This window comes from Schistocerca americana, chromosome 3 (genome assembly GCF_021461395.2).
Source record: "Schistocerca americana isolate TAMUIC-IGC-003095 chromosome 3, iqSchAmer2.1, whole genome shotgun sequence".
Taxonomy (NCBI): domain Eukaryota; kingdom Metazoa; phylum Arthropoda; class Insecta; order Orthoptera; family Acrididae; genus Schistocerca; species Schistocerca americana.
Genome location: NC_060121.1, coordinates 303,025,149 through 303,097,237, shown reverse-complemented (window position 1 = coordinate 303,097,237; position 72,089 = coordinate 303,025,149). Strand labels below are relative to the sequence as shown.

Sequence of the window (72,089 nt, the reverse complement as noted above, 5' to 3'; positions counted from 1 at the left end):
ATTAACACTTTTGAAACGCCTGATTTATTGAAAATAGTAAACATTCAAGCACTGCTTAACAGAAGATTCATCATTACAAAATATAAAATGAAATATGAGACTTTATGATATCAACAAGCATGAATCAGTTTGATATTATTCCAAGAACACATGTCTACCAGAGCATGCAGGCCAGTTTGCAGGCAAAGTATATGTACACATGTGAATCCATAAAACATTACATTGTACACAAGAGAAAACCAGCTACTGGTATTTCAGAAACACTGAATATATATCAGTCCAAACATTAAATCAGAATCCCAAAATGCCTTACTTGGTGCACATACATGAGGGGCACTTTGCAACCTAAACAACCTTACCCACATACATGAGGGGCACTTTGCAACCTAAACAACCTTACCAGACTGGTATCTATTGGCAAAAGACTGCGAAAACACTAGTGCATGCTCTCACCTCAGCAAGTCACATGACCAACCACCCTAGTCAAAAAGTCCATCTGTAGCCAACCACATCTGCTTCCAAACAGTCATTTATGTTTAACATTTAAATTATATTCACTGAAAATTATTTACCATAAATTTTAAAATATTCTTCCATTCTTAATTATTATAAAATTCATCCTTTCTCAGGTCATTGAATCACTGGGATCCACACACACTAGTCAGAGTCTTACTATTTTTACACATTCCATTTCCACACTGCATTACTGAAATGTTGTTTTTGTTTTGAGTACCATTTCCAACTTTTCATTCAAAACATATGGTCAAATATTATATGGCTTAATGTAGAACTTAAAGTGTTTCATTGTGGGTGACTTGTATTTTCATTTAGTTTTTTCAAATCACTTTTCTCTCCCATTAAAAAATTTTCAGTGAAATTCACCACAGTACACATGTTCAGCAGGCAACATTGCCATAGCTGTGAAATGTGTTATTATGTGACACTGCTTCCTGTTATCTTCCAAGTAATACTCACCCTAGCTTGCTTATCATATCTATCACAGTCTCTCCCTTATTAAATGATAATATGAAATGAACAGGCCTTCTTTGAACTTTTCTGATATCCTTTGTTAAACCTATCTGATAACAATCCCATACTGTGCAGCAATACTCCAGAAAAGGCTGGACAGATGCGGTGAGGGTAATTTCTTTAATAGAGTTGTTGCCCTTTCTAATTCTTAAGTCAATTAAAACACAATCTTTGGTTCATCTTTCCCATAACATTGGTGTAATGGGTCTAATTTAAGTTGTTTGTAATTCTAATACTTAGGTATTTAGTTAAATCAACAATCTTTAAATTTGTATTGCTTTATTTAGCAGGTTTTAAGAAGAGCTTTTTTTGTAAAGTCATCATTAAAAATCATACTGGGTCATCTTATATTTGCAGATTTAACTATTGCTGCTGAGGACAACATTTCTACTTTGTTTGGCAGAGTATATGGAGATGGTCTTACATTTATAAGGGTCGTTTTGCATTTAGAGATGAAGCTTTGGCTACTGAGGTCATGGGCAGATTTATTTTGAAGAATTGGGAAGCGCAGTGCTTAACAAATGATACTTGCATTCTAACAGGCTGAAGGTTTCTTGATAAGCCAATATATGATTGATACAGTATTGATGTTGCTCGAACAATCACGTGACACTAACACGCGGGCACTAGTGCAAGAGATAGACAAGAAACTATGAACTAGCCGCTACAACATTCTTCTGTTCTGATTAAAGTTTGATAGTTTTATGAAATAAAGGAGAAAATAGGATTAATGCTATCATCTTACAAACTTTTGTTGTATTTGGACAGGTTTTCAATAAAGATTCACATACATTTAAGGATATTAATGCCGCTTTTTAAGTTAAGGGTACACATTCAAGGGTCAAAGCCCCTCTCCTTCTCAGGAATAAGAACTGCCTCGGCTGCCTTTGGGGTTTAAATTTCAATAGGAAGAAGTTTACAGCTGTCTACATCAGTGTCATCACTTTCTCTGCCTGTCTTTGTTGCCAGTCCTTGATACTTGTCATTGCTTTTGGTGCCAGCAATCCCTACCCATCATTACATTCACTGCTAGTCATCATCTTCACATCCAGTTGTTGCCCTCACCACCAGTCATCATCGGCCTGCGTCTTCACCGTCAGTATTCACTTCCATCAGCATCGACACCGTTTCATCACCTGTTTGTCACCACCGCCACCTCCATCTGTTTATTAGCACCTCCACATCATGACTGACTTAGTTTCTTCCATCCCTGTCACATCAGAGGCATTCTCATAATTCACAACTTCACCATAGCTCATCACCACTGTCCCGGCTCTACTTTGACGGCCACTCACTAGAATCGGTGCCTTTAATTACTCTCCACCATCATCGAACATCGTATTACGTCAATTATCTACACACCTCCATCTCTTGCTCCCACTGTCACCACATGGAGCATGTCTTCTAACTCACCTTCCTACATCCATCACCCCTTACCTACAGTATCCTGTCCAACCACAGTAGTTACACCTGCATCTCTCTCCATCCCCAGCTACCCCTACCATTTCTCTTTCAGCTACAACTCACCAACTCCCTGTACTGAACGACACGCACAGAGCCCAGGTAACCATCAACAATGTCATATCCCACCACCCCTCATCCCATAACCATCCTTCCCTCCAACAGCTGTTAACAAACATTTTTTTTTTTTTTTTTTTTTTTTTTTTTTTATGTCTTCTGACTGGTTTCATGCATCCTGCCACGAATTCCTCTCCTATGCTAACTTCTTCATCTCAGAGTAGCACTTGCAACCTACACCCTCAATTATTTGCTGGATGCATTCCAATCTCTGTCTTCCTCTACAGTTTTTGCCCTTTATGCTTCCTCTAGTACCATGGAAGTCTTAAAACAGATGTCCTATCATCCCGTCCCTTCTCCTTATCAATGTTTTTCACGTATTCCCTTTGTCTCTGATTCTGCGTAGAACCTCCACATTCCTTACCCTATCAGTCCACCTAATTTTCAACATTCGTTTGTAGCACAACATCTCAAATGTTTCGATTCTCTTCTGTTCTGGTTTTCCCACAGTCCATGTTTCACTACCGTACAATGCTGTACTCCAGACGTACATTCTCAGAAATTTTTTCCTCAAATTAAGGCTGATATTTGATACTAGTAGAATTCTCTTGGCCAGGAATGCCTTTTTTGCCATAGCTAGCCTGCTTTTTATGTACTCCTTGCTCCATCCATCATTGGTTATTTTATTGCCTAGGTAGCAGTATTCCTTAACTTCATCTACTTCATGACCATTACTTTTAATGTTAAGTTTCTTGCTGTTCTCATTTCTACTACTTTTCATTACCTCCATCTTTTTTCTATTTACTCTCAGTCCGTACTGTGTATTCATTAGACTGTTCATTCCATTCAGCAGATCGTGGAATTTGTCTTCACTTTCACTCAAGATAGCAATGTCATCAGCAAATTGTATCATTGATATCCTTTCACCTTGAATTTTAATTCCACCCCTGAACCTTTCTTTTATTTCCATCATTGCTTCCTCAATGTACAGATTGAACAGTGGGGGCGAAAGGCTACATCCTCGTGTTACACCCTTTTTAATACGAGCACTTCATTCTTGGTCGTCCACTCTTATTATTCCCTCTTGACTGTTGGACATATTGTATATGACCCATCTCTCCCATAGCTTACCCCCAATTTTTCAGAATTTTGAACATCTTGCACCATTTTACATTGTCAAATGCTTTTTCCAGGTCAACAAATCCTATGAACGTGTCTTGATTTTTCTTTAGTCTTGCTCCATTACTAGCTGCAATGTCAGAATTGCCTCTCTTGTGCCTTTACTTTTCCTAAAGCCAAACTGATCGTCATCTACCACATCTTCAATTTTCTTTTCCATTCTTCTGTATATTTTTGTTGTAAGCAACTTGGATGCATGAGCTGTTAAGCTGATTGTGCAATAATTCTCCCACTTTTCAGCTCTTGCCATCTTTGGAATTGTGTGGATGATGCTGTTATGAAAGTCAGATGCTATGTTGCCAGACTCATACATTCTACACACCAATGTGTATAGTTGTTTTGTTACCATTTCTCCCAATGATTTCAGAAATTCTGATGGAATGTTGTCTATCCCTTCTGCCTTGTTTGACCTTAAGTCCTCCAAAGTTCTTTTAAATTCTGATTCTAATACTGGATCCCCTATCTCTTCTAAATTGACTCCTGTTCCTTCTTCTATCACATCAGACAAATCTTCCCCCTTATAGAGGCTTTCAGTGTATTCTTTCAACCTATTCACTCTCTCCTCTGCATTTAACAGTCGAATTCCCACTGCACACTTAATGTTAGCACCAGTGCTTTTAATGTCATTAAAGGTTTTGACTTTCCTGTATGCTGAGTCTGTCCTTCCGACAATAATTTCTTTTTCAATGCCTTCACATTTTTCCTGCAGCCATTTCGTCTTAGATTCCCTGCACTTCCTGTTTATTTCATTCCTCAGTAACTTGTATTTCTGTATTTCTGAGTTTCCTGGAACATTTTTGTACTTCCTCCTTTCATCAATTAACTGATGTATTTCTTCTGTTACCCATGGTTTCTTCACAGTTACCTTCTTTGTACCTATGTTTTCCTTCCCAACTTCTGTGATGGCCCTTTTTTAGAGATGTCCATTCCTCTTCAACTGTACTGTCTACTGAGCTATTCCTTATTTCTGTATTTATAGCCTTAGAGAACTTCAAGCATATCTCATCATTTCTTAGTACTTCTGTATCCCACTTCTTTGCATATTGATTCTTCCTTGTTGGGGCTATGTGAGCAAACATTTTTCAGTGTGCACAAGATATGATGTTCAGAGTGCATTAGACTCTGGGGAATATACATGTTCCGTGTTTGTTGATGGGGCAACGAAATATATTTTTGGTAATCAAATGTATTAATATGTGTTGTGTGAATAAAGCATAAGTTTATTTTGTGCCTTAAATAGTTGTTACCTGTCATTTAGCTGTGTTAATCTGCATAAACTACAACATTCCTGACTAATGTCTTAAATTTCAGCCTGCTCTTCATCACTACTATATTGTGATCTGAGTCTATATATGCTCCTGCGTACACCTTACAATCCAGTATCTGATTTCAGAATCTCTGTCTGACCATGATGTAATCTAACTGAAATTTTCCTGTATCACCCTGACTTTTCAAATTTACCTCCTCCTTTTGTGATTCTTGAACATGGTATTCATTATTATCAGCTGAAACTTGTAACAGAATTGAATTAGTATTTCTCCTCTCTCGTTCCTTGTCCCAAGCCCATATTCACCTGTAATCTTTTCGTCTACTCCTTCCTCTACAACTGCATTCCAGTCCCCCATGACTATTAGATTTTCATTCCCCTTTACATACTGTATTATCATTTCAATATCCTTACACACTTTCTCTATCTCTTCATTGTCAGCTTGCGACATTGGCATGTATACCTGGACTATCGTTGTTGGTGTTTGTTTGCTGTTGATTCTGATAAGAACGACCCTGTCACTGAACTGTTCACAGAAATACACTCTCTGCTCTGCCTTCCTATTCATAACAAATTCTACTCCTGTTGATATTGTTCTATACTCATCTGACCAGAAATCCTTGCCTTTTTTCCACTTAACTTCACTGACCCCTACTATATCTAGATTGAGTGTTTGGATTTTCCTCTTCAGATTTTCTAGTTTCACTACCACATTCAATCTTCTGACATTCCACACCCCAGCTCATAGAACATTATCCTTCCATTGATTATTCAGTCTTTTTCTCATGGTAACCTCCCCCTTGGCAGTCCCCTCCCACAGATCCGATTGGGGGGCTATTCCGGAATCTTTTGCCAATGGAGAGATCATCATGACACTTCTTCAATTACAGGCCACATGTCCTGTGGATACACATTACATGTCTTTAATGCAGTGGTTTCCACTCCCTTCTGAATCCTTATGCTGTTGATCATTGCTGATTCTTCCACTTTCAGGGGCAGTTTCCCACCCCTAGGTCAAGAGAGTGCCCTGAACCTCTGTCCGCTACTCTGCCCTCTTTGACAAGGCCGTTGGCAGAATGAGGGTGACTTCTTATACCGGAAATCTTTGGCTGCCAGTGCTGATTATTAATCAAAATTTAAGCAGCGGTTGGACTCATACCCAGGACCCAAGATGTTTTGATTATGAATCAAAGACACTACCCCTAGACCACACATACAAAACATCAAAACATTGATATCTCTCCCATTCCCACACCTAAAAAACCGCCAACTGAACATGATGAGACTCTGCATATGGTACAATTCCTCCTCCAACTTCTTCCTCTATCATCCCTATTTTCATCCTCTCCAACCCAGACCCAAAGTTCCTTAAACCCAAAGCCCTCACCCCCAAAATCCAAAAATAACCACCAGGCGTCCACACCCAAGAAATCATCCCAAGAAAATATTCTGGCTTACTAAAGACCCTGAACCCCAACTTCCATGCTGCCCTCCTCTCCAAGATTCCTCACATTACCTTTGGTCCCAAAGCCTCTCCCATTGAACACCTTATGCTTACCATCTTTTTCCACAGCCAACCATTACCTGTGCAATGATTTAGATCTGTCCTAATCACCCTACTTGCTCACCGACATAGATCATACCTTTTCCACCTATATTATTGCCACTGACCTCAACATCCATAGTAGATCTGCCGCAGAACTCTAGTGGTTATCAGTTTACCAGTACCCTGCAAGGTGACATTGTTCCCATCCCACACCATACCCATCCTGAAAATGACACATCTGATGTTGTCCTAGCATCTCCCAAACTTCTTGGATGTATCACTGCAGAGATCCTCTATCTGACAGGAAGTAAATACATACCTTCACTCCTCACTCTCTCCAAATATAACCTCATCTCCATGCACCCCACCCCAATCTTCATGCAAGAGTTATTGAAGACTTCTTCTGCACCAATTTGAATGTCTACTGGGAACCCACAGAAACCTAGACTGGAAGTGACCGCCTATGCTTCCAGCAACCTGGCGATATCCCTCATGCCACATACTTCCTACAGCAGACTCTGCCAGACTCTATGTTCACCCACATTCCTACCAAGACCATATATCCTCTCCTCACAAGCCCTGCTATTCCTCCATGAATCCTGTTGCATGTACCGCTCCTTCTTGCAGGCTCATGACCGGAATACACTCACATGCCACTGGCAGATACAAATACATAGTAGAGATTTGTTAAAAAGAAAAAAAAAAGTATTGGAAAGCATTCCATGAACTCACTGTCAGTAGCCCCATACTTCACTATCCGTTTCTTCATGACAACCATCCCTTATGTGATAACCTGAGCAAAGTTAACCATTTTGCATCCTATCTGTCTAACATCTTCTCCATTGTTGATGACCCACATTTTGATTGCACACTTTTCTCTACCATCCACGAACATATAAATTCCACTCCCCCCCCCCCCCCCCCCCCATGGCTCCCAGCTTCCAATACTTTGAAAACATACCATAAACAGAATTAAACACACCAATTACAGCACATAATATAAAACAAGTAGTCCAAAAGAAAATGCAAAACTTCCTCTGGACACAACTGCATTACTCATCTACAACTCAAAGAATGCACCCTCTCCTTTACCATCACCCTTGCCACCCCTTAAAAACTATCCTCTCCCCAGGTAACTATCTTCATCTTTGGTAATAATCAGAAATCCTACATTTCCTCAAACCACACAAACATCCTACTGTTACCTCCTCCTACTGCACCATCTGCCTCACCTCATTGTTTAGCATGGTCTTTGAACCCATCCTCTCCCAACACATTCATCAATACTTGAACCAACACCACCATTTTCCCATTAACCAGTGTGGCTTCTGATCCAATTTGTCTTCTGATGACCAGCTCCTGCACCTCACGCATCTCCTACCCCACCAACTCAACTTCCATAAATCTGTTTTTTTGCCTCCCTTGACCTAGAAAAAGCCTACAATTGTGTATGGCTTTTTGGTCTCCTTTTCAAAATGCACACGTATGAACTTCCAATTAACTATGTCCACCTTGTTGCATCCTTCCTATCTAATCACTCATCCTTTGTCATTATTAACAGTACCAATTCCTATACCTTCACTGCAGGAGTGCCCCAAAGTTCTGTCCTCTTCCCTTTTTTATCTCCTCTACACTGTGGATATGCCCGAAGCACTCCCACCAGTCCAACTCCTTCAATATGCTGATGACACCGCTTTCCTTGCCCTCTATCGTACTCTCCAGAAATCCCAATGATCCCTCCAAATCTACTTCAATCAGTTTATCTCCCATTGTCATCAATAGCTCCTGAAGATCTGCCCCTCCAAAACCCAGGCAATAGTTATAGGATGAACCATCCACACATTTTGCCCCCATGACCTCTAACTTACTATTTACAACTGTCCAATCCAGTTCATTAACACACTAAAGTATCTTGGAGTAACCCTTGAGTGGCAACTAATGTGGAAACCTTGCCTGCTGAGCATCCAACAGAAAGTACACAATAGACTAAAATTACCACCAGGCCGAACTTTGGGATTACACCCGTCCATTATTCTCTACACCTACAAAAACCCAGATCCAGGTCATCCTCTGCTAAGCAAATGTTGCATGGATCTCCTCCTCACCAAGATTCTATAAGTCCCTCCATATACTCAAATGCCATGTCTCACTTCTCACATCTATTTACCTTTCTCCACATAGACCCTCTATCATCTCATCAAATTACCACTCCTCCTCGTCCACATCGAAAACTCCACATCTTCTATACTATCCACAGACTAGATTCAAATAATGCTGTTGTCTCATCTCTGATCACCAATCCTGGTATGTTGCTGTGCCTTCACAAACACATCCCTCCTTCCCTACTCCTACACACTCTCCATATCATATCCCAACACAACTGCAACCAACTCCCTCACTCAGACAATGAGATCCACCTTGACATTTATCCCTCCTACCAACCTTAGCCCTTCACCCACCATCCCATTCCACTTTATGACTCTTCTCTTTCTTTCATTTTTTATTAGCTTGTAATGATTTACAAAGTGGATTGCAAATGAAAAATTCAGTCACTGTTCATGTATTAGAATACTGGGTAAAAACATACCAGCTTTTGATCAGCTTTAGAACATGATGGTTACATTCAGTTGAAACAAGAAGGAAAATTAATCCAGAGTGAAATGTCTAAAGGAAATATTTCACAATAAACAGACTGTAATTGTTAATGCAAGAATAAATTACAGTGGCAAGACTCATCATGGAGATAGTACCAAAAGATGTCACTAGATCATGGGATGACAGAAAGTTAGATAATGGGACTGAATCATAATTGCGATCTTTTATTTATGTTGGTGTTGTTACATATGACTTGCACACTATTGCAGTTGTGCAAGTTCAGCACTATTGAAGGGTTGTAAGGGGAACAATGATACCAGCTTGGCTGATAGCTAGGGTGATTGTGGGGAGGAGAGCAGTGAGCAAGCAGCAAATTTTGTCATGTTGCCAACCACAGGAATTCTTAACATGTACTTTGGTTTTTTGTGAATATCTATCATGTTTAAACTGCACTCTAACTGTCTGACTTTAAAATTGGACTGATACGCAATACTAGTACTCATTTCTTCAGGAGGCAGTAAAAGTCTAGATAGAGGCCAGTGATGTACGTATGTATTTCTTGCTACAATGTTGTTGACACTCACTGTGACACATAATGGGGATAAAAGGGCATGTGTCAGCTGGTTCTACACAACCAATGAGAGAGCAATGGGCAGGTGATATATTTAGAAGCAAAACTATAAAAGTGAAATGTGGTATGTATTTAGAAGAAAACAGATGTGTTCTCAGATCCCACCATAATGACAACCTCAGAAATAGGAACATGTTCAGAAGAAACAGCCAAATACTTGTGACAATGAAGATATTCATTTTGTAACTATGCTATTAGAATAATAATGATGATGATTAAAAATAGTGATACCACGGACAACAAGGTTAGTAAGCAAAAAAGGTAAAAGAAGAAAATGGTCCAAAAGTTAGTGCAAACCATTTCTTTTTGTTTGTTTTATTTCTCCTAGTATTATCAGTATGTATACAATCAACTAACGGCGTAAGTTTAGAATAGGTATAATGTTAACTTTTTTGCAGATACTTTGTGTCAATAAAACAGTTTGTAATTTTGATTAGTCAGACTATCATTTATTATCATCCTTTGCATCATTTGCATGATATAGGAATTGTCATAATACTGTCCAGAGTATGCACAGCAGAATATTACAAATTTCTATCAAACACATAAAATTAACATTATATAATATGTTGAAAATTAAAACATTGAATTAATGGGTTGTTCTTTTAAATGCTCTTATAATATGTACCATATGTGATGAGTTTATATATTTATTTGTCCATATAAATCTCTTTTTCAGTACATGTATTGTACACAGGATATTGGACAGAAAACCTTTTTAGCTATTGGCTTTTCAAATGTCAAACATACATTATTTAAATGTTTATGACAAATTAGATCTATACAGTTAATAATTACAAATTTCTGAAATACTGTATATTTATAACTTATTTCTACAATTAAAGATACAAATTATATTTTTTTTTCCTTGTATAAGATACTGTGAGATTGAATAGTAGCAGTTTTTCAGAAGGTAGGCTGTCACACACTTTTTAAAGCTTTGTAGTTCAGGAAGAGATTTTATATATCTTGGTAATCTGTTGTGAAGTTTTGTTCCTGCATGATATACACCTTTTTGGCATAATGTGGTGTTACAATGATTAACATGTATGTCACTGTCTGACCTGGTACTGTAATCATGGACACTTTTGTTTTGAGGAAAAAGGTTTTCTTTTCTCAGTATGCTCTTTTTGACATGCATGACTACTTCCAGTATATAAATGCAGGGAAGGGGTAGGATCTTTAAAGAAAGGTTTGCATGGTTTTCTGCTGCTCACTCGATTCATTTTTCTTATATTAGTACATTTTGGAAAACACATATTACACATAATTTAGAGTTAAAAGAGTATTAACGAGACACAGAACTGATAATGAGAACAACATGATATTGACAATACAACTATCAGTTAGTGATTTAAGGATTCAAAATATTCCTCTATGCTATAAAAACATTTATTTATCAGATACTTTTTTAATTCTGACTTAAATTTTCCTTCATATTCTGTTTCCCTGACGCAGAGTGGCAGAGCATTATAAAGCTTTATTTCATAGTGGCTCACATGTTTTTGAGCTTTTGTTTTTCTTGTTCTTTCTACATGCAGATTCTTACAGGTAAGTGTATTGTAGTCATGAAGATCTGAATTTACACGTAAACTACTCAAGTGTGTTCTTGTATGCAGTATGCTTTTTAAAATGTACAGAGATGGTACTGTATGTTTAGCTGCATGAACAAGGGCTTGCAGTGTGTTTGTGGAGAGCTGTGTGTAATAATTCTGATGGGCCTTTTCTGTAATTTAAAAACCTCTCTCAAGTGACATTTAGTTGCACCCCAGAATGTTATTCCATAGGATATATAGAATCGAAATAAGCCATATGCATTAATCTTGTATACTCTGCACTGCAAACTCTAGAAATTATTCTCAGTACAAAACATGCTGAATTGAATTTTTTGGATATGTATGTGACATGGTCTTTCCAGCTCAAGTGCTGATCAGTGTACAGGCCCAAAAATTTTATAGAGTAGACTTTCTGCATTTCATGGTCGCTCAATAATAAATGGTGATCATCCTTCTCATTTACTTTACCGTATTGTATGTAATTTGTTTTATTTAAATTGAGTGTTAACTTATTAGTGTAAAACCATTGTTGCACACTCTTCAGAACTTTTTCAGCTGTAGTGAATAAGGATTTGCTGTCACCACTTGAAATTATGTTTGTATATCTCCAGATAACATAATTTTTGATGATCTGTTGTGTCTTTAAATTTCATTTATATACACTCCTGGAAATGGAAAAAAGAACACATTGACACCGGTGTGTCAGACCCACCATACTTGCTCCGGACACTGCAAGAGGGCTGTACAAGCAATGATCACACGCACGGCACAGCGGACACACCAGGAACCGCGGTGTTGGCCGTCGAATGGCGCTAGCTGCGCAGCATTTGTGCACCGCCGCCGTCAGTGTCAGCCAGTTTGCCGTGGCATACGGAGCTCCATCGCAGTCTTTAACACTGGTAGCATGCCGCGACAGCATGGACGTGAACCGTATGTGCAGTTGACGGACTTTGAGCGAGGGCGTATAGTGGGCATGCGGGAGGCCGGGTGGACGTACCGCCGAATTGCTCAACACGTGGGGCGTGAGGTCTCCACAGTACATCGATGTTGTCGCCAGTGGTTGGCGGAAGGTGCACGTGCCCGTCGACCTGGGACCGGACCGCAGCGACGCACGGATGCACGCCAAGACCGTAGGATCCTACGCAGTGCCGTAGAGGACCGCACCGCCACTTCCCAGCAAATTAGGGACACTGTTGCTCCTGGGGTATCGGCGAGGACCATTCGCAACCGTCTCCATGAAGCTGGGCTACGGTCCCGCACACCGTTAGGCCGTCTTCCGCTCACGCCCCAACATCGTGCAGCCCGCCTCCAGTGGTGTCGCGACAGGCGTGAATGGAGGGACGAATGGAGACGTGTCGTCTTCAGCGATGAGAGTCACTTCTGCCTTGGTGCCAATGATGGTCGTATGCATGTTTGGCGCCGTGCAGGTGAGCGCCACAATCAGGACTGCATACGACTGAGGCACTCAGGGCCAACACCCGGCATCATGGTGTGGGGAGCGATCTCCTACACTGGCCGTACACCACTGGTGATCGTCGAGGGGACACTGAATAGTGCACGGTACATCCAAACCGTCATCGAACCCATCGTTCTACCATTCCTAGACCAGCAAGGGAACTTGCTGTTCCAACAGGACAATGCACGTCCGCATGTATCCCGTGCCACCCAACGTGCACTAGAAGGTGTAAGTCAACTACCCTGGCCAGCAAGATCTCCGGATCTGTCCCCCATTGAGCATGTTTGGGACTGGATGAAGCGTCGTCTCACGCGGTCTGCACGTCCAGCACGAACGCTGGTCCAACTGAGGCGCCAGGTGGAAATGGCATGGCAAGCCGTTCCACAGGACTACATCCAGCATCTCTACGATCGTCTCCATGGGAGAATAGCAGCCTGCATTGCTGCGAAAGGTGGATATACACTGTACTAGTGCCGACATTGTGCATGCTCTGTTGCCTGTGTCTATGTGCCTGTGGTTCTGTCAGTGTGATCATGTGATGTATCTGACCCCAGGAATGTGTCAATAAAGTTTCCCCTTCCTGGGACAATGAATTCACGGTGTTCTTATTTCAATTTCCAGGAGTGTAGATTAGGAATAATAGGAGTCCAAGAACACAACCATGAGGGACACCTACTGCCACTTTCTTAGCATCAGTTATCCACTTTATTTATTGCTTATTCTGAAATGAAACGAGTTCCACAACCTGATTTCTATCTTGGAGATAGGATTCAAACCATTTCCTCTCAATTCCTCTGATGCCTATTGCCTCCAGTTTGTCAAGAAGAATTGATCTACTGCATCAAAGGCCTTGGGAAGATCTAGGTTGATTCCTACCACATATTTGTTATTGTCTAAATGTCTAATAATTTCTTCTGTATAGGCCTGTATAGCTGTTACTATGCTGTGACCTGTATAAAAACCATGTTGATTACAATTTAGAAGATTGAAGGTTTCAAGGTAGATTATGAGTCTAATTTTCACCAGTTTTTCAAAAAATTTTGATAAAGATGGAAGGAGGGATATAGGTCTATAGTTTTCTATCTTATGTGTATTCCCATTTCTGAATAATGGTTTAACCTTAGAAATTTTCAGCCTTTGGGGGAACACACTTTCATTGTATGATAAATTGGCAGTATGTACCAGTGGTTCCAAGATTTGTGAGGTGACTTTTTTTATTATTGTCACTAGCACTTCATCCAGTCCTGCAGACATTTTGGGTTTCATACTGTTAATCACTTTCAATATTTCATATTTATTAGAGGGACTTATTATCATGCTGCTGACTACTTTGGTGCTGTTGTTTTTTCTTCTTTGGTAAAGCTCTTGCTTAGCTTATCAGGTACACTTAGAAAGTAGTTGTTAATGTAATTGGGCAAGACTTCCTTCTTTATTTCAATGTTATCACTAGATTTAAGTACAATATCCTGGTCTTTAGAGATTTTTCCTATTTCTCTTTTAACAATTTCCCATGTGGTCCTTGATTTATTGTCCGACTTCCTTATTAATCTATTGTTAATCAATACTTTTGCTAGATTAATTACCCTTCTATATACCTTTCTGTAATTACTAACATTTTTTTTAAAATTAGGGTCAGTATTAGTTTTCATTTCAGAGTTTACTCTTTTCATAGTCTTGAAAGAGTTTTTAATGACAGATGTGATCAAATAATTTGTGTGTCTATGGCTAGATGAGTTGATTTTAACTAATCTTTTTGGAAAGCAGATTTCCAATTTTGTCATGAAAAGAGAGGAGAAAACATTGTATGCAGCATCTGTATCAGTTAAAAATAAATGTTTCTCAAGGAGCTCCTTTTTTTTTAAAAAAAAAAAAAAAGTTGGGGTGGGTTGTCTCATATTCAGGGTTGTCTTATAATTGGGTAAACACAGTATTTATCATTTAACTGAAATTTAATGGATTATTTTTAATAAACACGTAGAGGAGTGTCAGTTACAACTGTTGCACAGAAAAATATTATTAGAATCAAGAATAAAATTATTGAGCTGTCAGGAATGGCATCCAAATGTAGCATGCTCACCCGGTATGCAATGGTTGCATAATGAGTATAAAGATTCGGGGGCACTGGAACATAAAACAGCAAGGAGTGAATTGCTACAGACTGTGCAAGAGACAGTGTCTGGAATAGCTGATTCAGCATTGTGACATCATTGCAAAGGTGGCCTAATGATAGTCTTTTAACCGGAGGTGATAAGTAAATGCACCTAAGGACCACACAAGAACACCTTAAAGTAAACATTAGCCCAGCAGAGAATGCTGATAGGCTTAACAAACTGGGGCACATTTGATCTTCTGTATGGGGGAATCATGTCATCTACTACTATTACGCTCTCCCCTTCTTTCCATTCAGTGCGCAGAGTCTGATCATTCCGTCTATATCAGTGATACCAATGGAAGGCCAGCCCCATTAATTGCAGGATGACCTGTCGACATACAATGAACTGCTGCCAGCTGCTGCTAGATTGGATTAGATTCTGTTTTCGTTCCATATACACAGTTGTTGTTGTTGTGGTCTCCACTCCTGAGACTGGTTTGATGCAGCTCTCCATGCTACTCTATCCTGTGCAAGCTTCTTCATCTCCCAGTACCTAATGCAGCCTACATCCTTCTGAATCTGCTTAGTGTATTCATCTCTTGGTCTCCCTCTACGATTTTTACCCTCCACGCTGCCCTCTAATACTAAATTGGCGATCCCTTAATGCCTCAGAACATGTCCTACCAACTGATCCCTTCTTCTAGTCAAGTTGTGCCACAAACTCCCCTCTAGTAATACACAGTAATGAGGTGATTCTCATGGTAGTGGAACAAGCCAGAAAGGATAACATAAAAAACATAAAACATTTGAGTATAATACTCACTACCGTGATTATTTGTCAGGAGATTGTCAAAATAGAGGAATACATTACAGTAAACTGGGATTGCTAATGTTTACCAAATTAATACACTGTCAGAATGAAACATAGTTATGCACTTTCAATAAATTTTTCATACACATAATATTTAATCCTGACTGTTGTGACAAATTGCTGTCAAAACTGAAATCTAACAGATATTTTTACTGAATCTGGTCTAACAGTCCTTGTTAAGACATTCATTTATAGAACAGGAGTTGGCTATCAAAAAGTCTTTCAGGCTCTGTTTAAACTGTGATTTATCTGAAACCAAGTTTTTAATGACTGCTGGCAATTTATTGAAAATGTGTGTTCCTGAATGCTGGATTACTTTTTGGACCAAGGTACGTGATTTTAGGTCTTTATGGAGATTGTTCTTATTCCTAGTATTGATACTATGTATTGAGCTATTGGTTGAAAATAAATACCTCCAAAAAACAATTGGTTTACAAACCACTGATTCAGGTGCTCTTTCCTCAAAATCTTCCATAAAAGAGTTAGCCACCAGAGGAGACAGAGGGCTGCCAATGGTGACACCATCAGACTGTTCAAAATATTCCTGGTTAAACATAAAATAAGTTGAGGAAAGAGCATGTCAAAACAAAGCAGTGATGTCCGATTCAAACTGTTGACCAATTAGCATCAAGGAATCCACAAGAGGTATTTTTATGAAAAGGAAAACTACATCAAAACTCACTAGATAATCTGAACTACTTAAGTGGAAAGCCCCCGGTCTGTTGGAGATACGTCGGTGATATTTTCATAGTGTGGCCCCATAGAGAAGAAAATTTAATGGAGTCTTTTCATCATCTTAACTCCATCCATGAGAATATTCAATTTACTATGGAACTAGAGAAAGATGGTTGCCTTCCATTCCTGGATGTTTGGTTAAACGGAAGAGTAATGGCTCAGTGGGACATTCTGTTTATCATAAGCCCACTCACACTAATTTGTACTGGAATTCTTCACATTGCCATCACCCATCCCAAACCATGAGTGTACTTAAAACCCTTGTGCACAGGGCACATATGGTGTCAGATGCAGAGAATTTACCTAAGGAACTTGCACATTTAAGGATGGTGTTCAGAGACAATGGATACCCAACCCGGCAAATTAACAGAGCCTTCTCAGCTAAAGCGAGGAACCGGGAAGTGAATAAAGAGGAAAACGCACCAGCCAAGCCCCTAGCTTTTCTTCCCTTCATTGGAACTATCTCCTTCAAAATAGCGAGGATTCTTAATAATTTTCATGTGAAAGTGGTTTTTCGTCCACCTTCTAAGATTTTGGATTTGCTGGGAGCGGTGAAGGATGATTTGTTACTGCAGAAGGCAGGAATTTACAAAATAATGTGGCAATGTGGTATGGCCAATATAGGACAGACAACGCGTACGGTAGAAAAGCGTTGTACAGAACATCAATGTTGCACTCACCTACTGCAACAAAGTAAGTCTGCATTGCAGAACATTGTACTTCCAACAGACATTCAATGGAGTATGACAAAACTTCGATTTTGGCCACAGCAACAACCTTTTGGGACTCCGTTATCAAAGAATCTGTTGAAATATGCATCTCAGAAAATCTAATGAACCGTGACACTGGTTACCAACTGAATAACGTGAGGAATCCTGTCATCTCCAAAATTTGCTTGAGATGAAGATGTCAGAAGACTTTGATAGCTGTGGCCAGCAACAATACTGATGGCAGTGGAGTCTTCCACCTGTGAGGGCGCTGTCGCTGGGCAGTGTGGTCCTTCTGTCTTTGCGACTTCAACGCCTGTGCGGCAATACCATCAGCGCACTATATAAGTTGGAATGGAGAACGTCTTTGTCAGTCCTTGTTCAGCTCGCCTGAAGATGGCTGGCAGTTATCTAGCTGAAATATCATGGAATGTAGTTTACGATGAGCAGCTGCAAGCCCGAAATCTCTTTGAACAGTTGATTCCCTGGGAAAATTTCAAATTTTACAACAATACAAGCCCCTGACTACCAATCTATTCTGTGAAAACCACATATCAATAGCACTTCCATTTCTGCTATATTTGCAGTGCATGTTTTAGTTGATTCACCCTATGTACAAGTACATGAACACTATACAGTAATAGGATGCAACACACCATGAGTAATTCCTGTGCAAAATAATGGGCATTTGTCACAAGGAGACATTTCAACTTTTATTTGTAACTTTGGAGTATATCCTTCACATTTTTAGTTCTCCTGGAATAACAGTGAAAGGGGAACCCTGCTATACAATGTTCAAGAAAGATTATCCAAGGGCAAATCATTTTTCTCCATTCTAGCATTCACTGAGTAGCTGCTGCAGTTCCTTTAGAGATACAGATACTATGTTTTAGTGTCATTGACAGTGGAGATTATTCTTACAGTTTTCATCTATCTTCAGCCTTAAGAATTTCAAACGTTTGACTTCACTGAATATCCTTTAATAATAAAATTTTGTGTTTACAGGACATCAGTATCAGAAACTGCTTACACTGTTTTGCAGCAGTTAAAAGTCACAGCTAGCCACAAGCTGGAAACTTGTACTAGTCTATTTTCTAACCATTTGTATGACAGTACACATCCTTAATGAAATTTATGACTCTGTAAAAAAAGAAATTTTTTGTCCATCTGTATGGTTATGTTCTTCTTGTATCAGTCATCTAAGGACCACACTATACTTTTTCTTAAATTTACTTCAGTATTCTCATGTCTGCTGCCTGTGCTGTTCCTTCCTTGCTTTAGTCGACATCTGGCCAGTTATAGCTTTGGATTTTCATGGAAATCAAAGTGTTATTGGAGTTTACTCGTGAACAAAATGCATGTTTGGTCTTTTGCTACCTCGGTGAACCATAACTCCTTTGCTTTGTTGCTGAGAAAGTAGCAGCAGATTTGACTGCTCAACCTGGCAGCAGTAAGATGAGCAATATGGGCAACAGAGAAAACTCCTCATCCTTCGAATAGTATCTGTGATCTTTCCTACATGTGCATAAAGTTCATGTTGTGTTGTGCTCTGAAATCACCCTTTTATTTGACTGGAACTAGTCTTGACTTCAAGATCTGTTTTACCTGTATTTCTAATTTCTTGATCAGACCTTTCCTATTCATTACAGGACATTTTATGGCATACTAAGCTTCCAGTCACTTTACAGTGCAGTAATGTCATACCTTGTTATTAATGGACATTGGTTTCTTCTTGTTGACAGTTTTATTTAGTTGATATGTTGTTTCCATTTTCCTGATTTGTGATGCAAAGGCTTCTTTCTCAGAGGTGTTTGACTCCATCCACTCTCCTAGGTATTTAAATTTCTCTATCTATTGGTTACGAACTCTAGATTAAAACTGAAGAAACTGCAAAAAGGTGGGAATTTAAGGAGATGGGATCTGGATAAACTGAAAGAACCAGAGGTTGTACAGAGTTTCAGGGAGAGCATAAGGGAAAAATTGACAGGAATGGGGGAAAGAAATACAGCACAAGAAGAATGGGTAGCTCTGAGGGATGAAGTAGTGAAGGCAGCAGAGGATCAAGTAGGTAAAAAGATGAGGGCTAGTAGAAATCCTTGGGTAATAGAAGAAATATTGAATTTAATTAATGAAAGGAGAAAATAAAAAAAATGCAGTAAATGGAGCAGGCAAAAAGGAATACAAATGTCTCAAAAATGAGATCGACAGGAAGTGCAAAATGGCTAAGCAGGGATGGCAGAGGACAAATGTAAGGATGTAGAGGCTTATCTCACTAGGCGTAAGATAGATACTGCGTACAGGAAGATTAAAGAGACCTTTCGAGAACAGAGAACCACTTGTATGAATATCAAGAGCTCAGATGGAAACCCAGTTCTAAGCAAAGAAGGGAAAGCAGAAAGTTGGGAAGAGTACACAGAGGGTCTATACAAGGGCGATGTACTTGAGGACAATATTATGGAAATGGAAGAGGATGTAGATGAAGATGAAATGGGAGATACGATACTGCGTGAAGAGTTTGACAGAACACTGAGTCGAAACAAGGCCCCCGGAGTAGACAACATTCCATTAGAACTACTGACAGCCTTGGGAGAGCCAGTCCTGACAAAACTCTACCATCTGGTGAGCAAAATGTATGAGACAGGCGAAATACCTTCAGACTTCAAGAAGAATATAATAATTCCAATCCCAAAGAAAGCAGGTGTTGACAGATGTGAAAATTACCGAACTATCAGTTTAATAAGTCACAGATGCAAAATACTAACGCAAATTCTTTACAGATGAATGGAAAAACTGGTAGAAGCCAACCTCGGGGAAGATCAGTTTGGATTCCGTAGAAATATTGGAACACGTGAGGCAATACTGACCTTACGACTTATCTTAGAAGAAAGATTAAGGAAAGGCAAACCTACGTTTCTAGCATTTTTAGACTTACAGAAAGCTTTTGTCAACACTGACTGAAAAACTCTCTTTCAAATTCTTAAGGTGGCAGACGTAAAATACAGGGAGCAAAAGGCTATTTACAATTTGTACAGAAACCAGATAGCAGTTATAAGGATTGAGGGGCACAAAATGGAAGTTGGGAAGGGAGTGAGACAGGGTTGTAGCCTCTCCCCGATGTTATCCAGTCTGTATATGGAGCAAGCAGTAAAGGAAACAAAAGAAAAATTCAGAGTAGGTATTAAAATCCATGGAAGAGTAGTTGAATGGAATGGACAGTGTCTTGAAAGGAGGATATAAGATGAACATCAACAAAAGCAAAATGAGGATAATGGAAAGTGGTCGAATTAAGTCAGGTGATGCTGAGGGAATTAGATTAGGAAATGAGACACTTAAATTAGTAAAGGAGTTTTGCTATTTGGGGAGCAAAATAACTGATGATGGTCGAAGTAAAGAGGATTTAAAATATAGACTGGCAATGGCATGGAAAGCGTTTCTGAAGAAGAGGAATTTGTTAACATCGAGTATAGATTTAAGTGTCAGGAAGTCGTTTCTGAAAGTATTTGTATTTAGTGTAGCCATGTATGAAGTGAAACATGGACGATAAATAGTTTGGACAAGAAGAGCATAGAAGCTTTCGAAATGTGGTGCTACAGAAGAATGCTGAAGATTATATGGGTAGATCACATAACTAATGAGGACGTATTGAATAGAATTGGGGAGGAGTTTGTGGCACAACTTGACAAGAAGAAGGGACCGGTTGGTAGGGCATGTTCTGATTAATTCAGGGATCACCAATTTAGTATTGGAGGGCAGCATGGAGGGTAAAAATCGTAGAGGGAGACCAAGAGATGAATACACTAACCAGATTCAGGAGGTTGTAGGTTGCAGTAAGTACTGGGAGATGAAGAAGTTCGAACAGGATAGAGTAGCATGGAGAACTGCACCAAACCAGTCTCAGGACTGAAGACCACAACAACAACACATCTGTTTGATTTCCTATCCTTTTGCCTCTAGTGCTCTGGGAGCAGATCTGATAATGTTTAAAAATTTGGTATTCTCAAAGAAGGTCTGGCATCATGCCTTTGCTGCTCACGCCTTCAATTTATTTATTTGTACTGCAAATATGTCTAGTGAACCAGAAAAAAATTGGAAGTTCATCTGCTACAGCTAGACAATTATCTGAAAAGTTCATATTTCTATAGCTAAGCCCGACCCCATTTCTTACACCTTTGTTTCTCATTCCCTTCCACCATTTGCTGATAGCTTTCTTGAGTGCAAAGTGGATGAGACAATCTTCTTGCCTGACTCTCATCCTGATTATAAAAGCATCTGTAATTTCATCCATAAATTTGACTTTGGATCTGATGTCTGTAAGAGTCTGTTGGATAACAGACATTTCTTTGAGAATATTCGTTCAGTGACATAAATCATAAGCCTTTTTCAAATCAAGAGATGTCACTTTGGCTTCGTTATTTATGCGTTTCAGGTAAGGGAGAACTTGTTTAAGATTTATGGTTTGTTCAGTACACAAACATCCTTTCCTGACCCCTCCTTGGCAGTCACCCAATTGCGAGTCCATTTACTTATGTGTCCTAGTCTGAGGCTATTGTACGTTATTAAGAGAAGAAAGATGACATGATAATTGTTTACATTCAGTCTGTCACCCTTCTTGTGAAGTGGGTAGATCAATGTGGAGAACTGCTGACATGGGTGTTCTTGTTTCCCAGATGTGGATTATCTCAGTTCATCAGCCCTCTTTTCTTCTGCATTCTTTCACAGCAATTTTCAAATCTTCCCCTGGTGCCTTATTTTTCTTTTGTGAAAAATGAGTTGTCCAAGATCTCTTGTGGGAAGTAGTGAACCAGGATGGAACGGTGTGCTGTTTCTGAACTTGAAACTGGATTTTGGGCCCTCAAAATTAAGCAAGAATTTGAAATAATTTACCAGGATATGACAGTTGTTCTTACTGTACACAACTTAGGGCCCCTTAAGTGCAGACATGGGAGACTGCACTTGCAGAGAGTTTATTTGAAAGTGTTACAGAAGTCTCAGATGAGTCTGTCTTGAAGTCTCCCTAAATGTGAACGAAGAGGTTCTTGTCAAAAGCACATTTTACCCTGCAGATAGTTTTTGTAGTATTTTTCTCGGGTCCAGGAGTTTTGTACAGTTATCTTAAGTTCCATTTCTGCCACTTAAGCTGCTTTTGCCTCAAAACATCTATAACACCATGTCTGAAATGTTTTGTTTCTCTTCTTTCTCTGTTTTACCACAGTCTATCATTCACTCTCAGAAACTACTTCCTCGAGGCTCAATTGAAATGCTGAGCATATCAAGAAGCATGTAACAAAGGTGTCCCATTTTTTCCTCCAGTCATATATATATATATATATATATATATATATATATATATATATATATATATATATATTTTTCACCATCACCTTTTTCTTATTCCCTTTCGCTCCCCAGAATCACTATCCCATCCCCTCCATTAAAGTTATGCAAATCTGAGCCTCCTTTCTATATTGCCCCAATTGTTTAATATTCTTCTGATAAATAATAATTCAGGTTCAGTGACTACGTTTTTATGCACTAATAAAAGTACCAGTAATCACGAGCCTTGAGTTTCCTATCAAGCTGGATTTCTTTTCTTGATATGATTTAGTGCATATGTCATACACAAAAAGTTAAGTAGAAAAATGGGTAACCACTACGTTTGTTTGGTGATCGCTTAACTGGGAACAACGGAGTGTAAAGTCGTAGACATTATGGCAGGAATCATGCAAAACAGAAGATGCCGACTAAGTTAACTGGGGCAATCTCGTAGAGAACTGGCCAGGGTGTTTTTGGTTATATAAATCTCACGGCTAAGTATCAATTACAGTGTGAAGCACAACTTACATAGGCCTAAGTACTGTAATAGCAGGTTGATCGGATACAAAAAATGTAATACGAATAAAATATGAGACCAACTCCAAGTACACATACGAATGAGATATTAGGCCCACCTACATGCAGGCGTTTATAGAGATCTGTTAAAACATCAAATGTAGTCTGCACGGAAATATGTATGAAAAGCAGGGAGTTATAAAATGTATTCGTTGTCTTCACTTAGATCCCAACGACTCCAAAACTACACTTTTGCCAATGGTACCGAGTCCCGGTGTAATTTTTTTTAAATCCCGTCATTTACATTCTCTCTCTCCTACCCTGAATCCTTTTGCACTGTTTTTTTTTTTTTATTACTTAACGATCCTTTGCAATTTTCATTTCCAATACGTATTTTACTCCTGGGAAATGATCAAATATTATATCTCCTATCGTCCATTCTCTAATCATCACCAGCTTATTGCAAACCAACAATGTAAGCAAGCTTCACTAATATTCAAGAAGGCCATGGACACGTAAACGACAAAATAGACCTTATTGTAGTAGAACCACCGTTATACGAATTCCTCCGCGAAGTCATAAGTAGTTCCGGAGTTGGAGCAACGATTGGAATGGCAGCTAATATGTTGTTGTAGTTAACGTTTTTAAATTAGATACGAACTTTGTATTATCCTAGAAAATTAAATGGAGATTCGGTAGTATACAGTGGTGTACGTCAGCTGTAGGCGTGTATTGAGTGAATCCTTGTCTGCCATGATTGGTTCGAAGCGTCTATCGGGAAGAAGTGTACAGATTTTCGCATAATGTGCAACAGACACACCTTATGTAGTAGTTTAGTGGGGAGCTGACTGACAAACATAGTTCTGCAATATTTCTTTTTGTAATTAGGTAAGGAAATGTGTTTGAAGTACATGTTTGTCATGTGCTTGGACCCAAATTGATGCCGAACCATGCAGCTAGCCATTGAACTTTTTAACGGTTTTCGTATGAACTTCGCAATGTTTCTTTCCTCTGTCTTCAGTAAATCTAAAAATTCTGTGTTTTGGAAGTGACAACACAGTATGTGACGATATTACACTTTTGTATTTGTGGCGCATATGTGTGGAATACGTAGCATCATTCCATCGCGTATCTTTTGTGTCCATGGGGGAGTGTCGTTTGTAACAAATAGCTTCATGCGTGTCATCGAGTTTGTTTTTATAAATGTTATGCAGATACGATATAGGAAGTATCAGCTGTACACAGTATCATTACTCGTGGTGCATGGGCAACTAGAAATACTGCTGCCGTGTGCAGTCCTGTTAAGGCTACTCATTTTTAAATGTTGAACTAGTTTGACAAATCCTAGAGTCTGCGAAAAAGAGAGATGCTCATGTGTATTACGCATCCATAATCCAAATTTTTGAAACTTCAGTTGTATAATAATAACCGTGTTTGTGATTGCCCCAATCGGCAAGGAAGGTTTTGTTTATAGAAAGTTAACTACAACGCATAAAGTAACACTTATAGAATTAAGTGTGCATTACGTGTCAAGAATATTTTTCGTTTCAATATTTCACATTCGGTATTTGGTTACAAATGACACCAGTTCTATGCACGCGACTCAGAACTTTCTGTACCCTACGTCTGACTCAGTTGCCGAACGCTCTTGTCATATGTTTTTAATCTGTCACATTTCTGTCATCAAGAATGACCCCATGTTCTGGCGGTGTGTAAGTGCAAGTAATCGAATTGTATTCAGTTAGGCTAAGTGAAGTGTTCTTACACCAACCTCTGCGTTTACAGCTAGTACGTAAAAAAGTTTAACTTTGTGTCATGGTTACCACTCTATCTTTTCTCGACTTTGTAACTTTAAATAGGTGTCTTGGGGAAATATTTTTTCAGTTTCATTTTTGTTTTCGTCATATTCATTTCCCTCGTTTTATTTGTAGCTATTTTAATTTCTGTGCACACGTAGCAAGCACAATGCTCCTCAGATGCAGCAAATAATGTTGTAATGAAGTTAATTAGATGCCTTCACTGTGGTGCTGTGGAATCACTGGGACTTGTTTGCTTCAGTGAATCAGGATGGTTGTGGATCAGGTGCCTCGACATCTGTTTCACAAGATGCAGCCAACAGGAATGTCACCAAAAGAGCTGTCGGAGAATGACGATTTGGCGACGTCATTAGTTCTTGATCCTCATTTGGGTTTTGTTACTCACAAGATGAACATCAGGTACAGTAACTAACATGAGATCTCCTCACCACTATTATGTAATGTGGGAAGCAATAGTTTTCAGTAAGAATCTCTTCAAAATAGCTATGTTCCTACAAGTTTTGAATGTAAACACTAGGTATAACAGCTGTAATTTACTTCACACCTTGCTTAATGTAATCTGCATTTGCAAATTATTGCTTGCTATTCTACAAATGTAGGCCATATTCACTGTGAATTCGACACATTTCCTCAGGTTGTACCAGTGTAATCCTAACACTGGTTTCATCATGCTCAACCACTGTTTATGGTGTAGTCTGTATTACTTGTTAATCACTGACAACTTTGGCACTGTGAAAAAGTTCTTTTCACTGAAAAAGACAATGAGATTTGGGTATAGATATGTCAGTTGGTGGGAATACTGTAATCATGTGGCAGTTTCACAGTGTAATGTGTTATTGATCTGTGCAAGAGGACTGTTGCATAGTTATCTTTAGAAATATCGTAAATTAAATGTTTGACCTAGAAACTTGTGATCATTATTTAGCTACTGCTGAAATTCAACTCTTGTTTACATTCTTTTTATGGGAGTATTTGAATAATTAGTATTTTAATCATAAAACTTTACTTATCATCTTGATGTGTAAAAGAACTGGGAAACAAAGAAGGCTGTTAGTAGAAAGGCAAAGGTTTAACTCGTTAGCAACTGTGCAGCCTTAAATTTTTACTGTTCCTTTAGTTCAGTTAAAACCCATGTTGTGGCCTGTGTTGTTGTTGTTGTTGTTGTTGTTGTTGTTGTTGTTGTTGTTGTTGGTACTACTAAAATTATTCATTGCCTTCAGAATGCGAAAAGATAAGGCATAGAAAGATGACAAAAGCTTATACTGAAAGGCTAGCTGCAATTTGTACAGTTTTGTCTTTCTTGCGTTTTACTTCAGTTCTCAGATGTAATTAACAATTCTTTTTACAAACTAAGCTATGACGGAAGGTACTGTAAATGCAGAAAACATGACCAATTAAATAATACGTGCATGTATTGCGTTGGTTTTCAGGTACAGACCTCTAAAAGCAAACAAAGAAGAATTGAAAGGAATCATAGAAGAGTTCATAGTGACACAAAATTATGAAAAGGCATATAATCGTTTAATATCTGGTGAATGGATGCCACGGATGACGCATTTCAAGTCGAAGCAGCAGCAACTGCGCTTAGAGGAACATGTAATATTATTGTAACAGAGTTATTTATTTTTTGTAAACCAGTTTAATGAATTAGCTAACAGACATTTTAAATTGCAGATATATCGCTATTTAAGAGTCTTCGACAAAGATTCTGGTTTCATTATTGAGCCTTGTTATCGATATTCTCTTGAAGGACAGAAAGGTGCAAAGATATCGGCCACAAAAAAATGGTAAGTTTTTGTTTGTGTTTATATCTTGCAGAGATCTTGTTATTCCATACCCAAAATAAACAATGTGTACAAAATTGACAGAGTAAACATAAGAGGGTTGATAGGAACCTCTGACATTGAATTATGTTGTAGCTACAGGGTATCTCCTATGTCCATCTATGTAAAGTATTCCGCTATGACTTTCAGATAGAATTGTGTGCACTCCTAAACTTTTATTACAGTTTGGAAAACAAATTTCCTTCAACATTAAAGAAAACATAATCATGCTTCTAGTTAATTGAATACTTGGCAGTCTTGACTGAAAACAGTTTTGTCTTGGCTGAAGCACAGTAAATAAAAATTAAATTTGCAGTTGAAAGTAAAGGTTCCTAATGTTTTGTTAACAGTGTCAGTATCATTGCGTTATTAGCAACCATCTGTAATTTTACTTATTTATTTTAAATATTCCAAGTTATGGGCACATAATGTAATGGGAGGTCGTAGTGAAATGCCTATAACCCACAGTTAGGTAAATAGAAAAAAAAACTGCATTAAGAAAGTTTTCGAGGACTAGCTAACATCAGGTTAGACACTGTTTGCCGCAGAAAACATATTTTATAATACGTGGTGTGACTGTTGTAGGTCAAGCAAGTAATACTCAGTCAGTTTAGTAAGTTGAGAGACTGAATTTTTCAATGACGAACAAGTGGCACCACGTGTGTGCATGTATGTATGTATGTATGTATCAAATACTAAGAGCTCCTCTCTGATGTTATGTCCCTCCTTCCATAATTTGCATGTTATAGATCTGTTTGGTTTTAATAATATGCCAACAAGTTCTTTTACCTTGACTATTGACACTGTTGATTTTTCTCGTTCTAGACTTAATAAGGTGTGATAAAAAAATAACAGGGTTTTTTTAATTTTATGAGCTTTATACATTCGATTTTCAGTTTAAAAAAAAAAAAAAAAAAACTTCTTGGCACACATGTTCTTGTTGTATATTTGCGTATTCATCTGTTTTGAATATTTAGTGTATTGTTGACTGTTCAAAAGGTCATAAGTGTTTTTGAGTGCTCAGCTAATTTTTACTTTAAAAAACAATGCCTCAAAGAATTTGAATTAAATTTTGCTTGAAAAATGAAGTAAAGTGTAGCACTGCATTCAAAAAGTCCACAGTAGCTTTTGGTAGATCTACTATCAGTAAGACAAGAGTTTACAAGTAGTATAAACATTTCAAAGGGGGGGGGGGGGGGGAACCTTTGAGGTGACTGCCAAGGAAACCCAATAGCTCATCAATTACTGACGAAAATGTCCAAAGAAGTAATGAAAATGTGTCTGGAAAATCACTAGATCATCATCAGAGAGGTTGCTGATGATGTCAACATATCCTTTGGCTCATACCAAGCAATTTTTTCGGATGTTTTTGGTGTGATATGTGTTGCAGCAAAGTTTGATCCAAAGTTGTTGAATTTAGGTAAAAAATGTTGCAAAGTCATTGCGCAGGAATTGCTGAATGAAGTCAACAAGAAGCCAGAACTTCTAAAGAAAGTTATGACATGTGATGAAATAAGATGAACGTTGAAACAAAGGCCCAGTTGTCCCAATGAAAGCTGCCTGAGGAGCCAAGACCGAAAAAAAAAATTGAATAGTTTAATCACATTTGATGGTTATTCTCACAGTTTTCTTTGATTACAATGGGTTAGTGGATCATGAGTTCCTGCCCTATGGTTGTAAGGAACACTATCTAGAAGTTAGGAGCCATTTGTGCAAAACAATCTGAAGAAAACGATGAGAAGTGTGACAAAACCACTCTTGGAAATTGCATAACGATAATGCTCTCCCTGACCCCTCAGTGCTTGTTCTTGACACCCCCCCCCCCCCCCCTCTTTTTTATATAAAAACAAAACTCGTATGTTGCCTCAGGCACAGTATTAAGTGAACATGGCCACCTGTGATTTCTTTCTGTTGTTGAGGCTGAAGGAAACCCTGAAAGGATGTTGTTTTACCACCATTGATGAGATAAAAATACAATCGCTGAAGGGGCTAAAACCATAACGAGAGGTCAGTTCAAGAAAGTGCTGGCACATGTGTATGATGCCTGAGGGGGGGTGAACTATTAAAGATTTTTAAGAAAAACAAAAATTCCTTTCAGTTTCTGATCACACTTTTATCACCCTGTCTTGTAAGTTCAATATCATTGCTATGTAATGGAGAATTTGGCAGCAACACTCAGAGTAATTATTAACAAACTTATATAGAGTCATTAATTCTTTCATAATGTATCATTGCATCAAGTGTGCTGTGATGATGTGCGTTTACATGTGCTTGGTAGCAAATACTTAAGATTATCATGTTAGATGGCAGGCCTCCTGGAAGTAACTCATTGGCGTGGTTACATAATTTTTAACCACGATCTGCACACCACCCCAGTGCTTATAGGTATTTCTCAGTGAAAAGACTACACCCTACTTTCAAATATAAATCAGTCATGCTTCACCATTTCATTTGAGCATAACTCGGAAAACAAATTCCCAAAACTAATTAAGCAATGCGAACAAGTGCTGCACAGCTTAGTGGCTTTTTTGAAACACTGTGACAGCATATGAGGCAGATTGGACTTTGTTAAACATTGAAGCATTCATATTACAATTTTAAAGACTTCGTTACTGCAGTTAGCTTTCTCTCGTCCACGAAGATTTGAACAAGTGTACCTTTAGAGAAATCAACAGCATTCCATGTTTAACTCCTGGAAGAGCATTAAGATAGGTTGGGATGTTGACAAGGGCCTATAAATTCAGCCCTTTACACTTACGCATATGGATTCGGAGAAGGATACGTTTTGGGAAAGGATAACTGCTGTATTCAATAGCAGTTATGTGCAGACACAAAAAGGAGTGGACTATACAGTGGCAATATTCTTTTGATAGCATTTTTTCACGTTATAATACAGCTATGAAGGTAAAATAACTTATCATGTTCTGATGACATTGACACATGCCGATGACCCTCATTGATGTAGGTGCTTTACACTACGGTCACTTAGAATAATAATAAAATATCCACATGACCATTTTAAGAAAATCATCATTTTTCTTTTGCACACATTCCACTGTCCCACTCTCCACTGACCACACGTCTTTTGCTCGTTACACTGTTTGCCCTTCCTGTATTGGACACGTACCCTGCCACCCACGGTACCCTTTCTTTGAGGAATACTAGTCATGCAAGGTATGCAGGAGAACTTCTGTGAATTTTGGGTTGAGAAAGAGGTACTGGTGGAAGTAAAATGGTGATTGCATGTCATGAGTTGAACATGGTTAGCTTAGTCGCCAGAGAATTAGCCTGTGAAAGACAGAAGTTTCCAGGTTAAAGAGTCTTAGTCTGGCACACACTTTCTCAATAATCCTGAAGTTGCATCTAATTTGCTGCCCACACTGTTAACTGCTAAAATGAATTTTGCATCTTAATTCCTCCAACTTTCATTTGACCATGTTTTCGTGTAAACGTAGTTATCTGGATGTAATTTGAGATATACTGAAAGGAAAATCGGAGAATAATAACCCATTGCCTAAGAAAAGATGATTTGAAGACTAGACTGTACAGGATATCATATCCGAGAATGCTATTGTGTGTTTTGAGGATGTAATGACTGCGCAATGACAGACCATTCACGTAATTAAGTTCCAAAATGTGCTGCTTTCCCATTGGAAATTGCAGTGGCACTGGTTTCCAAATCCTTTTTAGCTATTCCTGCTACTATGGCTGTGGCTGAATGCAAATTCATTTATGCATGACTTGTTCTTCCAGAAGAAAGGTTTCAGGATATGGGCGCTGTTTGGATTGTACACAGTTTTTTCATGAAAGTACTGGATGAATAAATAAGTGCTTTTCCTGCAGGACAGATGTGATGCAGAGCTTGCATCAAATTAGCTTCTTGTACAAGTTTAAGTAGTTGAGGTATTTTATGTTAAACAGGTTTGTGATATGTCTATAGTTATTAGTTCTATTCAAACTCTTATTATACTATTGCTAATTTCTTCTGCAGTTTTCATTTGTATTAAAAACTTGAATAGGCTACAGGAATCATTATGCTGACTGCATGAAACTTCAGGCCCATTCAAGATGTTGGTGACAAGAGCTTGCAGTGCAGACAAACGTAGCACACAGTGTATGTTGCATCCTACACCAAATGGCAGCTCACAAGCTGTAGTCTGGCTGGGTTGAAGGTGCCACGCTGGATTACGGATACAGGCTGGCTGAACTGAGATGGGCCATTGATGGGCCAGCCTGCCTGACAGGCTAGTGGGCTAGCAGTCAGCAGCACAGGAACTCTGACCACTCTCTTAAACCACCTCCTCATCTGCCTCTCAACATGTCCCCTTCAACCCTCCCCTCAACCTCCCCCTGTGGGTTTGGGGGTAAGAATTGGCCCGCGGTATTCCTGCCTGTCGTAAGAGGCGACTAAAAGGAGTCTCAAACGTTTCGGTCTTTATGTGATGGTCCCCTGTTGGGTTTGACCTCCTTATCTCAAAATCCTTCCGAAGAGCGAGCCGATTGGGGAAGGGCGCCTTACTTGGTGCATTGTGTCCATTGTGCATTGAGACCTTTTGCCAGCTTAATCGTCATTGCATTGCAGTCCTGCCCGCTCTCCAACTCTTGGGCATGGACACGTTCCTGCGTGCATTTTCCGCCATGCACTGTGCAGTGCCACTTTCTGCACTGACAACAAACATGGACTACTTGTCACCTAATATCCAGCATGGTAGCCAGTCCATTGTGGTGGGGCCACCATGTACCCCTGTTGGTTGTAGCCTCCTGACAACACAGGGATCGCTCTGCTGATGGCTGCGCCGTTAACTCCCCACGTATGCCAAGGAGTAGATGCCTATCTCCCAAGGAGTAGATGCCTATCTCCCTGGGGCATCGGGACTCCGGCAGTCTCTTAAGCGTTCTCGGACTCAATTTAATGCTCAGAAACATGATTGGAAAACGTTCCCCTCCGTGGCCACACCGTGGGAGGAGCGTAAGTCTCAGGATAGTAGTGGCAGTTATTCGCCCCAGTTCCTAGTTTGTACGAGAGCTGTTGGGGAGTCTTTCATGTCCACAAAGCCTCAGTTTTTTGTAGAGCATTTAGAGGACAAATTTGGGGAGGTGGAGGGCTTGTCCAAAATGCGCTCTGGGTCAGTTTTGATAAAAACGGCATCCTCTGCCCAGTCGCGAAGGTTACTTGCTTGTGACAAGTTGGGGGATGTTAACGTTACCATCACACCACATAAGAGTTTAAATATGGTCCAGGGTATTATTTTCCATAGTGACCTACTTTTGCAGTCTGATGACGAGCTGCGCGCCAACTTAGAGCGTCGAGGTGTTCATTTCGTCTGGCGCGTTCATCGGGCTCCGAAGGATAATCATGTTGCTACCAGTGCCTTCATCTTGGCCTTCAAGGGTGATACAATACTGGAGAAGATCAAGGTGATGGTCTACGAGTGTGATGTCCCTCCCCCCATGCGGTGCTTCAAGTGCTGGAGGTTTGGCCTTGTCTTCCCGCTGTACTTCCAGCCTCACATGTCGAGATTGCGGACGTCCATCACATCCCAATACTCCATGTGCCCCGTCTCCCATCTGTGTCAACTGTGGAGAGCATCATTCACCTTGCTCGCCAGACTGCAAGATATTACAGAAAGAGTGAAAAATCATGGAATATAAGATCCTGGATCAACTGACCTATACTGAGGCTAAGAGGAAATTTGAACCGTTACATCCTGTGAGAATGTCATCTTCATACGCCGCTGCTACAACACCCGCGCTAGCCCCATCAGTTCAGCGAATTCCAGCCAGATTGCTGAGCCGTACAACTCCACACGCCCCCTTGCCCGTGGGAGGCACTACCCACCCTGTTCCTTCTGCACCACCTACCTCTGATGCCCCCCCCCCCCCCCCCCCACCCACCCATTGGGGGCGTCCGTCCCCACTTCTAAGCCGGAGAAGTGACCAACTTCTTCAACTACTCTCGCTCGCAAGGGGTCCCTTGGGTCCCTCCCTTACCAGGTTTCCACAAGCAGCTGGTCGTAGGGCTTCGCGATCCTCCTCCGTCCCGGAGGAAGACCTCTAAAGCCAAGGAACTAGCGGTGGCACACACCCCATCGCAACCTTAGAGCTCTGCGTCCGAGATGGTGGAGACCGTGGCGTCTCCTGAGGACCTCGATCTCGCCGGTCCCTCAGACACCTTGGATAGCACTTGTACAGGTGCTAAATCAGTGGCAGCCGGTGACCCAGCGGCGTAATATGCCTCCCCAGTCCCTTCGCACCTTTTCAGCCATGGACAATATCATCCTCCAGTGGCACTGATCTCAGACAACTTCTCAGACTTCACCCGTTCCTCTGCATTGCTCTTCAAGAAACTTGGCTTCTGGCAATGCGAACCCCCGCCCTCCATGGCTATCGGGGTTGTTACAGGAACCGGGCAGGTTATAAAAGGGTATCTAGTGGCGTCTGCATCTACGTCCTCCACTCCCCTCACAGCGAGTCTGTCCCTCTACAAACACCTTTAGAGGCTGTCGCTGTTCAGGTGTGGATGCCAGAGCTGTTACTGCCTGCAGTCTGTATCTTCCACCGGATGGTGATGTCCCGCAGCATGTCCTGGCTGCGCTGATAGCCGAATTGCCGCTCCCCTTTTCTCTTACTGGGTGACTTCAACGCCCATAACCCACTGTGGTTTGGATCAGTGGCAACAGGCCGAGGCGCCACCGTTGAGCATGTATTGGCACAGCTCGAACTTTCCCTTTTAAATGATGGTGCCTTCACGCATTTCAGTGTGGCTCATGGCACATACTAAGCAATCGACCTTTTGATTTGCAGCCCTAACCTCTTACCATCTGTCCAATCGAGGGTGCACAACAACTTTTGCGGTAGTAACCACTTTCCGATCTTTCTGTCATTGCCACAGCGCCACTCTTCTGGGCGCACCTGCAGATGGGCTATGAATAAGGCTGACTGGGACTTGTTCTCCTCCGTTGTTGCTATTGAGCCTCTTTCCAATGTCGCCATTGATGTGGTGGTTCACTCCGTCACCACCGGCATCATTACTGCCTCAGAATCTGCTGTTCCCTGTTCTTCTGGGTCCCCTCGGTGGAGGACTGTGCCTTGGTGGTCGCTTGTGATTGCTGAGGTGATTAGAGATCATAGGTGGGCACTCCAGCGTCACAAGTGACATCCCTCATTACCACAACTCATCGCCTTTAGACGGCTCCATGCGCGGGCCTGCCGCCTCATTTGCCAACACAAGCAGGAGTGCTGGGAACGGTATGTCTCCACCATTGGCCTCCATACCTCTCCATCGCAGGTATGGGCCAAGATTCGGCGACTCTATGGCTATCCGACGTCCGTCAGTGTCCCTGAGCTTTCACTGAATGGAGAAGTTTGTACTGACCCAGACACAATTTCCAACAACTTAGCAGAGCGTTTTGCTCAGAGTTCCGCTTCTGCGAATTACCCACTGACTTTCCGCTCCATTAAAGAGTGGTTAGAGCGTCGGAGCCTTTCATTTCACAAGCGCTATCTTGAATCTTACAATGTTCCATTCAGTGAGTGGGAATTCCAAAGTGCCCTAGCCGCTTGCCCTGATACAGCTTCCGGGCCAGATCACATCCACTGTCAGATGGTGAAACACCTCTCAGCCAGCGACGCCTCCTTGACCTTTACAACCGTATCTGGGTCGAGGGTGAGTTTCTGTCGCAATGGCGGGAAAGCATAGTTATCTCTGTTTTGAAACCTGGCAAGAACCCATTGGAGGTGGACAGCTACCGCCCCATTAGCCTCACCAACGTTCTTTGCAAGTCGCTTGAATGGATGGTGAGCCGGTGGTTGAGTTGGGTACTCGAGTCCCGGGACCTTCTGGCTCCGTCTCGGGGTGTGTTCCGTAAGGACCGCTCTGCCGCTGGCAGTCTGGTGACCCTGGAGTCAGCCATCCGTACAGCCTTTGTCCGCTGTCAGCACCTCGTCGTTCTCTTTTTTGACATGCGGAAGGCATTCGATACGAGCATCGTACCTTCCGCGTGCAAGTTGCGGCCTCCCATAGTCCCCCCCCCCCCCCCCCCCTCCCCCCCGAGTTCAGGAGAACGGGGTGCTGCAGGGATCTGTCTTAAGTGTCTGCCTGTTTTTAATTGCAATTAATGGGCTCACTGCGGCGGTGGGTACGTCTGTCTCAGCGTCCTTTTATGCTGACGACTTCTGCCTCTACTATAGCTGCATTGGCATTGCAGCTGCTGAACGTTAGCTGCAGGGCGCTATTCGCAAGGCGCAGTCTTGGGCTGTAGCGCATGGTTTCCAGTTTTCGCCTGCCAAGACTGCGTTATGCATTTCTGCCGGCGACGCACTGTTTACCCTGAGCCACAGTTTTGTCTTGACGGCGAACCTCTTGCTGTGGTGGAGACGCATCGGTTTTTGGGTGTGGTTTTTGATGCCTGGTCGACTTGGCTCCCTCATGTTCGGCAGTTTAAACAGATGTGTTGGCGGCATCTTAATGCTCTGCGATGCTTGAGCCACACCAGCTGGGGAGCCGACCGATCTACTCTCTTGCAGCTCTACCAGCCGTTAATTTGGTCCTGTCTGAATTTTGAGAGCCTGGCTTATGGTTCAGCATCGCCTTCTGTGTTGCGGGTGCTGGACTGCATCCTTCACAGTGGGATTCGACTTGCCACTGGCGCTTTCCGGACCAGCCCTGTAAACAGCATACTTGTGGAGGCAGGTGTCCCTCCACTGCGGTTACGACGCCAACGTTTACTGGCCGCTTATGGTACACATGTTTGTGGCTTGCCCAGGCATCTTAATTATCGTCTCCTGTTCCCTCAGTTGGTCGTCCATCTCCCAGAATGTCGGCCCTTAGTCGGGTTGTACGATCGCGGTCCGCATCAGAGAGCTTCTCTCCGGGCTTGGGGTTTTGCCTCTTCCACCTCCTTTCCGGGCTCCTTTGCGTACACCCCCGTGGTGTGTGCCTCACCCTTGCCTTCGGTTCGAATTGGCACAGGGCCCGAAGGACTCAGTTTCTCCTGAGGCCTTCCGCCGCCGCTTACTTTCCATCCTTGCCACATATCAGGGCTATGGCATTGTTTACACTGACGATTCGATGGTTGCTGGTCGTGTCGGTTATGCTCTCACTCTAGGAGACTATTACGAACAACACTCATTGCTGCCTGGCTGTAGCGTTTTCACTGCTGAGCTGGTCGCCATCTCTCGTGTCCTAGAGTATATCCGCTCCTGCTCAGGTGAGTCCTTCGTTATCCGTAGCGACTCCCTGAGCAGTTTACGAGCTATCGACCAGTGTTTCCCTCGCTCTCATCTGGCAATGGCTATCCAGGAGTCCCTCCCTACTCTTGCCCGTTGCGGCCGCTCTGTGGTCTTTGTGTGGACCCCAGGCCGTGTTGGGATACCAGGCAATGAACATGTTGGCCGCCTGGCCAAACAGGCCATCAGTAAACCATCTCTGGACATTGGCCTCCCGGAGAATGATTTGCGAGCAGTCTTACGCTGCAAAATTTTCGCACTTTGGGACACTGAATGGTGCGACCTGACCACACCAAACAAACTCCGTCCTATCAAGGAGATGACGAATGTATGGCGGTCATCCATGTGAGCCCCTCGCAGGGACACAGTTGTCCTTTGTCAGCTCAGCATTGGCCTCACCCGCCTGACACACAGCCATTTACTGCACCATGAGGACCCGCCTGTATGTCGCTGCGGGTCGGCTTTGATGGTGGTCCACATTTTGTTGGACTGTCCCCTTTTAACTGTGCTCTGGCAGACGTTTGCGCTGCCTGATAAGCTCCCTGCCCTTCTAACAGATGACAACGCTATGGCAGTCTTAGTTTTGCGTTTTATTCGGGCAGGGGGCTTTTATCACTTAATCTAAGTGTTTGTAGTTTTCTTTTGTGTTGAGTCTGGTCTTTGGCCTATGATTTTAGACTGGGTTTTTTAGTGTGTTTCTGGGTGGTTGCCTTCTCCTTTTTTGCCTCTTATGATCGGCCAACCACTGTCACTCTCTGTGTGATTTTAATTCCTTTTGTGTGGTCTCTGTCTGAGTCTTTCTTGTCCTGTGTCGTCTCTTGTCATCTCCATTGTTCGTTTTTCTTGTGTGTAGATGTTTGAATTTTTTGGAAAAAGGGACCGATGACTGTCGCGGTCTGGTCCCTTCAATCCCACAAACTAACCAACATACCTCCCCTCAACCTGCCATGTCAAGATGCCTTCCTCAACCTGAATCACACAACCCTCCCTGAACATGCTAACCTCAAACTTCCCTTCAACCCCCTCAACCCGCCTCATCAACACGCCCCCTAACATGCCTGCTCAGCCCCCCACCAAGCCCCCAACTTGCCCTGCCAAGCTCCCTCAACCCACATACACCCCTCAACCTACACACCCCTTAACTCCCTCAACCACGGCACACCTCAGTGCCTCCAGCACTTCAACCACTGCTTCAACTCCATGCCCTCAACCTGCACATGCCCCTCAGCCAGTCCCTTTAATCCACACATGCCCCAGCACTGTTTCACCACCTCAACCTGGGTACAGCCTCCCCCCCCCCCTCCCCCCGCAAAATTAGGACCCTCCATGTTGCCTCAACCAGCAACATGTGCCTCCCCCTCTCAGCCAGCAAGATGTGCTCATGCACCCTCTCCCTCAACCAGCACCATGTCTCACTTCCACAATCAAGCAAACCGCCTCAGTCACTCCCTCTCAACAAACCCCCTCCTTCTCACCCATGAATTCAAATTGAGTCCTTGCACCTTGACCCACCCACACCCCTTACACATGGAGCCACCCCCTCAACACTGCCTCCATCCATGCAGTCTGTACCTATAAACTGTCCCCTCCCCACTCCTCAGCATACTGCCTCCACTCATTCAAAATAAATAAGTTATTGTAAATGTTTGGTAGATGTGAATGATATTTGTGTAGTTCTTGTTTTGTGCAGTGCCATTGATATTAACAAACATATAGTAAAACTTACTGCCAGAATTAAATTTCAGGATGTATCATGACTCAAATATGGACCATGACTTTTCATAGCCTGTGTTCCTAGCAGCTGAGTTATTCAGGGAGTCATCATAATATAAGGGGCATTCAGAAAGAGATAAGCCAGGGCATAATTACAGAAACCAGTACATGTATATTAGAAGTATTGACCCTGGCTGTTGAGACACTTGTCCCACTGTGACACAGTTCGGTGAATGGCTGTCTCATAAAATTCCTGGGGCTGTGATGTTAACCAGTTCCTCATGTATAGTGAATCCTTTGCCCCTCAGAGCCTTTTTAAGAGTACCAAAAATGGCATAATCACAGAGGGGTCTGGACTGTATAGAGGGTGGCCAAGAATGTCCCATTTGAATGTCTGCAGGAGTGCTGCAACTGTTGGCCGTGTGAGACTTTGCATTGTCATGGAGCAGAATGACCCCGTGGGTGAGATTGCATGGTCGTTTTGATTTGATTGCCTGGTGAAGGGTGGTCAAGGTTTGCAAGTAACGCTGGGCATTCACTGTTGTCCTGTGCTGCAGGAAGTGAATCAGAAGGGGGTCATCTTGATCAAAGGAGAATGTCAGCATAACCTTTCCTGCACTTGTATGGACGGCCTTGGCTTTTTTTGGTGGTGGTGGTGGTGGTCCTGGTCCTGGTCCTGGTCCTGGTCCTGGATGCTTCCACTGGAGATGACGACATTTTGATTCTGGTTCGATGTGATGACATCACGACCCATCTCCAGCCACCTCTCTTGCCAGGAAGGCATTTCCTTCGTGAGCATAGTGCTGCAGATGAACAAGACAGTGGACCGTTCGATACGCTTCTTGGTGTGGTTGAAGACTGTGGGGCACCCATTGGGCACACAGTTTGCACATGTGCAGTTGTTCCTTCATGATGATGTGATCACTTCTGACACTCAATCCGACCATGGCAGCTATGGCTCTCACTGTCACTTGACGGTCCTGGGTAATGACTACAGCCACCAGCTGGACGATGACATCGGTAATTCAGTGTGGTGCTCCAGACCGTGCATCATTGCCTAATGACACACGTCCTTCCCTGAAGCGCTTGTGCCACGTCTTGACCCTTGCAAGGGAAATGCAGTGTTCGCCGTACACTTCTGACATTTGTTGATGAATGTAGATTCCTCCTCCTCCTCCTCCCGCTGTCAGAAAACGACCACCACCTTTTGCTCTTCTGTTGACGCCTGTTACAGTGCGACTGGCAACGTTGGACGATTGATGCATGCTGCTGCTAGCTCTGTCTAGTCATGTGACGTGCATCATGCCCTCTAGCGACAGGCTGTGAACTTCCACACAAGCTGGTTGGGACCATACCTCATTACACATGTCCAGATATTACTCTCCCGTCACCAGTTTGCGAATCGAGACTTCGGCTCATTTCTTTTTGAATGCATCTTATATTATAGCTTCCTTATATTATAGCTTCACCATGTCAGTCAATGTCAAACAGAGGCTGCTTTAGCTTAAATGGTAGTTTTAATTTGTGAATTTTGCCTCTATATGTGAAGTTTAGCAAATTGAATCTTTGAACGTGCCTTGACAACTCACTCTGTAAGAGTATTTTGGAAAGGCAAGAACCTGTTTGAGCACCAGTCTGGATTTGGGTTAAAGCTGCTAAGAAGTTTTTGGGAGGAACATTTATTTTGGATGTTGAGTGTAATGGATGTAATTATTACGTTGAGATCTTTTCCTTTTAAGTACTGTAAAATATATAGCCGATTTCCAACCGTAAATACTATTTTTGATGAATTAACAGACGCATTGCATTCCGTACAGTGCTTGTGGGACTCCGTATTTGTTGTATATTTATAGTATATGTCTTGGGACTGAGGAATAGATCATCAGCCCCATATTTTTGACGTGATTAAATTTACTTCTGTTATATTATACCTCCATACAGGTACAAGAATGAAAAAATACCATGTTTGGTTGGTTGTATAGCAGAACTGACAGAGGAAGAAGAAGCAATGCTGCTACATCCAGGAAAAAATGATTTTTCTGTGATGTTCAGCTGCCGCAAGAATTGTGCACAACTGTGGCTTGGGCCAGCAGCATTCATAAATCATGATTGTAGAGCAAATTGTAAGGTAAGGATAACAATTTTTGTACTGACTCCTTTACAACTGTATTAATAGTTTAAGATAAAATTTCTCTGTATCATACTTTATCTCAGGAGAAAACATTTATGAAGAACCTACCATTGCATTTTGAACATTTCTGTGTTTGTCAGTGAAAATGAGGAGGAAGTCAGATTTGTTGTGGCAGAGTCCTTCACTTCTGCAGGACCAATTTTAATCTGGCTCTGCATCCGTTAGCTCCACCGCACCCTTCTCCGACCCTTTCGTGTTCACATACTGAAGGCCTTGCCTTTGATCAGGGTCCCTCATGCTGCGTCCTACAACACCTTAACACACAACATTATAAAACTTGTCTTAGTCATTATTTTATACAAACTTTGGTGGTGATTGAGGTTCTAATAATTGATTTATGCAGCCTGATTTTAAGTTAATTTTTCTTCATCCAAACAGACAGTAATAATGGTACAAAATTATAAATTGTTTCTGTTCGGTCACACAAGTCTTTATGTATGTGTTGTTAAAATTCATTCCACAGTCCCATTCAGACATACCATTTAGTGAGTAAGGAAATTGCAGTAATTGAACTACCATTAACTATCTGTTTTAACTATTTTATGAGAAAACTGTTGAACAAACTTTTACATGTAATCTGGATTACTAAAGTGCGCGTCATTTACGACGGCGGCCGAGTTTAGGTTAGTTCTGCACATCTGACGTCACAAAGCGCAGTCAGCCAATGAACAGAGAACGGCGTTGCCAGAGCTCGACTGCAGTGCAGAGCACGGACGAGTGTCTTCAGTTTAGAAACGTTCAGTCATAAATAAAGTAATTGAACAAAAGCAATGTCTTGAGAGCAGACTTTCTTTTATAGAAAGTTTGGAAAAAGCATTCTTTATACCAATTGCTTCATATTCTATTAATTAATTAAACCAAATAAGCAATAAGCCGCCTAATTCAGGCGATAGCAAGGAAAGGTGTTTGTGTCATTCTCACGAACTTTTCCGCAATAAAGAACAGCGGTAACTGTTTATTTCCTATTGTACTTTGACGAAACGTGAGTAATTCATTGCCATACCAACAGTGTTTGTCTGTATTTTGCGTGACATGTTAAAGTCCTCCAGGAGCTCTCTTAAATGACAAGATGCGTTAGCATAATGTTTAAAGTGTTCAGTTGCTAAGTGAGAGGATCTGAGTTCAAACCTCGTTCGGTGCTTTATATTTTCTGTATTTAAAAACAATATCGAAGTGTCTTACTTCATGAATTTTATTCGTTTGAATGTAATTTTTTGAAATTTCTAGTGCTTTGTCTCTTCATTATAATCATAATAAGTTTTCGGTTATTCTAATTTTGTCCTCCAATATTTATTTTTACAGCAATTAAAAACAATTAAAAGGCACACATACAATCTTCATGTTATCTGTTTTGTTTGTATATCTTCTCTTCCGCAGTTGCTGTTTTACTATTCATATTGAGATATATTCTTTTGCGACAGTATTAAAAGTATTATTTAGAGCAGAATTTCGGCTCTTACGTTGCTGAGCTACTTGATTGTCGGACGCAATTCTTTGCTTCACTGCTTTGGCAACATGATCATATTCAAAGTTTTCGTCGACTGATCTATGTTTTGGCAAGTATTTGCTGTCTGTTGTGACAAACACAAATTGTTTGTGACTGTGCCTCACTGACAATATATTTTAGTTTTTTCTATGTTTTATTATGTCCACAATTCAGTTTTGTGTACTTTGCCAACTTTGTTTTAATCAGAACTTTTTAGAAAAAAATCGAAATAACTCTGGTATAAATAAAACTTCTATTACAGTCGCGAAAGACGGAATATTTCTCAATATTACATACGACACCTATCTGGTCTTTAAATTAAATGAGATATAGTTATAAGCAAATTTTACATGAAATTTAGGTACATTCTCCACATTTCATTCTCAACATTGTGGCAACTAAAATCGATCATACGGAAAGTCTACGCTATGGACTTTCACCTCTGCAAACTTCTCAAAATTTCGTGCAATAGTTTACTACATTTAATGCTGCACAGTAACTGCATTGAACATCGAAACAAAAATAAATCATTTATGGGGGGAAGGTATCAGTCTAGAAGATGTGTAAAAATCAAATTTTTGGGCCAAATGGTTTTTGAGAAATAGAATGATCAGTGTCAAAGCTGTCAGAACACTGTGTGTGTCGGCACAGGCGAGCAGTGCAGTGATGACAAAATCGTGCACAGTGTGGAATGCGGGGAGCACATCTCTGTAGCAGTGAAAGGGTTAATGCGGCCGTGGGGGCTTTACTTCATAAACTGCGCGCTCCCCACTAAATCTAAGTTTGCGAACTCTACTATACTATGGCACTACTTCTCTTGGCGCGTGCGTCATTTGCAACTTGGCAATGCAGCCATCTCCCGCGTCTGGGCGGGAATGCGCGAGCCGCCAAGATAAAAGAATTGAACTATAGCGGTTAACCGCAGCGTCGCTCACATATTAATAGTACTGAAATGCTGAGTGAAGGTAAGTCAGAAAGTGAACTGCAATAGATGCAGAAACTGAAGCTAGTCTCATGTCTGCCTGTTTAGATAAGCGGAACACAAAGTATGAATGAGAACCCCCTCCCAACTACCCCAGCACACAACAACATGATAGGCCTACAGCGTAGCTGCTGATTGGTGCACGCGGACAACTTGGACAGGTGCGGGCTTCTAAGCATCATGCTATTGAAGTAGCTGTGTATTATTTAGTCTGTATTTTTTGCAACCAGCAGAAACAAAAATTTTAACAGGGGTCTATGTTCACTGGTGTAATGAAAGTGTTCCATCCAGTTCATAAATTTAAGTGCCAACTTTTCCTTGTTTTAACTGTCGAAAGTAGAAAAAGTCCTTCCTCAAGATTCAGGCCATCTCAATGCCAAATTTCACTGAGATTCCTTCAGTGGTGTAGTCGTGAATAAACGTTTGCTTTTGTATGTGCTATATTATTGTGTGTATGTATGAATTAAACAGTTCCACTCCGCTCCGCTCCCGGTCCCGCCGACTTGGCTCTGCCCCCCGGTCCCGCCGACTTGGCTCTGCCCCCCGGTCCCGCCGACTTGGCTCTGCCCCCCGGTCCCGCCGACTTGGCTCTGCCCCCCGGTCCCGCCGACTTGGCTCTGCCCCCCGGTCCCGCCGACTTGGCTCTGCCCCCCGGTCCCGCCGACTTGGCTCTGCCCCCCGGTCCCGCCGACTTGGCTCTGCCCCCCGGTCCCGCCGACTTGGCTCTGCCCCCCGGTCCCGCCGACTTGGCTCTGCCCCCCGGTCCCGCCGACTTGGCTCTGCCCCCCGGTCCCGCCGACTTGGCTCTGCCCCCCGGTCCCGCCGACTTGGCTCTGCCCCCCGGTCCCGCCGACTTGGCTCTGCCCCCCGGTCCCGCCGACTTGGCTCTGCCCCCCGGTCCCGCCGACTTGGCTCTGCCCCCCGGTCCCGCCGACTTGGCTCTGCCCCCCGGTCCCGCCGACTTGGCTCTGCCCCCCGGTCCCGCCGACTTGGCTCTGCCCCCCGGTCCCGCCGACTTGGCTCTGCCCCCCGGTCCCGCCGACTTGGCTCTGCCCCCCGGTCCCGCCGACTTGGCTCTGCCCCCCGGTCCCGCCGACTTGGCTCTGCCCCCCGGTCCCGCCGACTTGGCTCTGCCCCCCGGTCCCGCCGACTTGGCTCTGCCCCCCGGTCCCGCCGACTTGGCTCTGCCCCCCGGTCCCGCCGACTTGGCTCTGCCCCCCGGTCCCGCCGACTTGGCTCTGCCCCCCGGTCCCGCCGACTTGGCTCTGCCCCCCGGTCCCGCCGACTTGGCTCTGCCCCCCGGTCCCGCCGACTTGGCTCTGCCCCCCGGTCCCGCCGACTTGGCTCTGCCCCCCGGTCCCGCCGACTTGGCTCTGCCCCCCGGTCCCGCCGACTTGGCTCTGCCCCCCGGTCCCGCCGACTTGGCTCTGGCTCTGCCCCCCGGTCCCGCCGACTTGGCTCTGGCTCTGCCCCCGCCCCCCGGTCCCGCCGACTTGGCTCTGGCTCTGCCCCCGCCCCCCGGTCCCGCCGACTTGGCTCTGGCTCTGCCCCCCGGTCACCAGCCATGCCATGCCCCTTCCCTGCTTTCTTCTCCCCCTCCCTGATTGCCAATCTCGACAGGCTTCTCCCCTCCCCTCCCCTGCCCTGGCCTGCCCAGCTGCGGTCCTCACCAATCCCCTCTCCCTGCCTTCTCCCCCGTCCCCTTCGTTCCTGCTCCTCTTTCCCCTCCCCTCCCCTCCCCTCCCCTCGCCCTGCTCAATTTCTTCCCCCATCCTACTCCCCTCTCCTCTCTCCCTCACCCTCTTCTCTCCCTCCCCTTGCCACTGACATAAAGAATCCTGTAACTTGACGTGTAATATTTGTCTCTTAACACGCAATCAGTGTGTCCTTCAGTTAATTCAGTGGAACCAGTATAGGGATTGTCATCTGCCAGAACTTCAACTCCTGATGTTGTCCTGCTGCCTGATCTGTGCTGCTCCCCAAGAAACACATTTTACATACGATCATTCTCAAACTTTTCGAGGTTACCATGCTGACCCTGTGAGAGTGTCTGTAGGTCATCAGTGATTGCGTCCTATACTAAATTGGAAGTGATAGCAGTGTGTGTAAAAACCACTCTAGAGATTACTATTTGAAATTCTTGTGTACCTCTGTGCAGGGCACTTGCGTACTTAGCCACGTTATTCTGTTCTCTCCTTCCCACTCTTGGGGATTTAAGTCTCTCTTTCCAGTCTTGATCTCTGTGTCGACACGCTTCAGTGCTACCCAGTACCCATGCCACTTTTTCAGCTGTTGATAAATGCCAATATTTGTGGTATATATCTATTTCTGGTGACACTGTTACTTCCTTTAGAATCAGTTACCGCATTGGGCTCTCCAAAAGGCCAGCTGGTGGTTGATGTCTCCCTTGGACTATATTGTTGATGTTACTGGGGATATCTCCATCATAATTGCCCACACCACTGAAATTTCTGTCTGCCTTTGTACAGGCCACCAACACCTGTGGTTGGTATTATGTTGTGGACCAAAAACATTGCAGCAGCTATTCAGGTCTCTACAGTGTCTCAAGCGATACCCCTCACATATTGCCCTCAGCACTCCTTTGAAGATCCGTGAAAAAGCTTGCTACCTTGCTACCTATTTTCACATTATGAAGGAATTCTGGAATCTCTTAAGTCTCTTCCCTAGGAAAATTGTACCTGTCTTCCTAGGCGTGGGCCAAGCTCTTTAGTGTACTAAAGATCAACAACTGTTTCAGATGGTCTTCTTAATGGTGGTATTTCTACCAGTTTGGCAGTTCTGACAGTACATCTCACAGTCCCGTTCGTGACAGCTTCGGTCTCCTTTTTTAACACAGCTACCTTCTGAACACACAAAAAACAACTTGAAGACATTCCTTTGTCCTTTTCCTCCCCACCCCCCACCCTCCTAACCCTGAACTGTATAAAGAACATTAGCTGCTGCAGGCTCTTAACTTGTCTCATGATAAGGGCCCAGGCCTTGATTTGATTCATACTCAAATGGTCCAGTATCTGAGTGCATATCTCAGACTCCATCCGCTCTGGATCTTCATCCATATTTGGCTAGAAGATGTTTTCTCATCACAATGAAGGGGTAATGTCATTCCAGCCCTTAAACAGATACTGACCTATTGAAAGGATGGTAGCCAGATGGGTTAGCTTTGTTCTCGGACCATGGGGCATATTGTCCCCCTAGCACCGTCGTTAGTCAGGACAGTCTATAGCTGACCATTAAAACATTCCTTTGATATCACATTTTACTTATCTTCCAGGACTGGAATGTTTGAGGCCCACTTCCCCATAAAATTTTTGTTCTCCTGATTAATTAAGATAAGAATAGGTATGTTGCTCAACTCCAAGAGAAAGACATCTTCAGGGCTCAGTGCTGAGTATTATTTTCTTCCTTATAAACATTAAGAGCCTAGTGATCTCCATTGGACCATAGGTTTCTTCCAAACTGAGTGTCGAAGATTTTGTATTTGGTAGACCTTAGACTGGGTCCTCCATCTATCCTCCTCAGAGCATTCTCCCTGTGTATTCCCGTAGCCTCTTCCTGGATAAGTACTCAGACTTCGAACTAGGACCCAAATCTGTTTCAAGGACATGAAGTTTATCCACCTGAGAGTTTCTCAACTGTTCCCATCAGTTCTTCAGGAGTATTAGTGCTATTATCATTTACACTGAAAACTCAATCAATTACATGTAGTATGAGATAGGCTCTTACATCTCCGGCTGGTCAGCAACAACTTCTGTTGCTGGTCAGCAAGCACTTCTGTTGCTGGGAACATCTATTTTAATAAAGAGATCTCTTTCAACTGCATTTTAATTTGTAATGACTCTGTGAGCAATGTCCAGGCTGTTAGTTGATATTACTCTTGTTGCCTTGTAATATGTGCTGTGCAAGATCTTCTCTCTCACCTTAGTCATCATCCTTGCACAATTGTGTTTCTCAGGGTTCCAAGTCATGAGGACATATTGAGGAATTAATTGGCCAAATGTTTGAGGAGAGAAGCGATTACTCACCCAACATTCGCTTTGACATTCCCTCCCAAGGATTTGTGGGTGCAGGTTACGCCTTTATTCACCCAAAGATGGAACAATGTGTTGTGGACTACTGACCCCCTGTAGCAAACCCTACACTGTTGAGGAGACTACATCCCCATGGCATTCCTTCAGGAACGAGCCCACTTCCATGTTTGGTCATATATGATTTGTTGCTCTCTACACTGAGCACGGTCTTCTGGACGGTCATACTGTCCCCCAAGAACCACTTTCCTCTAGGAAACTGGTTTTTGTCCTCTAATCTAATGTTTGAAACTGCTTTTGGGGAGGATGAGCATGGTTGGGGTTGGGGAGCCTTGTGTCGCACGCTGGACCTAGGTCCCCTGGACCTTACCTCCTCCACCAATTAGGGTGACCATTTCTCTTTACCCTGTTTAATGTACATTTAAATGTAGTTAGTCTTTTTTCTGCCACACCTTTTTTTTACTTTCTCAGAAGTCTCTCACTGTGTAGCACCTGGTTGAAGGCAAGACCTTAAGGATTCGTTTTCCTTGATACTAGCCAATGACGAAAGAACGGTCGAATTTTTTAATACTTTCTCTGAGAGAGAGAGAGAGAGAGAGAGAGAGAGAGAGAGAGAGAGAGAGAGAGAGAGAGAGTTCTGCACTCTGCACCCATCTTAGGGATTTTGACTACGTTGTTTCGGGTATGAGATGGTTGCGTGAGTGCTCCTCACGCCACCTGCTGTGCCTCGGACATGACACACTACAGCGTCTATGCACTGACTTGATTATTGGGAAAAAGCATGAATTCCAACATGGGAGCTGAGAAAAAGTGAACTAAAATTGTATCCTCAATGGAAGCAATTACAAAAGTATGAAGGAAAATTGTCACATGTTCATAAGTGAAAATACATTTTTTTGTACTTGGGGATATAGCACTTGTTAATGCTTCGAATGTGATTAGTATTGAAGAAGATAACCAGTTTTTGGTCGGTCTTTGGTTGAAAGGATGGCAGAGTTTCATGCATGGAACTGATCGCCAGGTAATTGAGAAAGAGAGCTTCTCAATGAAAAGCAGCAGTTGTGAACAGGTGAGAAATAACTGAAAGAGAAATTTCATTGTGTTATTTTTGAGTTGTGTTCAAAAAGAAACAACTTTTGAAATAGCTGGCAGTGGGAGAGTGCTGCGGCTATCGAGGGCATGTATGGCAAGTAGAGACAACTTACTGCCATTAGTAAGTGAGCTACACTTTCACGGCCTTCGCATGGAACTTTGCGATAGTACCTTTGTATACACTGATGGCTCTCAGACTGACCGTGAGGTTGGGTGTGCCTTCGTGATTGGCACCCGTGTCTTTCGATATCTGCTTCTAGCACATTGCTCAGTATTTACAGCTGAGCTCTTCGCCCTGTATCAGGCCACGGAGTACATCCAGTGACACACTTTTCAATTGTATCCTCTGCTCAGACTCACTTAGTGGCCTTCGAAGTCTATGTGCGCTGTACACCACCAATCCCTTAGTGCTGCGGGTCCAGGAAAACTGTTACTTGCTCACTCTTGGTGGAACGATGGTTGTGTGGGTTCCTGGTCATGTCGGTCTGCCAGGAAACGAGGCTGCTGCCACGGCTGCAGGCATCGTACCTCAGCCTGCGAGTTCCTTTATCAGGGTGTATACGACCCGGGAGATCCGGGAAAAACCCGGGAATTTTTTCATCCGGGACAAAACCGGGAAAAACACTAGAATTGTTTACAATTCTGGGAATTTTTCATTGTTTTAGTTTTCAGTTAAATTTTTGTGATTTTGAGTGGTAAGAACCAATGCTCTAACAAAGGATATTACTGTACCCCGCTACTGCAGAATAACACTGCAGCAACGAAACATGAACGAAAAAAAAAAGAAAAAAAAAAGAAGTTGCAAAGGAAATGCGCCGTATACAATAACAAAACACAGTGCTCATACAAGCGTCTGCCAACAGCAAAATGTGTCAAAGGCTTTTGGAAGACTATGCAATGCTTCATAACAACAAATTGCCTCCGGTGAGCGTGACTGACAACTGTTTAAATTAGATTCCTTTGAGCAGTTGCGGGCAGGCTCTTGTGCATGCATAGTTAAGTCGCGTATGAGGAGTACCTTCTTCCGTTTCTTGTTACAGAAGTGTGGTGTGGCGCCACTACCTAATATTGCCCCGATTGGGAAATATAATAAATCCGGGCCTGATGCACAGAGCAGTCTGAGTTGTTGTGGGGAGGTGGGTCGTCTCCACGTGGCCTGTGTTTACGTTCAGTGATTTTGTTGTTTCCTCTTCGTTTATTGCTCTCACGTTAAATGATAAAATGGATTTTCATGACCGGGAGATATCAAATGAATTAAAATACGTTCGCATAATTACGGATGGCCAAAATATGTCATTAGTTTCCAATTTTACTTCCACCTTTGACAGTCAAGCATTAATCGCCTTGCAGAACAATGAAGTTATCTTTGTCGGTTTGCTAAAGAGATTTGGCTTTTATTAATCTTTTCTGCTGAGGTAGTCAGTTTATTTGAAACGAACTGTTTAATTTCACACTGTTGGCTGGTTTCAACTGTTCGCTGATTTCAACTGTTCGCTGATTTCAACTGTTCGCTGATTTCAAGTGCATGTATGACATTATGCCATAATAAAGAACCAAACATGAGATAATGCAATACTAGTACTCTAAGAAAATTTACATACGAATGTGCACTTTAAGGCGAATTATGCATTTTAGTATGGTTCACGAAATTCCGATGCTCTTGAAGTATCCTTTGATGTCTTGTTTCTTTTATGACATGATGTAAGGTCTTTTAATGTTTTACACGTACAAACATAATGGCCTTCCTGCGTCATCGCGCGGTGATGACTGTTATCTGGCGCTCTCTTGCAACTGCTGAAATGAACCTATTTCTAACAGGTAGCGGGAAAATATTGCGATCGGTGGTTTGAAAAGCGTTACATACATTAAAAGCAAATTTCCTTTTACGTGAGATGAACTATGTGCGAGAATGTACGATGAATTTCTTAAATAACAAAGCATTTGACTCTCATTTAAAAATCAATTCTTTGAGGACGGCCATTTAGAAGAATTCCGAGCTCAGAAGATCAGACATTTACGTCGTTATTAAAAATTTTACTGGCACGTTTGTGTGATGTATTTTAAAGTTTATCGCGCAGAAAAGATCAACATTATATGTGGAAGCTTAGCTTCTCTTCCAGCTTATCAATCGTGGAGACCAATGTTATATGTGAATGCTATGTATATTAATTTAAACCATTAACTTTTCTCATTTGTGTTTTCGTGCTACTTAAGAGTAATCTTGCTACTGGCTGATTACATCACGTGTCCTATACTGTCATCAGCTGGCGAGATCACGTGACATGAGTTATCAGTGGCTTACAAAAGTGCATCGCAATCTCGATTTCAATGCTTTGAAAAGTAACATGCGGTATTTGGTGGAATTCGAATTTATACCTTAGTAATACGAAAATATGCAGCCTACATATTGCTGCACATCGAAGGTGTTTCAAAACGTCTTCCCCTCCCCCCTCCCCCCCTGAGTTTCGTTTTCTAAAGTGGCGGGAAATTCTACGTCGGTATATAAAACTATAAACATTCAAAGGATTTATGAGTTTTACAGTGCCAAGGAATAGTATACGTTCACTTAACACGGAAAAATTGTATTTTCGCCCGGGAGAAAGTGTATTTTTAACCGGGAAATCTGGGAAAAATCCGGGAATTTTTTTTCCTGGTCCACGTAGACACCCTGTTTATTCTCTCCAATGATCTCTCTGTCAGGAGGAGGTGTCCCTTTGGCATCACCAGTGGTCCTCGGCTCACGGGAATAAGCTCCGGCATATTAAGCGTCTCCCAGCGACTTAGATGACTTCCTTTTGGCCCTCCCGCCGGGAGGAGGTCATTTTAACTTTGGCTGCGTATTGGGCACTGCCTTTTTAGCCACCTTCATTTAATAAGTGGCGGTACCTCACCACTTTGTATACAATGTGCCCAAGTTTTAACTGTCTGCCACTTCCTGGTGGAATGCCCATTTTTTAACCGTTTACGTTCCTGCTTGGGTTTGCCGTCTGAGTTATTGGCTGTTTTAACAAATGACACGCGAGCTTTGGACCGCGTTTCACTTTTCATCTGCCAAAGCAACATGGCGAAGGCGGTTTAATTTTTAGTTTTGGACCTCTGTTTCTGTATGGTGTCTTTTTTAGCCCTTTTCCCACGTGCCTGATTTTAGCTGTCTTCTGTTATGTCAATTGGGACTGATGTATAGTCATTTTTTAACTCCTCTCTGTCTTCATGTTCTGTAGTTTTGTTATGGGCTCATATGACCCTATTTGTTTTTTACACCCTAAAGCAAAGCAAAACAAACCCAGGTGTACGTGCAGACACTTAACACTTAGAGAGAGAGAGAGAGAGAGAGAGAGAGAGAGAGAGAGAGAGAATTAGCAGCAGCATAATTATTCTGTTTCCTTATATCATTGACTGATTATGGACCAGCAGCATAATTATTGTTTCCTTGTATCATTCGCTGATTATGGACTTTGTATCCCATTGTACAGTGACCTCACATGTTTAACTGTTTATAGTGATTTTAGTTTTTCAGTAAGATTGTATTATTTCCACTCAGTTATTTAGTGAGAATATCTTAAGTTATAATGAGAGTGTGCTGGTTTACATACTGTACTATGAAGAATGTGTATCTGTCAAGAAATATTGATGTTTGTGAAGAAATTATTAATCTTGTAAAAAAAAAAAAAAAAAAAAAAAAAACAACTTACATCCAAGACCAACAGAAAGTACCCCACATAGAAGTTTTGAGAGTAAATCATCTTTTTTCTTCTTTTGTTCTTCTCAGTTTGTGGCAACTGGAAGGGATACTGCTTGTGTGAAGGTTCTTAGAGATATTGAAGTTGGAGAAGAAATTACATGTTTCTATGGAGAGGATTTCTTTGGAGATGGGAATTGCTATTGTGAATGCGAGACATGTGAGAGGTGAGTTGTATTAGTGTCAATACTTTTTTTTATTCTTTTTAAATAACTAATTTTTTCTGGAAATATTTTATAGGATATCAAATTAAGTACATTATGGGTAATAGATATTCTTAATAATTGGTGCAAAATCTGTGGAATCTTAACATTATTCTTTAGAAAGGCATTGGCTAACCATTCCACAACTATAGTGTGGACTTCTCTAAATTTATTTTTGTTATAATGACTCAAGTTTCATTTATGAGACTGAATTTCCATAAACTGATTGTGTGAAATCAGCATGTTATCAGGATTACTCGGTGTTTTCCTGAAGTGGACCCTCACAAAGCTTGTAAAGACAAAGGAAACCTTACATCATCATTTTTAATGGCAGCTACAAGGAGGAGTTAACACTAAGCACTGAATTAAAGATATTTCTCATCTGTCAGTATCCCTCTCCCACCATCAAGGAAGGTTGGAATACAGTTCTCCCAATTAACTACCTTCCTAATGCGAAAATGGCAAGTACTGAGGTACATGACCACAGAACAGGAAATCTACCAAAATCATTTACAGAAGTAATGCTAGTGCACCTGATGAGGTGTTTGTTTGATTTGTTATTAGATTATGTGACAGGACATGCTCTCTTTATGGCTGCAGTTTATTGTAGGCCGTTGGAACAATGATAGGTTCATAGTGATTGGAAGAAGGTGAAAGTCATTTGTGTTTTCAAGGTGATTTGCCAGAATGATGCACATAATTGGAAGCTGTTTGCTGCTTCTACCTGTAGTAAAATAAAAAAAAAAAAAAAACATATTCTGTGCTAAACTATTTTCGAACTAAAATCTGCTCTGGCAGATTAACTTCGTAAAAAGATCATAACACCAAGGTTGATGCTGCATCTTTACCTCTGGAAGACTTTCAGTACTGTGTATTAAAATTATTAAAAGTACTTAGTACACATTTACTTAATGAACAACGTTCAACCTTACAGATTATCACAGCAAGTTTGTGATTGAATTTACAGCTCCTAAAAGACAGAAATCAGCATGTTATTCTTAATGAGATGGAAACCTCAGATTTAAAATAAATTTCAGGAAATTGTTATTGATTTGATGTTGTGTGTAGGAAAATTGCAAGACTGAAGACCAGTTAAATGCAAAAAACGCAAAAAAACCTGCGATATATTGATGATCACTGCAGTAACTAGAACTTAACCCCTAATGTAAATAAATGTAACATACTGCACCTGAGTAGGTGGAAAGAGCCATTACTGTTCATTTACTCTGTAGGCAATAAATCACAATTTAAACAGTAACAGTTGCAAAATGTCTGGGTGTATCCGCCCTTTGTGACCTAAAGTGGAGTGACCATATGAAACTACTAGTAGAAAAAGTGTATGTCAGTCTGACTCAGTGGGGAATTCTATGAATGTGTAGTTCACAGAGAACAGGTAGCTTACAAAAACTCTCATTTGTCCAATTCTTGAGTATTGTTCAGAAGTCTGTGATGCTGACCATTTAGTATTAATTGAGGGAATAGAGAAGATCCAAAGAAAAATTGGTGTGTTTAACTAAGATTCCCCCCACCCCCCTCCCCCGTGTGAGAATGTTACAAAAGTGATCTTCAAACTAGAGTGGTGGGTGCTACAAGAGAGGTTAACATGTGTTCTGGAGAGGGTTAATGTTGAAATGCTGACAGTATATTTAAAAGAAGAGACGCAGCATATAATTCCTCTAAATACACTTGGTACAGTGACCACAAAGAGAAAAATGGAGATATTAGAGTGGAAAGGAGGCATAGTGACAGTTGTTCTGCCTAACCACTAATTGCAAGTGGACAGGAATAAGGAGAAATGAATGGCACCAGAAGTACTCTCTTGTACTCACTGTATGGTGGCTTATGATATGTATGCAAAGAAAAAATGTTGCATTTGCTAGGGGTGTCTATTCTAAAGAAACAGATTTCATCTCCATGTCAGTCCTATTAATTGTTGTTGTATAGATGATGATATTTCCAATTCTCTTGAATGCAACAGTTGTTAGAAGGCGTACAATGTAAATGTAAATTATTCTGTGTATGGTACTGCTGGTTGTAGACTCAACATTAATAATGTATTATCCTCTCTACCACTGCTATTTTGTTTTTCAGCCCATGTTTAAGGTATATGCAATCAGCTATTGCTTACCTGTATTAGTTGATGGTATGATTTCTGTTTGATGTGGTACAATTTTCTTAGAGCTTTTGTGTGAATTTGTTGGCTCCTAAGGACCAGTCATAAATGTTACTGGCATATAAAGTAGCTTTGAGTATTTTATGTGCGGGGGGGGGGGGGGGGGGGGGTTGAAAAGTAGTCGGAATGGAATAGAAAAAAGTATTTACATCATTGAAATTTTTTTACTTTTCGATGTAGTCTCCTTACACTTGGTCCAGCGATGTTCCAGCGCCTTGCGCCCATCTCGAAAATGTGTTTCCTCCAAGCCTGCAAAATAGTGGTAAACTCTGGCTGTCAAGTCTTCGTTTGAAGTGAATCTTTGTCCACCAAGAAAAATTTTCAGTTTTGGGAAGAGATGGAAGTCTGATGGAGCCATATCATGTGAATAAGGCAGGAGTGGCAATTCATACCGTAGTTCATGTGATTTTACCATGGCGACGGCACATGTGTGCAGGCATGCATTGTCTTGATGGAAGATGACTTTCTTCCTTGCTAAACCTGGCCTTTTTTCACATATCTTTTGTTGCAATTTGCCAAGGAGGTTAGCATAGTTTTCTCCAGTAATTATTTGTCCAGTGAGGGGGTAATCTACAAACAGAACCCCCTTTACATCTCAGAACACTGATGCCATGACTTTCCCTGCCAAAGTAATTGTCTCTGCTTTGTTTGGTGGTGGAGAATCGGTGTTTTTACACTGCTTTGAATGTTGTTTTTGTTGTGTCTAGACAAGACAGCCTAGACACAATGAGAGGAAGCCGAAAGGCACGCGCTAAGCTAAAGCAGGAAGGCGTGAGGTCTGAAACAGGATACGTAATGAATGCTATAAAGAAAAGTACGAAGCTTCTGGAATACTTAACTTTAATCCATCCTTTTGGTACATCTGGAGATTGTGGCGATACAAGTGAGACTCTTTAGATACATGCAATGTTACTAATGGCTCCTTGCTAGGTCGTAGCCATTGACTTAGCTGAAGGCTATTCTAACTATTGGCTCGGCTAATGAGCAATGCTTCGTCCATGTAGTCGCTAGCAAAGTCATCCGTACAACTGGGGCGAGTGCTAGTCAGTCTCTCGAGACCTGCCTTGTGGTGGCGCTTGGTCTGCGATCCCTGACAGTGGCGACACGCAGGTTCGACATGTGCTAATGGACCGCGGCCGATTTAAAGCTACCACCTAGCAAGTGTGGTGTCTGGCGGTGACACCACAGTCTTGTCTCTGGGGTATAGTAGTGCACCCAAGTTTCATCTGTGGTCACAAACTGGCGCAAAAAAATCTTGTTCGTTTCTCCTAAAACGGGCCAAACATTGTTCCGATATGTCCATTCTCATGCATTTTTGATCCAGCGTCAAGAGTTGTGGCACCCATCTTGCAGATAATTTTTTCATTTCTAATTCTTCAGTTAAAATGTGATACACCATTTCAGATGACATCTGACAAGTGTGAGCAATTTCACGTACTTCCAATAGATGATCTTCCATGACCATTTTGTGCACTTATGCAATGATTTCTGGAGTAGTGACTCATCTTGGCCGACCACTGCTTGGATCATCATCTAAGCACTCCCAAGCAAATTTAAATTCTTTTGTCCATTTGGCAACAGTTGAATATGAAGGAGCAGAGTCCCCCAGTGTATTCTGGAAATCGGCGTGAATGTCCTTTTCTTCCATACCTGTCTGAATGAAGTACTTAATCACTGCTCGAATCTTGATCCCCCCACCCACCTTCACAAATTACTATGCAGGAACAACATCAGAGCCACGCCACTGCCACAGCTCTCTTCCAAGAGCTCTGACATGGCACATGTTTACAGCCAACAGTCCAATAAATATCACATGAACAACTCATTCTAGTGCTGACTCTTGTGGTGATTCTGAGAACTTTTCAAACCACCCTCATACCATATTTACTCGAAACTAAGCCGCACCTGAAATTTGAGACTCGAAATTCAAGGGGAGAGAAAAGTTTTAGGCCGCACCTCCAAATCGAAACAAAGTTGGTCCATTGTAACATGAGACACAATTTAGGTCGAACGAATGACGATACGGATACAGTGGTTTGGTTCGAGTCGTAAGCTGAGCAGTTAAGCTTTATCAGGTAGCCATTGCTATGCGTCAGGTGCTCCGTCCGTATTTATATGGGTACTCTTCCTTTTTCGCGTACTTCGTCTGGATTGAATTGATTGCTTATTTTTCTTTGATCTTATAAGTGCCGATCTCTTTGCTGTAGGTCTTTACGTCACTCTAAGCTGAAAATGCATTACTGTACTGTATCATGCATTGTTTGTCACATTCTGATAATGAGTGTTTACAACCTGTCGCCGCTCGCGGCATGGCTTGCTTTTGTGCACGCTACCGCCGCTTACAAAAAAAAAAGGGGGGGGGGTGAGAGGAATTGTCTCATCAGCGAAACAATGGCAAGAGACTGCTATTTGTTGTTACTTACACTCCTGCTTTCTTTGATTATGATCAACAAGATCCAAATAACAGACAGTGTATAATGAAATGAAATGTCGGGTAGACCGTTCGCCTGGTGCAAGTCTTTCGATTTGACGCCACTTCGGCGACTTGCGCGTCGATGGGGATGAAATGATGATGATTTGGACAACACAACACACAGTCCCTGAGCGGAGAAAATCTCCGACCCAGCCGGGAATTGAACCCGGGCCCTTTGGATTGACAGTCTGTCGCGCTGACCACTCAGCTACCGGGGGCGGACACAGACAGTGTATGATAGATGATGTTCTGAATGAGAGTTTAGCGAAAATTTTTCTTCGTTTGAAAATCTTTGCAGACACCTCTTTAGTACATTACATTCTGCACTCAAATTAGTCGTCTTAGATTTAAAAATCTAGTCAATTGCCATGCTTCATTTCTGACTGTATCACTATTAGGCATAAGAATAATACAAATATAAACATGATGTGATATGTATATTCTTCCGTGTTTGCTGTTGTCTCACTCTAGTTTATTAGACAGACAGGATGTAAATGAGTGAGCAGCAAACACTAAAGAATACATGGCAAAATGCTCACATTCGTATTATTCTTATGGTGAAGAGAATACTGCATGCGATTCACAATTCATAGAGGTTCCTATAAGGAACCATCTCTTCTCACAGGTAGGAAAACATTCAGAAAGTGGAGTTGGCCATATTGACAAACATCCCAAACACTCTTGCCAGTCAGATTTTCGTAGTACATTGAAAGGCTGTTACATTCGAAGATGGACAATACGGAATTTGTATTTACTTTGTTGGATAATGTATGAAAATGCAGTGGTCGATACTCAAGGGGAGAAAAAAGCTCGTCTTCCACTTTTTTTCTTTTTTTTCTTTTTTTTTTTAATTTATTTACTGACGCAGAGGGTTTGGCGCCAGTATTTATCTTTGTGCCTGCAAAGCATGCCTGTGTAGCGCTACATATATTCGATGACAGAAGTTAGTTATGGTGGCAACTACCAACATTTTTCAAAACTTCGGCTTACTTTGCACTCGATTCTAAGCCGCAGGAGGTTTTTTGGATTACAAAAACCGGAAAAAAGTGCGTCTTAGATTAGAGTAAATACAGTACTTAAGTTGGAACTGGCACTTCAGTTTTTGAACCACCAAATGATTATAATTTCTGAAGTTTGCTGTATTTAGTGAAAGCAGTGAGCAGAAGTGATGAGTTGTCCCTCAGCTGCAGCAGGTGCCTGTAATATCTTCAATGTAACTAGATAGCAACTACAAATGCCAGAAAAACCCTACATGGCAGGTGGCCTGAGGCATAGCAGATGCTGTATCGATACTGGCTAGAGTTTACAGAGCTACTTAGTGGGCTTGTGCAGCTTTTATTTACTGTGCCCTATGTTTGATATGCATAAACTCAGTGGTCCTGAATCTGTCAGCAACTTGTAAATTTAGGATAATTATTATTTCTGCTGGTAGTGATATTGAATAACACTGTTCAAGAATCGCTACAATATGATATGTCCGTACTGTGCTTCATTTGTTGCTTGGCATGTATCTGTGGAAATACTATGATTAACCAACCCCCCCCCCCCCCCCCCCCCCCCCCACACACACACACACACACACACACACACACACACACACACACACACACACACGCACGCACGCGCGCGCAAGATCTTGGTTATGGTGACGGACTGACCTGTACCATAGTGCAACAAATTTGAATGCCAAATAAAGTTTGTGGTAAAATATTGACTTGTAACATAGAATGTTTACATTTGTCGTTATGGCCATATTCAAACACACTTTGCCATATTTAATGCACTTTTCATGATAAAAGTAAAACTACAACGAATATTTTGATGCATATTATGTGGTGTAAATAAACTACAAAAAATGCTAGGGGAGTCCACTACTTAAACTTTTACTTCCTGCAGGATGTGGAGGGCATTGTTGTTGGCTTGCAGATCACCATGCCTAATAAGCTCTGCATTTATCTACAAAGCAGGCAATACAGATAACTCGTGGTGCTCACAAAATAGCTGTGATTAGCATGCGGCTGTTTCCTACCACTTGACTTCTGAAATGTCAATCACAAAGCTATTTTAATCAAAAAACAACACTCCTCAAAAAAGTAACCGAAAATTCTTTGAAGAATGTTAGTATTGTGCCTGAGTTACTAATGAATGAAATTCAGTTAATGTCGGCTTTAATGTGAATTACAGAATATAAGGCATGGTACAGGTTACTATTGGTGTGGGAGAGATGGCATAGTATCTCAACACCATAGGGCTCAAACTAGTTACAGAAGGGTATTATATATTAGCTGTACCTGACGTTAAAGGAAAAAGTATACTGTGTAAATAGTTTTTTTTCCTTTCTTTAACTTTTCCAGAAATTAATATTTTATCTTATTGGTTATTGATACTCTTGTAATTTTTAAAAATTATTATTCTACAAAAACATTGTTCTATCAGTGTTCTTTTAGTATCACTGTGTTATAAGACACCTATTATTGAACTGTCATTGTTTGTGGTGTTTATTTTGCTTACGTTTATTTACAGGAGGGGAACTGGAGCATTTGCTAAAGGAAAACCTAATAGTGATGAACTTAGCTCTGGTTACCGATTGAGAGAGACTGATAACCGTTTAAATCGAACAAAACATCGACAGAACCCTGTGCAAAAGCCAGAGTTTGTGGGGGAAAGAGAATTGATTGATAGTGCAGTCAATAACAGGTCATCTGCCAGCAGTGAAGCTAAAACATCTATTGTAGCTCCTTTAAGCATTAAGGAACTACGGCAAAAGGGATTAACAAAATACGATGCAGAACTGCTGATTGCAGCCCAAGGATCTAAATTTTCAGATATTGAACATGCAGTTAGCAGTGGAACACGTAGAGGAGTTGAGAAGATGACGGCAGTGTCCACCACGCAAGAATCTTCTGCTGCATCTTTACCACTTGGAAAGGCCAGCACCGAACGAATTGCGAAAGAACGTAGTGAAAGGATAACTAGAAGGGAAGTTATGCGTTCAGGTTGTCATTCATTAAAGTCTGTTCGCTCAGGTGGTTCCAGTCGATCCCAACGGCTTTTGCGCAAAGCGCAGACCAGGTCGGAATTAAAGACAATGCAGTTAAATTCTTCACAGGTTGACGATGATGATGATAATGTTACTCTTTCAAACTTAATTAGTCGCAGTTCATCGTCTTTGACAGAGGATACTCAAAATAGTAATAGTAATTGCTCTAGCAATAGCAACAGTAGCTGTATCAGCAGTCTTAGCAGCCTTAGCAATGACAGTGGGGTAGTTTCTGACAGTGATGGGCAGAAAGATTGCTGTGACATGCAGGTAGGGGCTGATGCACCTGAGGGCGAGACTTGCGGGATCACCTTAAGGAATCACAAAACGTTGAATGAACTTTCAGTAGATGCTTGCCTTGTCACAGAAAGAGCTGTTAGTTGTAGCATAGATCATCAGGTGGAATCTAATTGTGTTGTAGAATGTCAGATGCCCGAATCACGGCAAGATGAAACTATTGAGAGACTCAGTGAAGTGACACCAGTGTCGCATGCACCAGTCGGCAATACTACGCAAGCTGAATGTGAGGATAAAAGAGCAGTGTTTGAAGTCCTTCAGGAAACTAACGAAGAAACTACATGTGAGCCATTGAAAGCAGTTGTTGATAATAAAACTGTAGAGAATGAAAACAAAGAGTATTCTGATGTTGTAGTGGAGGCAGAACAGTCTTTCAGTAATAATAATAATGATAATGATAATGATGATGATGTGGATGATGATTATGATGAAAATATTCCGAATAAGAATGAGACTGATAGTTGTGCTGATTCAGATGTTGGTATGGAAAATGGACACACTGCATCATTTGATACTGGAGCAAATGAGAGCTTTCTTGAAGATGATAGCGGCCATCAAAGTGGCCAGTCGTGTTCAACGATAAATGCAGATTCCCAGTGTGAACTTCTAGGAGAACCTGCTGTTGCACCACTGTCTAATCAAAACCTACATTGTAGTGAGCTTCATGTGAATAACAGTGTGGAAAGTAATTTTAGTTCTGTGACTCAGTACACAGAAAGGACGAAGGATATCTATGAATTTAGTGACAAAGAAGATAGTGATTTAGCTGAACCCCAACGTTTTTGTCGTTCTAGGTTGTTAGGAAATTCTCTTGGTAGTAATTCAGTTAGATCACCAACATTGTGTAACAGTGCTATTGAATGTTGGAATAAAAGTTCTTGTGAGGTGAGAGAGACATCAGTAAAAGTGCACCACACAGCAGACACCGAATGTGCTCGTGAAAATAATATGTCCAAACATTCGCTATCATTAAGTGCGCCGATGCCACCCCCTAAACCAAGTGAGCCAGGACGCTTAAAACTAACACTGCGCATGAAGCGTAGTCCGATGTTGGATGAAATTATAGAATCTGGTTCAAATTTCAGTGATGACAGTTTTGCTCCAGAGTATGAAATTCTAAGGGTTGAAGGTGTAGAAAATGAGAATCTTATAAGAGGGAGTCATAAAAATGGTTCTCATAGAAAGAAGAGGCACAAATCTAAGGATAGAGAAAAGAAGCATAGACGGTTAAAAGAACTTATGAATCGACAAACTTTTGACGATATAAACGAAGAAAATAACATTTTTCGAAAAAGTGAATGCAACAGCTTCTATTCCTCTTCGAGCAAGGTGGAAACTTTCGTTCGCCCGCCCATGAAACGCTTAAGACTGATATTAGGTAACGAGACTCATACTATTGATATACCAGCTACTGCCACAACAGCACCCATTTCAAAATCAGCTTAGTTTGAAATAACTTGAGTTTAACGTCTTTCATGCAATTAATGTATGGCTCTGGTAGCCCTCAGTAGAGTTATCATTGGAGCCCATAATTGAAGAGTATTTAGTAATATTTCATTAGTCTGACAGTTTCAGAACAATATTGCAGAAGTCTAATACTTCTATTTTGTTGGGCTTATTACCCTAATTGGAATTTCAAACTTAACTTGCAAAAACTAGTTTTGCATTTGCCTAACAAAGTGCAAAAAGAAGAGGTTTCTGTTGTAATTTCATGGAGTGATCGAAAGTTTCTACTTGTAAATGGATATATTTTTGCATTGAAATTCATAAAAGAATATCTGTTGCCATTAGTTGACACAGTAATTATGTAATAATTGATGCCTTAGACAATTTGACTCTCTAAAATTTGTATTGAGGTTTGTGTTTTACGTATTTACGTACCATTTTATGTACAGCCACACAAAGTTTTGTGGTTGTAGATCTTCTGTTCTTCTCAGATGGTAATACATAATGCACTTCTGAATCTGTTCTGTCATTTACATAAAAGTTTTGCGGCATGTACATGTGTGAAATTTGATTGAATAAGATACGTAAAGTAAGATATGGTATAACTTAGCTAGCATTGTAAAGAAAATGAAAAGGCAGTGTGTTTGCAAATGCCCTTTATATCATCTTCCACCTTGGTATCATCATAAATATCTAAACACAGTGTGCAAAGTTTGATATTGGTTTATAAGTTGAAATTAATATTGGTTTATAAGTTGAGATTAATATTTTAAAATGCAGTGAGTTGTAAAATTCCTGGCAACTAAAATATTGAAAATTTCAGTTCAGAGTTAAAATGAAAAGGGGAAAATGTTTGATTGAAGTAATGCTTTGTTAAAAGCACTCCTCTCCCACTTTGATTTATACAGTGTTTCATTATCATTGCGTGTTTAGAAAACGATAAGCAGTATTTGTTCTAGTAATGAACAATATTGGTAATTTTACTAAAGTCACAGATCCGAATATTGCATTGCTTCCAAATGGGCAAAAACACTTCTGCCTTTTGAGTATGTCAACCTGACCAGTGTCATTTCATTGTTGTTGCTTACATATCTTACCTCCCCCTCCCCCCCTTTTTTTCCCAGCACACTATTAGGTGCCTGCTGTTTGTATGTTCACGCAATTCTCAGAGTTATAAAAGTAGCATATATAACAATTGCACTGCCGTTCATGTCAGTGGTTATGTAGAATTATGTGTAATTATTATAAGTATGTCTGGTGTTACCTTATTGTCAAATCTCCTTTTTTTTTCATTTCTGTTGTGTGATGAATACAGTTTCTGTTTTTGTTAATTGATATATACTTTGTTTCTATGTGGTTTTGAGACATGTCTAAAGAAATATTAGTAAGTTGCAAGTCAAATGTGAAAACTTTTTCAGTTGATGAAATAGTGCATTATGTTGCCTCATGTGAATTTCAGTCCATGGACATTACTGGAAAATTCTTGTAGCAACTGTGAAACATTGCTTTTGTGAAACACGCTTACATATATCCTGTTAAATTAGTGACATAATAACTTTTTAATTGTATGAATTCCATCATGTGGCATTTTGTGTGCAAGTTCATTACTCATTCTTGCTTTTTCTGTACTGTTATTCTACAATTTTAAAGTTTTCTCTTGTAAAGGTGTAATTATTATCTTTCTCATATTGTTACTGTAGCCTGTCTATCTAAAGTTAGGTTAATATTATTCTTGCTCATGTTGACATATTAACACTGGAATGGTGACTAAATATTACTATGCTCTAGAAATGTGCCTGACATAGTGGACTTAGGTACTTTAAAGTTTATATAGATATGTTTTCATATACACAGTGGCTCAGCCTTTTTTTTTTTTTTTTACCCCCTTTGTTACTGATTTGGGTAATCTTTTTGCAGCAGATCCATTTACAATTATCTCGGTGAATATTTCTAGTCAAAACTTTTTAAATAAGACAGCTGAGGAATTGTGTGCTTCTGAGCAACTAAATATGCCTGAGAAATATGTGCTTACATCATCAGTCGTGAAGTTATGTTGAGATGGTTGTTATTTTGTTATAATCATGGAAAGCACAAAACTTATGCACTGGCATACAGTATTGTCTCTAAAAATATTCTGATAGGTTTCTTGTTTTTATAAAAATAAAAACTTAATATTAAGTTTTTCAATCATCGTCTCAAGTCAGAAATAATAAGATTTTGTATTTATTTGGTTTTTCCATTTGTGTTTCTCTTTATCTGTATTACATTGTCAAGGCATATTCAGCTGCACATGGAACATTTAGGTTCAGCTGAATCTCATGATCAGATGTATCTAGTTTGTTCCCTTTATTGCATAAATCATTTGTTATTCACTGGACATATATTCAGAATTAATGCTTGTTTATGGCAGCATTCTCAAATGCATAGAATTACCATATTCCACCTATAAAATGAATAGCCCCATTTTCTTAATTTGTAGGTGTTGAAAAATAACCATAAGATCTGTGAATTTGTCTCCCTGTGTATTTCTCCCTCATCTATGGTGAGTGATGTAAGATGTGAATGGATAATATATTTTTCTGCAACATGCTGGTGCTAAGGGGAAGTAGTACTTCAACAATATTGAATGTGGCCTCCAATTTTCTCTACTGTTTGCTTTTGTTATACTTCCAGAGCCTCACTGCCAATAATTGTAGTTCTATTACTTTCAGTCTTTTAGGTGATATATAATTGCATTTGCTTCTCCACATTCTGTTACTTATGTAACTATGTGTAACCATGAGTTGTTGCTGTCATTGTATGGAAGAGGACTTGGCACGGTCTTGAATATGATTATAGGGTCGCCTTTTTTCTTGAAAGAAATTGCCTGTTCATAAATTAATCATTCCATTCCGTAGTGAAATAAAAGACGCAATCAGCTCTTCATGTGCCAACGTCCTCATATCGGTACATGCATCATGCATATTTGTAGTAAAATTGATTTTTATTTACTTGATATGTATATACAAGTGGGATTGAAATGTGCAGAGAATGGTCTTTATATACATATATCAAATTCACATTTGAATGAAGAATTCCTGAAAATGTGGGAATATTTTCATTTGGCTGTTAAAATGTTAGTGTGTTTATATTGTGTGTGTGCGTGTGCATGTGCTTCTGTATATAAGTATGTCAGTACATAATTTTCAAAAACTGCCAGTCAGTTGAGATGTAAATAGTTAAGTCTTTGAATAGTATACATGTTTCTTCATTTTGTAGGCATGGTATGCCCTTTTTCTGTAGCAAACAGTGATGTGCAAATGAAGTTGTTTTATGTCACATGTGCTTATGGTGTCTGTGGACCATTTGTGAATGGATTAATATTTCTTGTCCAGTATGGCCGTCATATAATATTTTGTGCCACCACTCACAATCAAGTGTTTTACATAGCAATAAGATTGCAAATGCTAAAGCTGAAGTAACTGGTATTTGGTGGAGGCTACTTTGCTACATATTAAGAAACATGTGTCTTTTCTTGTTGGTTGTTAACTTCTGTTGTGATATTTACCTCACTTATTTTAAATGTTGTTGTATTTAATAAATAGTTTAGTTTTTAAGTATTCAAGTACTTCATCTTATTGAAACATTATTTAATTGCACTCCCTTAATTTCAAGGGAGCTGATATTGTAGTATGGATAATATTTATCTGCTGCTTTGTTTTTCATTTTGTGCTGGGGCAAAAATCATACTTTCTATGAGAGAGGAAAAAAAATTGCATGTATGAATCTTGGTGATCTGGTTTTATTTGTTCATTTTGATGGACACTTCAAAGCCTGGAATATGTAAAGAATCAAAATGTAATAGTTTTTGGTCTACAGGAAGGGAAAAACACCCACAGAGATGTGGAATGTTAGTTTTTGGTACTTACTTATGAAAGCTTACTCTGCTCATGTGAATTTTAAAGAAAATCTTCACTATTTTATGAAGAGAAGATGAGGGTACAGAAAAACTTGTGAGCGGTTTTCAAGAGAGTAGCACTTCTCGTATATTTGAGCAAAATGTGGAAAACTGAAGCAATAATGATTAGCTTTAATGCAATTTATTTCTGTACATTTGTCCACTTACAAATATATTTCCAACTTTAAATAAACATATAGTGGAAGTTATGTGAATTACAGCTAATTGTGAAGCTATGAATTCCCTTATTAGAATGAAGTGTGGTGTCTGCTTTTTGAAGGTACGATGTCAAACATTTAACTATCTCTCTCTCTCTCTCTCTCTCTCTCTCTCTCTCTCTCTCTCTCTCTCTCTCTCCTCTCCCTCTCCCTCTCCCCCCCCCTCCCTTTTCTGGTGTTCCCTCTCTCCCTCTCCCTGTTTCTTTGCATGTTTTGGTATATTCTCATCGGGGTAGTTAATTTACCTGTAGATGAGATACTTAATTTTGTAAGAAATAGTTGAGCCAAAGTTTTCCAATTTTCAGTATTGTTGTATGCATTTTGTTAAATAGTTTGGAGTTGCTCCTTTGTGACTTCACATTTGTTGTGCAGTGACTACAGAGATGGGCTTGTGTCTCTATTCTGTGTGCATCTGTACCTGAATTCTGGAATCACTAATTGTAATGAATGATTGATGATAGACATACGGTTCCATTTCAGGTAAAGTCAGGCTACTTTCCGCAAGCTGGGAAAATTGTTAGTGGATCATCTGATCAGTTTTACACACCCTAAAGAAAATGCTGCTGTTATTAATGTTATTGCTCCTACTAAATTTTCCGTATGTTGGATGAACAGGTGTGAGGGACTATTCCTGAAAGTCAAAGCTTACATTAAAGAAGAAACGCATCTACAATTCTACTATATTTAAAAGTATAGGGATTCACGAATTTTACTTTTTTGTACTTTGGTGGGGGGAGAGTGGTAAGAGTAAAATATAAGCCTTGGGGGACCCAAATAAAGAGATAGAGCCAACATAAGGACCATAGTTTTTCCTTTTATGTCTCCTGTGTTTCATATTTTTTGTCTTCTATACCCAATATAATTATTTACAGTTGACACAATGGGTTGAAGCCTCGCTTCCACTTTAGTGCATAGCTGAGGAGTTTCTAGCTCTTTGTTGATTCATTTGCTTACCCCTTTGTGAGACAGATCAACATTTAACTTTATTTTATTTATGTAACTGAAAACTAACTATAGAACCACTGTTCCTTTAGCAACGAAAATGTTGCCTGTGCCAGTGACAATCTGATACAGTTTTTTTATAGTGTAACTCAAGCAGTAACGTTTTACTGTGAATTGTGGGAAAAAGAACTTTGAGAATATATCATTAACCTCTCCCATCCTCACAGTTTGTGCTGACTCACTCACGTATGACTACAAGCTGCTTGACTTCAAATAGTTTTATTGTTGCTTCAACTGTATAGTAATTATTATGTCAATATTAGCTGCTTACTACAAATATTCACATAGCCTGTTTCAGCAATTTATTGTTATCTTTCAGTGACATTATTGTACAGTCTTGTAGGAATTCATGTTCTGTCCCAAATGAATGCCAAGAAGAAAGTATAAGATTTCTTTATTATTGCAATTTGTGCAACCACTGAATAACCTTACAAGAAACAGATTCTCATTGTTTCCGAGTAGTCGGAAGCTATATCGTACTGGCGAAATTTTATTAGTGCGCAAGTAAGAACGTACTTTGTTAGGGGGAAATAATGACTGAAACCCCCTTGCATGGACTTTAGTTGCTAAAAAGATAGGGACAGAGGGTAGGTTTTCTTTGCTTATATATCATTATAGATTTAATTGTGTTGATGATTACATTCATATGAAACACAAATATACCAGAACAATAACATATAAATTTTGTATTAGTGGTCCTAAAGATTAGAAGTTTCAATTTAATGTGTAGGGAAGCAAATAATGTAAAATTGGTGATCACTCTACATTAATATTAAGCAGCCACTATGTTCTGATTGCTCCCACTTAGAATTAAACAGCAGGGTTTTTGGTTTCACCGTCCATATAGTGACCATATTGTGCTTAGTTGGTTGAAAGTATTTGAAAAATGAATGCAAAATCAACAGAATTATCATCTTTCAACTATAAAGCATCACGGAATTCAAACTGCTCATATTGACTCATTTTGGTGAGAGCATCAGAAGTAATACAGCTTTTACCTGACAGAACAAGAAAAAGGCACTAAAAAGTGGAGGCAGATGAAGTTATTGTTACACGATAGATTTCTTCACCACAAATATGCAATATGCGTTGAAAAAGCACTGCAGTTTGACCAGCTTCAGTTACTTAGTGTGCAAAATGTAGGTCAAATATGGTCCACTATACAAGACTTTGTTTATAACTGTTTTTGAAGATAACCATAATTCTCTCAAGTAATACTATTTCTCTGACCTTTATGGGAAAACTCGTTTAGACTTCATTATGAAAACTACCTCCAGTTTTAAAAATAGTTGACAATGTAACTGTGCTAATAGAACAGAGTGAAAATTGTGTAATTGACAAAAGATTGAAATTACGATTATCGTTTGTGAGGGTGAAAAACTAAACAAAAATAACTTATGAGGATATAATTGGGGGGTGAGGGAGAGGGTACTGTTAAGAAAACTGTGGCTTGTGCAGACTGACAGTGGGATACTAAAAGGAAAAAAACCGGCTCACAGCTTCCTCTTTCCCCCTCTCCCCCCATCCTACTTTTCTTGTTTGTCATGTGGTGGCCTCATTTATTAATCACATTCCTTTTCCACAGCCTTCAATCTTCTTTGTTCTTCTTACTATAGCTTCAAAAGGTGGAACCTTTTACCAAACACCCAAGATAAATTTCTTTATTAGTGTAATGTACTTGGGAAGAATAACTTTTTAACTATAATTGCTAACTGCAGAGGTCTGAAACCAGGTGTTCAGTGTATGTGTCTTATCCCCAACATACATTGTGTGTTCTTGGATAAGCTGTTACCTGTTTTGTTTCCTGACAATCTCTCTAGCTTGAGATTCCTTGAAATGTTTTTGTGAATGATGGGAATTAAATGAGAGGACAGTTGATTCAGAAAGCATTAGTGTGCACATTTAGACTGCCCTTTTTAGTATTCCAGTTGAATGTATGAAATAGACTAGCACAAGTTAAGTATTATTTGCAGAGCAAGTGTTTATTCTACACTAAGTTGTGTGTTCCATTTTGGACTATTTTTTTTCTGTTTTATGAAGAAGTTGCATTATTACATTGCCCACAGCAGACTCGTACCAGGTTGGGTGTCTTAATTGGAATAGCTCTTAATTTGTCTTTAAGTTCCTAACAGATTTGAATCATGATGCTGTGAGCCATAAGGGAATCAAGTATACACAAAATCATGTTTGTACAAGATGTATGTGACTTCTTCCCATATTGTAAATATTGGTAGAATTTGATATGGAGAATAATGTGTAATATAAAAATTAAACACTGCCATTGTAATAAAGATTCATGGAATGCAAACTGGATCATTTTGTGAAGATAATGTTTCCTGATTAAACCTAATTTTTGTCTGCAACACTGCCATTGCAATAAAAATTGGTGAAGTGCACAAACGCATTTTATGCAGAGAATCCTCTCCTTGATCAAGCCTTGTAGAAGTATGTTTATAACCTTATTACCTTGACTAACTGTTGTGCCGATTTATGTGCGACCTGGTAAAGTACTAATGTGGTTGAAAAATTTCTGTTCTTGTGTGTCATTGCTCATGTTTGGAGTATGTGTTTGTGCAAAAGCAACAGCCCTGTTAATGCATTTAAATTTTGCAACTTATGAACAAAAAAATGCATAATACCTAGTAATTCTTCAGTCAGTTTGTCACTTTAAAAGTAGAGAATGTACTAATTAAACTGACTGTGATGCAGTGCCTAATATCTTGGGGGAGCATGTAAGTAATGCTCTGCTCACAGACATTCAGTTGCAAGTGGTATAGCACTGTCGGCATTGTACAGAAATGTTTAACTTCTATGTTCTTAGCTGCTAGCAGTAATCTATTGATGAAATAACAGTATAACTTGTCCTATTTTTGTGTCATAAAATATAAATAATATAGTACAAAAATATACACTACTTACATATCTGTAACTGTGTCCAGGTATATATTCCAGGGAATCTGGAAGTAACAAGCTGTATCAAACACACAAAAAAAAATTACTGTGGAATGAAGCCAAAGCAAAAACCATAATAGAGGCAGTCTGTTTGAAATTACATATCTATGGAATCAAAATCTGCAGCTTGGTAATATTCAGTACTATGTTCCTCCACCCTGTGTGTTGTAACCTGCTTGAACCATTGTTATGCCGTGCAAAAGGTAGTTGAGACTGCCGCTAAGTGTGTTCTGCTGTTTGATGGAGGGCCTCCTTAGATAATCCATTGGCTGAGAAGGAGTCTTGTGGTGATGCTGTAAGTTTAAATTGATCCCTCGTGGCACAGTAGTTTTTAATTCATTCATCTAAAAATCTTTCCAGATCGCAGGCTGCATCAGTCATTTGTAGAGGCTGAGTGCAAGTGTATACTTAAACATGTATGTCCATGCATGCATGCCCCATCTTCCTCCCCATGTGCATGCATGCATCCCCCATCTTCCTCCCCATCTCTCTCTCTCTCTCTCTCTCTCTCTCTCTCTCTCTCTCTCTCTCTCACTCTCAAGTTACATTAAGTTTTACTGTATCATTGCAGTAAATAAATGTTTTTGGCTTTATCTACACTTGCACTTGCAAAAAATCTGCACCTCAAAAAACTGGAACTCCAAGTAGGAATATCAACAATGTAGGAAGACATTGTTGATTACCATAAAGAAGGCACATTTAGTTGCAGACAGGCACAATTTACACACTCACATAAAGCTTTTGGCCACAGCCTTCATAGCTAAATAGAAATACATAAGCAAGCACACCTTATGCACACATGGCCTGAGCTGCTGGAGTTGGTGGTTACGTATGCATGAAGTGTGCTTGCTTACTTTTATGACTGGAGTTAATCTTTTGCTGATGAAGGCTGTGGGTGAAAGCCAGTCAGATTCAAATCACCAATACTGCAGGCCATTCCATTTAGTTGGTTCCTCTCTCTCTCCAGGAAGATATTCATGAGGTATGCAGTGTACTCAAGTGTTATTCCCTTGGAAGACAAACCATTGGTGAATTGTTGATTGTATGACTGAACAGCAGGTTTGGGGATCCTGTCTTTGTTCTGCACAGCATGCAAATAATGGTAATGTCAGACATCTGTATGTGATATTGGCCAGAGTGTGATGGATCCATCTCCCAGATGAATGCATGGGACTACATACCTGAGTCATGCTTTGGTACCTTCCTGCCTCCACAAGTTTTTGTGATTACTTGCAGGCTTCAGATAAATCGTAAACTTGTCAGTGAAGAGAGCCTGACCCCACTGATCCAGGTTCCATTCCTGGTGTTCCCTTGTCCTCATATGTGCACAACAGTGGGGGGTTGTAGTTTTAATGGGTGTTTTCAAGACCAGATTGTGTGGACATGGCTACACACGTTCTGGGTTGATACAGCCCTCCCTGTTACCATCCAAAAAGGAAGTATGTAGTTCTACTATATTTCCCTTGAGGTACATACACTGTGTTTGGAAATTCCCATGACAAACTCCTAGTACTTGTAGAGGGTAAACTATAGTTTCCGTGCTACAGCCATTTGAAAAGATGGCAAATCTGCCACTTTTACAGGTAATTGATTACCTGTGACCCAGTGCACCACTTGTTTCTCAGTTCCATTCATTAATAGCCAAAGAAATTGCTTTTGTACTCGTTGACTGGCCCTAAACGTGATGCAATACGGCCCCTTCCAGTTCGGGTGTGTGTTGTTTCCTTGGTGCACCAATCACATCTGCTGGTGGTGAAGGTACTACCCTTTTTTTAAGCTACTGCGTAATTCTGGTGGAAAAGGCTATGTGATGGAGTCGGACATTGTGGAGAATGGTCATGATTAAGACAAAGAGCAGCTCTTCCATTACCATGAGATTTGCCATTCAGAAGGATCTTGTTGTTGTATTCTGTACTCAACAATGTTGCTCTAACACTCACAGGAGGACCAGAGAGGTAGGATGGATGCCGAACGACATCATCCGATCAGATGCAACCATCTTCCACCATGACTACATTGTCACATACATACATACGTAACAAACATTTTTTCAAATGGCTGTAGCATGGTGGTACTTTTCCAGGCATGGGTTCCTAGTCAGAATACTCTGCACACTCTCCCCGCTACAAATCCTATAAGTTTGTAACGAGAATTTCTGGACACCCTGTATAATTTAGAACAAACAGATTTCAAAGAGAAATATACATCCAAGAATAAGAATTAGATGTCTCAACTGAATTTATTGGTTGTTTTCCATTAGTTAAAAGGCAAATGCTTGAACAAACAAATGTAACCCAAGACAGAAAAAAGAATACTTTTGAGGCCAGAGATGTAAACTGCAATTTTTAATAAATCAGTGGAAAATTAAGGATGGATTAATGACAATACTATGAACACGGAAGACTGCTATTTACTGTGTGGGGTAGATACTGAGTTGCAGACAAGCACAGCAAAAAGACAGCTCAAAAAGTGAGCTTGTGGGCAAAAGACCTTCAAAAGTACACACACATGTATATATGCAAGCACAACTCTCTCAGAAATAAACACTGAGGCTGGACTGCAAGCAGCTGTGCATCATGGGAGAAGCAATCTGGATGGTGAGAGTAAGGAGAAGGCTGGGGCAGAGAGGAGGCCTATAGTAGGTTAGGGGGTGGGAGATGGTAAGTGCTGCTTGTGGGAACACACAGGGACGTGTTGGGGGCAGGGTAGGGCAGCTAGGCGCAGTTGGGTTGGTTAAGACAAGGGGAAGAGGGGTGGGAGCCAAGGGAGCGGAAAAAGAGAGAAGTGTGTTGGTGGAATAGAATGCTGTCTAGTGTTTGAAGTGGGAGCAGCAAAGGACAGTGACTAATGTAAGTTGAGGTGGGAGGGTTATGGGAACGTGGGAAATATTGCAGGGAGTGTACCCACCTGCACAATTCAGAACAACTGGTGTGGCAGGAAGGATTCAAATGGCACAAGCTGTGAAGTAGGCATTGAAGTGAAGAACCTTGTGTTGGGCAGCAACTTGGTGGTCCAGCTGTCTTTTGGCCACAGTTTGTCGGTGGCTGTCCGTGTAGACAGACAGCTTATTGGTTGTCACGCCCACACACAATGCAGCACAACAGCCCTGTCTTTGATGGTGGGGAAAGTGATACCTGTGACATGACTGGAGTACATGGTGGTGGGAGGATTATGGGACAGGTCTTGTATCTGTGTCTATTGCAAGGGTATAAGCCTTGAG

The 72,089-nt window shown here is 40.9% G+C and overlaps 1 protein-coding gene across 2 annotated transcripts; it reads left to right on the top strand.

Annotated features, from left to right (window-relative positions):
* The first annotated feature begins 23,606 nt into the window (after window positions 1–23,606).
* Window positions 23,607–68,225, top strand: LOC124605095. 2 transcript variants are annotated; one of them, XM_047136545.1, is made up of 7 exons: window positions 23,607–23,899; window positions 25,070–25,227; window positions 26,259–26,424; window positions 26,503–26,615; window positions 39,534–39,720; window positions 51,159–51,295; window positions 58,501–68,225. In XM_047136545.1, exons 2-7 carry the CDS (start codon window positions 25,079–25,081, stop codon window positions 60,758–60,760), a joined length of 3,012 nt encoding a protein of 1,003 aa, XP_046992501.1. In that variant the 5' UTR covers window positions 23,607–23,899; window positions 25,070–25,078; the 3' UTR covers window positions 60,761–68,225. The 2 variants fall into 2 exon arrangements, with proteins under 2 accessions (XP_046992501.1, XP_046992502.1); XM_047136546.1 differs by lacking the exon at window positions 23,607–23,899 and having other exon boundaries at window positions 24,947–25,227.
* Window positions 68,226–72,089: the final 3,864 nt, after the last annotated feature.

Coding starts and splice junctions, on each gene's coding strand:
- LOC124605095 (XM_047136545.1), top strand. CDS start 25,079: ATGGTTGTGGATCAGGTGCCTCGACATCTGTTTCACAAGATGCAGCCA. Junction 26,616..39,533: donor ATATCGGCCACAAAAAAATG/GTAAGTTTTTGT, acceptor ACCTCCATACAG/GTACAAGAATGAAAAAATAC. Junction 51,296..58,500: donor GAATGCGAGACATGTGAGAG/GTGAGTTGTATT, acceptor GTTTATTTACAG/GAGGGGAACTGGAGCATTTG.